This window comes from Juglans microcarpa x Juglans regia, chromosome 3D (genome assembly GCF_004785595.1).
Source record: "Juglans microcarpa x Juglans regia isolate MS1-56 chromosome 3D, Jm3101_v1.0, whole genome shotgun sequence".
NCBI classification, from domain to species: Eukaryota; Viridiplantae; Streptophyta; class Magnoliopsida; order Fagales; family Juglandaceae; genus Juglans; species Juglans microcarpa x Juglans regia.
In genome coordinates, this window is record NC_054598.1 from 20,182,930 (window position 1) to 20,255,018 (window position 72,089).

Sequence of the window (72,089 nt, forward strand, 5' to 3'; positions counted from 1 at the left end):
TCGAGGGAAGAAGAGAACCACCTTTGGATGAAGTGGACTCATCGGAGCGAGGTGAGACACGAGCCTTTTTAACATTTCTTTGCTTCTTCCCGCCTTCACAAGGACGTTTCTTCTTGATGGCCTTTTCCTGCACTATTTGTCTCCATCTCTACCCTATCAGCCTGATTAAGTGTCACATCCATGCCTGACGGCCCATTATGTGACTTAAGAGTCTCATTTTCCTTAGATAAGGAATCCATATCCGTGGTAAGTTTCTTTATCATTTCCTCCATTTCCGCGATCTTCTCCTCCATGTTTTGTGAAGTTTCTCCTTGATCTCTAGTTGCTTGAAACCGAGTAGTGATGGGCATGTGAAAAGCACGCAACGTGTGAGACTTAAAGAATCCAACAGGCGGCGCCAACTGTTATGGACGTATTTCACCGCCACCACCTCACGATCACCTGAAACCAAAGTGTAGAGAGCTCAGGGGTCCAAGGGTATGCCTCCAATGCCTAAGTTAGTAATCTGAGGATAATAATAATAACAACAATCATTCGATCCCTTTACTTACCTGGGTTTTTCCTTTATATAGTCCTGTAATCTATCTTTTTTCTCTAACGGGTAGTAGTTATCTTTTATTCAAATTCAAATTTAGAGATGATGATTCTTCTCTTAGCAAGTTCGAATAATAACCTTTTTTATCTTTTACTATAGGTTGGATAGTTATCCCGTCAGTATTAGCTTATCTAGTCATTATTGGCCTTGGGCTGGTTTCTTTTGTACTGGGCTGGGCTCCTTGGTTACGATATGGGCTTTAGTCGTTGGTAAGGGCCCAGGTCCATCTTAGGGGCTAATCGGTTGGAACATTCTCTCCAGAGTTGATCTTAGATGATTTATAAATAGCAGTGAAAAATAGTAAATAATAAAAAAAATAGAATGTAAATAGTAATGAACTTTTAATAGATAATAATAAAATAGTTTAAGATTAATTTACTAACCAAACATAGCCTAACAAGCTTCGTAATGATCACTTGTTTGGCTGTTGACACATTTTAGTGCTACTAGTAGTAATAAAACGTCCAAGGGACATTTGTCCAATGGAGAGAAAATATATATATATATATATATATATGCTAATTATATATATATATATGAACTATATATAGATAGAAATATAAATAACACAACTGCATTATAAAAAAAAAATTATATTTTGTTACAAATCTATGAATCATATAATAAAAAAATAGTTATAATCTAATTGCAAAAAAAAAAAAAAAAAAAAGAAATGTCAAAGAAAAAAGAATAGTAAATTACAAAGAAAGAAAACAAATAAAATACGCAACAACCATAGTAATATATATGCAAAAGAAGTTTGATATAAATTTACAAAATGTAGTTTGATTTAATTTTAAAGAGGAAGTAAAGTTCATATTGCAACCATAGTAATCAGCATATATTTTTTTTTCTGCAGAATTAATTGATATTAAAATGTATGATGAATGAGGATTTTCATCAGACAATGAACAAAAACCCTCATCAACTTGTTTTTATCTAAACACTATAATAGTAAAAGATTCTGTTAAGAACCCTCATTAACTAATGAAAACCCTCATCATCTAAATTTTCTTTTTTGAAAAGAAGCAAAAATAACGTTATTTTTTATTTTATTGTACAAAATGAATCAAAATTAAAAAGTCAGCAACTCAAGATCAAATTTATATGTAGTACAATTGAAACAATCCAAATTTGTTTCAAATTTGTCATCAATCTAAAGCAATGAAATGCAAAAAAAGACCCCTTGTCTCAAACGTGACGCTCTCATCAGAGATGACTGCAACAAGTGAGGTGTATGAAAACACTCACTTAAACCGGCCTTAAAAAAAAACAGATCTGCAGAATCAAAACACCCACTTAAACTCGCCAAAAAAAAAAAAAGATTTTCTATTATGCATCACCACATCACCACCTAAAAAAAAAATTAGTTTCAAAACTTGAATAAAAACCAAGTGGAATCATCTTTCGCGGCATAGCAAAGGAAAAGAACCCGTATATTTCTTCCACAAACAAACAAATGCTATATGTTATGTGGCAAAAAATCGGAACCCTTAAATGTAAAAACAAAAAATCATATCTTTCATCAAAACTTCCCCAAAAAAATCAAGTCCACAAACATGCACATCCAAACAAAAATCCATATACTTCTTTTCACAAAAACGAAGTGCATCATCAACCACGGAATGAGAACAAAAAAAAAAAAAAAAAAAAAAATGAAGGCCTTAAAGCAACATAAAAAATGTCGCCCCAAAAACCAAATCTAATCAAGACATCAAACACGACACAAAAGATTCTATTAAGAACCCTCATCAACTAATGAAAACCCTTATCATCTAAATTCTCTTTTTTGAGAAGAAGCAAAATAATAAATGTTATTTTTTATTTTATTCTACAAAATGAATCAAAATTAGAAAGTCAGCAACTCAAGATCAAATTTATATGTAGTACAGTTGAAACAATCCAAATTTGTTTTGAATTTGTCATCAATCTAAAGCAATGAAATGCAAACCAAAAAAATTAAATTCATATATCTTTTCTAGAAAGTTTAAACTTTGATCTCAATCTTTCAATTTGAGGAAACAAACCAAAGCGGTGACTTCACAACCCAAATTCCTTCAAAGAACTAAACCAATCAAGTACATAAATTCAAAGAGAAACAAAAACCAACGTGATAACATAAAAAAAAAAAGTGTGAACAACTGAATAAAAAATAAAATGAAGCAAAACCCAAAAATGAAGAAGTTAAAAAATGCATGAAAGAAAAAACCAAACACATAAACTCACAACATGCAAACCCACAATATACACAACCCAAATTCCTTCAAAGAACCAAACAATCAAGTGCATAAATTCAAAGAGAAAAAAAAAGTGTGAACAACTGAATAAAAAAATAAATGAAGTAGAACCCAAAAATGAAGAAGTTAAAAAATGCATGAAAGGAAAAACTAAACACATAAACTCACAACATGCAAACCCCCAAATAACATACAAAATAAAGAAATTGAAAAAACAGAATAAAAAAAATCGAGCACATTTTCAAAACTTGCCTCTAGCTAGCACCAAATTGAATTAGTTGTTTCTTGTTGTAAGCATGAAATGAACTAAGAGATGAACAAACTTCACCTTCACAATAAGCCTTGATTTATTTAAATAAGTTTTTTCTTTCTCTTCCAAAATAAAAAGGAAAAAGGAAAAAAAATCCTGAAATAATAAAGGAAAAAAAACTATAGACAACCCTAGATCAGTAAACCACATAATACAAAAAAAAAACTCAAGCAAAATGTTAAAACCAAATTTAATAGCATGAGAAAAACCTCAAGGGAAAAAAGCTAAAATCCATAAAAAAAAATATACTTTTTCACAAAAAATACAAAAAACTCAGAACATGCAAACGCAGTTTCAAAACTTGCCTCTAGCTAGCAGAAAATAGAATAAAAAATTTATAAAAAAAAAACTCATACAAAATGTTAAAACCAGATTTAACGTCATGAAAAGAAAGATCCAATGTGAAAAGGCTAAAACCCATAAAAATAAATAAATAAAAGGAACAACATATCTGCAAATTCAAAGAGAGAATGTGAAGAAGCCCATGTAAAAAAATCTATTTTTTTACAAAAGAATACAAAAAACAGAGAACATACAAATCCAGAACATAAAAACGAAGATTTAATGACATAAAAAATAAACCTAACTCCAAAAAGCTAAAATCCACAAAAAAATATATTTTTTTACAAAAAATACAAAAAACCCACAACATGCAAACCCAGAACATACAAAGGAGAAACAACCAACAGCCCCACGAGAAAAGTTTATTTTTCCGCAAAAAATATCAAAAACCCACAACATGCACAGACCCATGTAAAATCAACCACACAAAAAAAAAAAACCATAAAAAATGTTAAAACCAGATTTAACATCATGAAAAAAAAGATCCAACGCAGAAAAGCTAAAACCCATAAAAAAAAAAAAAAAAAAGGAACAACATATCTACAAATCCAAAGAGAGAATGCGAAGAAGCCCATTTAAAAAATCTATTTTTTCACAAAAAAAAAATACAAAAAATCGAGAACATACAAATCTAGAACATAAAAAAGAACATTTAACGACATAAAAAAGAAACCTAGCGCCAAAAAGTTAAAACCCACGAAAAAATATATTGTTTCATAAAAATTACAAAAAACCCACAACATACAAACCCGAAAAAAAAATCCAACACGGAAAAGCTTAAACCCATAAAAAAAAAAAAGAAACAACACATCTGCAAATCCAAAGAGAGAATGTGAAGAAGCCCATGTGAAAAATATATTTTTTCACAAGAAAATATAAAAAACCGAGAACATACAAATCCAGGACATAAAAACGAACATTTAACTACATAAAAAAGAAACCTAACGCGAAAAAGTTAAAACCCACGAAAAAAATATATTTTTCACAAAAAATACAAAAAACTCACAACATGCAAACCCAGAACCCAGAACATCGCAACCCAGAGTGCCCAAACTGGAAAAACCCAACAAACCAATGTAAAATTCTCCAACTAATGGCACCCAAAAAAAAAACCAAACTGCACAAAACAAACCTGAAGAAATACCCAGAGAACACAAAATACTAAGAGAAATCCAATACGAAGAAGCCCCTGTAAAAAATCTATTTTTTCACCAAAAAATACAAAAAATTGAGAACATACAAATCCAGAACTTAAAAATGAACATTTATCAACATAAAAAAGAAACCTAATGCCAAAAAGCTAAAACCCACGAAAAAATATATTTTTTCATAAAAAATACAAAAATCCCACAACATGCAAACCCACAACATGCAAATCTGAAGAGAAAAAGCCAACAGCCTAACGAGAAATGTTTACTTTTTTGCAGAAAAGCTAAAAACCCACAACATACACAAACCCATGTAAAATCTAAAGAAACCAATGTAAAATCCCTAAACCAACGGCACCCAAAAAAAAATCCAGAGTGCACAAACCCATGGAAAAACCCAAAAACCTATGTAAAATCTCCAAACTAATGGAACAAAAAAAAAAAAAAACATCAAACTGTACAAAACAAACCTGAAGAAATACCTAGAGAATACAAAACACTAAGAAAATAGAGAACATGTAGAGAAGACGACGCAAAGATGCAGAGAAGATGCGGAGAGAGAGAAAACACTTTGCTTTCAGAGATAAAAGGCAGATAGAGTAGACGCAAAGAAAATAAAAAGACTCGGGAGGGAAAAAAATCTCAAAGACCAAAACACCCTCACTTAAACAGACACAAAATACCAAAACAAAAGGATAAAAAAGACAAAATACAAAAAAAAAAAAGGAGACCACATATACGGAGGACGACAAAAATATTGTTAACGTTATTCTCACTTATTATATATATGGTACAGAAATGCATTCATTGCTGCGGGCTCTTACTCAAGAGATGTGGCATTAAAAAAACTGCATTTTTTTTTTTTTTTTTTTTAGGAAACTGCATCTAAGTTGCTAGTCATCTTCTTTCTTTTTTGCTTTTATGCGGCATGATCAAAATAAAAAATAAAAGGGTAATATTTTAGACAAAGGACTTACACAACAGTAAATCTATAAAATGATATGGTTTGATATAATACGTCAGATTATAAAGTTAATTTTATTGTAAAGTAGATCTAACGGATCTCATAAAACCACATTAATTTGTGAGTTTATTTTGTGTAATCTCTCTTACAAATCTAAAATGAATTTATGATCAGCAAATTAAAATAAGACATTATAAAAATATGAAAATAAGTGTGGTGTCTCAATATAAATCTCTTCTTTTTTTAATTTTATTGATCCAGAATGATTATACTAAAGAGATATTTAAAAAACCACTATAATAAGCATCTCAAGTCAATATACTTCAGCCAAGATCATTTGGACCATATGTCAATGGTCCTAGTTTCTTAAGTCGGAGAACTAGGGTTCAATCTCCCTCCCTCCTGTAATAAAAAAAAGGTCATTATACTTCTAAAATTACGAAAAAAAAGACATGTTATGAGCGAGAAAGCTGGATGAAATGCCACAGACAAAAGAAGAAAGTGCATTCAACCTATAAAATTCCATTACCTTTCAAATTAATTTATATTTACAGTTATTTAACCCATGAATGAATGATGTCATTCAACTCAAATCAAGAAACATTTATAAATGAAATTAGGCAAAAAAAAGTTCACCTTTAAAATAATTAAACTTATGGTTGATTGTTTTGGAAAGTAAAATTTGAAGGATGTTTAAGGAATAGGAACCTTAACGGTCTCTCATGTATTGAAGTGTATTTTAAATAAAAATTAAATGAAAAAAATACTCGTGATGAATTAAAATTCTCTTAATAATTATAATACAAATAATTGAAAAAATAGCTGACATGAGAAAAATAAATGTTTTCAAATCATATTAGTTATAAATATAAAGATAGAAACCGAGTGGTAAATGAAAATATTAGTAAAAAGTCGTGAAATTCTAGCAATAATTAAAAAGACGTTTAAAATAGTATTGAATAATAGAATTAAATGGATAAATGATTATGCGATTGAGTTTTGCTACTCTTTATCTTGCACACAACACACCACACTTATTTTTATTTTTATTTTTATGTTTTTTTATTTTCTTTGCCACCACTCCATTTTTCCTCTTCCAAACCATACCTTCTATGTAGGATCTATGCTACAAATGTTCACTCTTTCGCTTTATTCTCTTCTCTAGCCACGACGTCAGTTGCTCCCAACATGCCCGGCGTCGAATTTGAACTTGTGAATTGGTTGGCAAAGAACGTCAGGGGCACTTTTATAAAGGAGAAGTTGGGTGTGCATGTCTCAAGTAGGCAGGAATTTACACTTGATGATGTTGGTTCAAATGTAGAGCTTAGACGATTTATAACTTTCTTTTGAGAGATGATGTAAAAATTTAGAATAAGTCTGAAGGTTTAAAGAGTCACTAGCTAATGGAAATGAGTTTAATTGCATGGAAAACTAGAAGTTGCATTCTAAATTAATGGAGATTTGTTTGGAGTGTTATATGGGATTTGTCATAATGTGTAGAACGGAAGTTGTAGTGTAAGCCTACTACGGGATTTAGAAGTTGGAAGAACATTAATGATGGAAAGTACTATGGATTTTTGAATTATATTGGAGAAGGGGAGGTAATTTCTCTTATCATAATAATGCTGGGAAATCTTGCGAACATTTATTAAAACTAACATAGCATATTGGAAATGTAATGAATGCACAAAGTTCTGAACAAGTTCTCAACAATTGACTCCGGGTAAAAATATATATCAATGTTGTTCAATGACTTGCATTTCAAGGATGTGCTTTTAGAAGTTATGATTAGACCCTTCATTCAAAAAATAGTGGTACTTTTAAGATACTTAAACTCTTGGCTTCGTATAATGGTAAGGTTGCAAAAGTTGTTTTAGAAAATGCTCCTAAATATTTAAAGTATTCTTCACCCAAAATTCAAAAATATATTTTGGAAGTGTTTGCAAAGAAAGTATGGAATAAAATTCGTGAAGATGTTAGGAATTCTAAATTTTGCATTAATGTTATTGAGGCATGAGATGAGTTTAAGGAAAAAAATGGCTTAAAATTGTTGATAATAATTGTTTTATACAAGAACCTTTTTTTTTAAATTGTACATGTTAAAGATACTACATCAGCATTGATCCAAATAATGAAATATCTGAACTTTTTTATCCTCATCGTCTTGATATTCAAAATATTAATGGACAAACATATGATGGTCGCAATATGCAAGGTTTGTGGAAATGATTGCAATCATTTTTTCTTAAATTTTGCACATATGCACATTCTATGTTAATTGTTTTGTTCATCGATTACAGTTTGCATTAGTTGTTGCATCTAGAGAACAAGTTTTTGTTTAAGATTTTTTTCGCAAATTTGAATTTCATTATCAATGTAGTTGGTGCTTCATGTAAACATCACGATACTACAGGTCGCTCAAGTAACACAAATTGCACATATGCTAGTTATTGATGAATTTGAAAGTAGAAAAGGAGCTAACCAAATTGATACTATCGAATGAGTTGGTGATTCTCGTTGGAGTTTTCATTTTTATTTTATTTACAGTCTACTATGAATATTTGGAGTCACTTGATCGATGTTTGAAGGGTTAATAAAGGAAGTATCCACTTACTCTTAATTGGAGGATGCGAATGCTGCTTATATAAAATAATTAGTTCATTTCAATTTATATTTATTTTATATTTAATGTTGGAAATCATGGGTATTATTGATATTTTTTTTGTCAAATTTTGCAACAAAAGTCTCAAGATATCTTAAATGGCATAAATTTGGTTTCTATTAGAAAAGCACTTAACCAAAAGTTGAGATATGAATGTTGGGACAATTTGCTTGAAAATGTTATCTCCTTCTCCAACCAATTTGATATTGACATTTCAATTTTTGGGGCTCATTGTATAGAAGGACTATATCAACGATGTAACATTACGATAGTGCATCATCATCATTTTGACATATTTAATCCTAATTTAGATTTTCAATTGTGGGAGATTCATAGTAGGTTTGGTGAAGGAGTGACGTAACTTTTAACACTTAGCACAACTTTGGATCCAAATAATGTTTATAAATAATTTGATATTGATGATATATATTACCTTGCCGAGAAGTATTTTCCTTTCGATTTTTTTTTTTTAGAATGAGAGTATAAGGTTTCAATTTAATCATTTTGAAGTTGATGTGTATGAGAAAATTAGTATGAGGTTTCAATTGAATCATTTTGAAGTTGATGTGTATGCCAATTCGAAATTTCAGAATTTTTCATTTAAGAATGGAGAGAAACCCACCAGTTCTCTCCAAGAATATTATGAAGGGAATAAATGATTAAAATAAAATTGTTGTGCTTATTTTATCGTAATTTAAAAGGGAAAAAATTGAAGATTATAAACGGAGATGACTTGAAACCCAATAAGTGGGATGAACAGTGATAATGAAAAGAACATATTATGAGGATGTGGCGTATTAAAAAAAATAATATATCATAAAAAAAAATAAGGTTATTATTGAAGGGAATTAACTCCTGGTCTCCACTGCCATCCAACACAATGATCTGACCCCAGGCTGGAAAACATTCCCCTCCATCAGTGACAGTAATAATAATAAATATCTATTACAAAAAAAAAAAGAAGAAGAAGGAATTTGAGATATTGGAAATTGTCGAACTGTTATGTTAGATATAATAAGTAGGTTGTATGGAGACAGTCACTTCTTTTGTGGTACCATATTTGACAGCACTTGAAGATAGGGATCAATTGGGTATTTCTCTAAGAGGAATGGTGGCAAAAGCGAATTATAACACTTGATAAAATGCATTTTCTTTTAGGAGTAAAATTGATCTTTTAAGCAAAGCGACATATCAACCTTAATTGTGGCTTCAAGAATCATTTAGTTGTGAGTGCTAAAAATCTCATTTAGCTGGAATGAGGCCATGCTTTCCTCCATGGGAAACAGACTTCGCATGATATATCATTTCAACTTCATTGATGCAAATGTTGTTGCCAAATTGATTGCCTCATCTACACGTGATGCATCTGTTCCCTGGAATTAACAAGTACATAAAAAGAATTAGAAAAAGATAAAGGGAAAAAAAATGAAAGAAGCTAAATGCAAAGACTAAAGACTAACAGATAGATGGTTTTTCCTCACTTTAGCAGACATTTTGTGGACTTTTTCCATTTGATTGATTCTTTCGTTTTAGCTTCTCATTTTTTTTTTTTTTTTTTTATTCCTTTCCTTTTGTTAGGTAACTAAGAGATGGAACTTATCTCAATTAAGATTAAGGTCTCGTTTGGAGAATGGGAAGAAATGAGAAATCTGTGAATATTAGTGAAATAGTTTGAGTTTAGATGTTTTATAGGATTTTGAAAAATAAGAGAAAAAAAGTTGAATAAAAATATTATAAAGTTAAAATATTGTTAGAATATAATTTTTTTAATATTATTTTTGTTTTATAATTTGAAAATGTTGAATTATTTTGTGTTTATTTGAGAGTTTAGAAAAGTGTAATGATTAGATAATGATTAAATGAAAATTTGAAATTGAAAAGTATTAGAGCACTGGCATTGGACTAACCAAATGCTAGTGAAGCAAAAAATATGGCTAGTTTTTTATTAAATCGGCTGCATTGGACTAGCTAAAGTCCTTCAAGTAAGACAATGAGCTACAGTAAATCCAAACCTTTTTCTATCTTTGGCTAGACAGTGTTCATAGCCAAAACACATTTTATTCCAAAATATTGTATCTCCAACTATTTTTTTTTATTCCCACCGGGTGCCTAGGAACAATGTCCCGACTAATCCCAAGATTGCACAATCACACATAAAATACAAGATACTCATTCTTCCCCTATTTTAATTTTCTATTCAACTAAATAAAGTAAGGAATTTCATGTTTATCTTTCAATTTTTCTATTTATCTCCTTTAATTTTTGTATTAGTTATGGATGCTTTGAGTTGTATGATTGAAGCGGCTGTGGAAAAGAGATTTTTGTTGGGATTTATGGTGTGATGAGTCTCGGGGCAGCATTACTGTTTCTCATTTACATTGATTAAGAGCACGTTGTCTAATCTTCCTACATATTTCATTTCTCTTTTTCCTTTGCCTTCAGGGTGGCTATAGGATTAGAGAGGATTTTCGGAATTTCTTGTGGGATGGTAATGGGGAGGAAAGAAAGTTTCATTTGGTGAGTTGGAATAAAGTTTGTCTTCCAGTTGCTCGTGGAGGTTTGGGTGTGTGGAATTTAAAGCTTTTCAACAAAACTCTTCTTGGGAAATGGCTTTGGAGGTATATTAATGAGAGGAATGCTTTATGGAGACATTGTGGATGTTAAATATGGGAGGATGTGGGGGAGTTGGTGTACGTATGAAGTAAGAGAGGTGTATGGGGGTGGGTTTGTGGAAAGCCATTCGGATGGGATGGGGGTATTTCGTCAAAAATATTAAATTTAAAGTGGGGGAAGGAACAGATTTATTTTTGGCATGATACTTGGTGTGGGGATTCAGCTCTTAAATATTTGTATCCTAATCTTTTTAGGATTGCTAGAAATAAAGGGGCCACAGTGGCTGATTCTTATTATTTTTCTAATAATATGTTTCATTGGACCGTGGAATTGCGCAGGATTGGGAAGTGAAATTTCTGATTTCTTTGGAAGATAATATGATATGAAGTTTGACCAGAACAGGGAGGATTGTCTGATGTGGGTGCCAGCAGAAAATTCCAGATTCTCTGTGAGTTCTTTTTACAAGATGTTAACCAGTCATGGCATTAAATATTAGGAAAAGTCTTCTTGCATGCGAGTTTGCGTACCAAATCGTATACCAATACTGACATGTAAGACGTCCATATAATGAAACGGTGAGAATTGAAGACGAAAATAATTTTCATGAGATAGAAGACTTTTTATTCTCTCAAAATTTTTTATTTTTCTTTTCAATAAAAAAAGTCATGTTAGCATCGGTATGCAATTTGGTGCGCCAAACCACTTGTACCTAGCAAGGCTCTAAAGATTATCCCTGGAAATGCATTTGGAGAGCTAAGGTGCCTAGTAAAGTTGCATTTTTCTGTTGGTTGCTGTCTCTTGGGAAAATATTAACCACAGATAATTTTTGGATAGAGGTTTATTGGAGGTTGATTGGTGTTATATGTGTAAGAAGGATGGAGAATCTGTTGACCATCTTCTCCTTCATTGTGAGGTGGCGACTATGCTGTGGGATGGGATTTTTGCTAGGGTGGGTATTGCTTGGGTGATGCCTATGCATGTGGTGGACTTCTTTACTTGCTAGCAGGGTCTTCGGAGGAGTAGAAGCAGTGAAGTAGCGTGGAGGATGATCCCCTTGTGCTTGATCTGGTGCCTTTGGTTGGAGAGGAAAGGCAGGTGCTTTGAAGACAGTGAACGTTCTATGGGGGAACTTAGGGAGTTTTTCTTTTGTACTTTTAAGTTTTTGGGAGAAGAATCTAATTCGTAATGGGAATATTTGTAATGTGTTGTTTTAGTTGTGTTCTATACTAGCTTGTATTTTGGTGTACTCATTTGTATACATCTTGTATACTTGGGCTATGCCTATTTACTTAGAATAAATTCTCTTATTAATTATTAAAAAAAAAAAAAAAAAAAAAGATATCTATTTACCAAACACAAGGAGAAAAAATTAATATATGTTTAATGTTATCATATTTTCGTACGAGAATAAATTAGTTAGAATCGGTTCAAATTGAACTAAAATCAGTTAGAATCGGTCTGAATTGGCCGATCCAACTGGTTCCGTGAACTATTTAAAAAATGCGTTAAAATCTTTTCAACTTTCAACTTGTTCAAATTGAATCAGCTAAATCAATCTGAATCGAACCGGTCTTTCGAGCAATGGCTCAGACCCAAGCTTCAAAACCTTGCCCCTCATAAGCTTAGGACTATATCGTTCTAGGGATTCATGCAAGGTTCCATTGTGACGGAAAAAAAAAAAAAAAAAAAAGAAGTTATTCCATTCGAATTTAACATTTGAAGGCAGCCATGTGAAAATTACTAACCTGGCCCGATGCAAGACCACCTTTCCCTTTACCGCATCGTCCTTTTAGAGGCCCTAAAGCTTCAGTCAACCATTCTGACACCTCCAAACCCTTATCTCCTTTCTCTGGCACCCCAGCACACACCACTGCCTTATTGGTGGTTCCATCCGTACTGAAAACCATACCAGATATCCCCTGTCCATCCATCACAACAATCTCAATATTTTATGCTCGAGTTAACAATAATGTATAAGAATCTGTGAGACATACTTTAAAGGGTATAATTCCTAGCGTATGACATCCAAAACAAAAATCCATCATCTTGAACTAGACCACCAAGAAAAGGATCCATCACCATGAGAAACTAAAATAAACAGTTTCTTGAAAGATGTGAAATGCCTTCTCACTATAAATAAGACTACTATTCCTGAATTTCCGAATTCAAAGTGATAAATTTATGCATCCCCCGGTCTGAATGAAAAATAAATAATATCTGCTACCCAAGTCATAGAACAGCCTGACAGACCCCAAAAAATCAGCAAAGTGAACAGTAATGACCTGTTCCAAGACTTTCAGAACTGCTTCGCGTACTGCAGCTGCATCCAATCCAACGTCAACACGGGATATACAGAACGCCTTCCCATTGGAAGCAGCAACTTCAGCTGCCTCGGTTGTGACCTTGACAGCTTTCTGTACATTCTCTTCAGCAATCTTCTTTTGCAGTTTTCTCACTTGATTCTATAAGTACACAACATTTCAGAACATAGGGGTGACCATTAATATAAGCAAATCAGGAGCAGTTAAAAAAACAACCAGGCAAAATGGTGATAAATTTAATGAACCGGTAACATGTCAGCACACTGCAATACCTGAAGTACGGAAATTTTTGCCCTGATATCTGCTTTTCTGGCTGCTGGAATAGGTGCTGAGTCCACACGACTTTTCAAAGAAGCTACTGTCTGCAAAGAGGAAAATCAGATTGTGTCAAGCGGATAGCAGAATATATGCACACACATAATATGCATTACTCCATGGGATAAGAAATGTTGCGAAAAAGAATGAAGTTCCAAAAAAGCATTGTCCTAAATCGTATTCGAAGTCCCTAGTGTTAGTCAAAGCACCAATGGAATGTAAGCTTTATCAAAGCACCTCATGACTGGGAAGTAAATGCCTTTACCGCATTCATTAGTCTGTTGTATTCCACCAGATCAAGAGAAGGGAAAGGCCTTTATCGCATTCATTTAAGGCCCCTTCCAAGAAAGGGTTGACTGTCCGTATTCCTAATGATAACAAGCCCTTTCCTTAGATGAGCATTTGCCAGACTAAGGTCCATTCGAGAGTGTCGTTTTTTCCTTGAACAGCCTTTCTAGGCAATATTCTCACAATCTATAATCTAAAGAAACCACAAGAAGAGTGCTTGGTGTCTCTTAATAAGATGAGTCTAGAGTCTTTTGATCATCTTTTACTCCATAATGAGATTGCTAGTGCACTGCCTTCTTCAAACGGGTGGACTTGACTTGGGGAATGCGTAGAGGGATAGTGGATTTCTTTGGTGCTTGGAAAGGGTTCAACCGGTCTAAAATTCTTAGACCTGGAGGAAGCATACCACCAAGATCAAGGCCTTTACCACTTGAGCCAACCTCTAGGGGTTAGAAATGACAAATTTTAAGCATCGAGAACAAGCAGCAGCTCAAAACTCTCCTTTTCAATACCCTCTTCCTATGGACAGAGTATATAAACTTTGATGAGCTTAGGTTATGTTACTTTCTTGTATCTCTCTCCCCTTTTTTTTCACTTCCTGTGTATTTGGGTCGCACCTGCACTTTTTAATGAAATTTATACTCACCAAATAAAAAAAGATGGCAACACAAAATCCTAACACAACACTAATTATAAGAAACCATTATATCATCATCTAGTTTCCCGATATAAAGGTCATATGTCTGGTCTAACTTGCAGTTTTTTCTTGCACTTTGGAGATGGTTGACAAACGTGGAAACATGGCTGGCAACTATTATATATTGGTTTTCATATAAGATTGAAAAATATTTGCATTATCAAATTGATAATAAGATGTCTCAGAAATGTGCATCCAACACATGCTCATGATAAAGTGGTACTTATATGATAAAAGAGGAACTGAGACGTCCCGATTAAAAATAATAAGATGATGCTGAGACAAGATTCTGCGCACTGAAAAGGCTAAAAGTGAGCCAAGAAGACTGAGCACCTATACCTGTCAGCACCAAACCAGGAAAAAAAAAAAAAAAAAAAAAGAAGAAAAAATAACAAACCTTTTCCAGCTTGCTCGCTTCTATCGTTGATGCATCATATACTTCCTTCTCAAGTAAGTTTGCTAACTCTATTGCATTAGAAGCAGTTACAGTTGTGACAGCAGTAATCCTCCGTACTCCCTTGGCAATTCCCTCCTCGGATAAAAGGGCAAATACCTTAGCTTCCCGTGTATTTGATATATGTGTCCCTAAATGTATGTATCCAAGAGACATTCAATACAACATTCAGAGAAAGGACGTAAAAAAGGGCACACATAATTTACAGGACTTGACCTCCACAGAGTTCTGCAGAAATCGATAGCCATTCATTGTTCTCTGGTTCAGACAGAAGGTCCTCAACCTTTCGTCCGATTGCCACAACTCTAACTGGATCAGGATACACCTACAGCATAAAGACAAAATTATGCAAGAGTTTAGCACTCAAAGCATACAATGGCCCAGTTGAGAAGACAATGATGACAAACTGAAGCAGCATACTTCACCAAAAACAGCTCGCAAACCATTTATACGTTTGGCTTCAGAAAGAGTTGCCTCCTTAGCAAACACGTCTAATTCAGCTTTTATTTGATCATTCACAATTGACTCAATCTTTCTCAAATGATCAGGATCTACAGGCTTGCCTATCAAAATTCAGCTGCATGTTAAAGCGATTCAGTACCCTCAAAATAACCCAATCTCCAAGTCCAATAAAGCTTACCATGTGAAAAGTCAAATCTTAATTTTTCAGGAAGAACAATAGAACCCTTCTGGTCAACATGATTTCCAAGCACCTCCTGCACTCATATTACAAATTATTTAAAGTCCAAGCACAATAGGATTAACAACCATAACTTTGCAAGTTCATGACCATTAGCAATGTCATGCATACCCTGAGAGCAAAGTTCAACATGTGAGTACAGGTATGATTAGGGGCAATGAGCTTACGCCTGTCGTAGTCAACCTGCAGAAATCATTAGAGAACTGGAAAGAGTTAAAAAAGAAAAGAGGACAAGAACAAATAATAATGGTTATAAGATGATGCTAATTTTACCTTACAGATTACTTTGTCACCCAAGGAGAATTTGCCACTCTCTCCAGAAAAAGAACCAATATGAAGAACGAAACCTCCATAAATTTGCACATTACTAACTTGAAATGAGCCACAGGGACCATCCAGTGATCCAGTATCAAAAATCTAGAACCACAAGAACTATATCAATTGCCTAAGCTTAATTAAGAAAAAGAAGCAAAATGGCCAAGATTATTGCATAATTAATAGTCAAGTCTCAGAACCCCATTACATTAAAAAACAAGATGAGGATACGACGTTTCTGCTTATATCCCATCCCTCCTTGATATATATGAATGCCCCTTCATATAACAACCTCCAATATCACAATTATTCTGTCTCCAAATTTATACGTTTATAGGTAGGATTATCACCTTCCTTCTCATTTTTTCTAGATGTATGTGATTAAATCAACTTTCTCCATTTTAATCATCTCTGTGCCATCTTCAGTTTGTCAACAGACCAAATAACTCAGAACTCAAAGCATATATCCTATGTGGCAAACCACATGGGTCAGTATAGTATATTTTTTTTTTTTGATAAGTAGGTCAGTATAATATATTTAACATGAGCATATTTACCCAGCCCTTCCAGTTAGGATTAGGATGGAGGACTTGCCTTCACCTCCCTGAAAAACCAACTATGATCCCTCTATCAACTGATCTAGGTACTTATATCCATTTAAAAACACTGTACAATTAGATACACCTTATATTTTAAGCTTATGTATTACATTCTACTGAGACTCTTCCCCTGCCATCTCTGCCTCAAAAAGCAGCTTTTCTTAGATAGCATCCAAGCCACTTGCGAATCATGCACACATACTAATCTCTTTTTATTTCACCATGTAGCTTTCAACAAGTTGCACAGCTAAAAAAGGTTTAATCAAACCTTGCATTTTCTAAAAATAGGTACCCAATAACCTAAGGCACACAATACCTGACCACCTTGCTCAGCATAGAAACTTGTAGATTCAAGAACTATACCAACTTCACTGCCAGAAACAACACTTTCCAAGAACTGGGAACCAGTGTAAATTGCTCTTATAACACTTTCATGGTCCTGAAATAGCAAATAGAAAAGAAAATAGCATCAATGCAATACGCGGTAATCTGAAACAATATGGGTGAAGTAAATTTAAAATTTATGCACGCGAGAACTTCCTCCAGCTGATTTAGGAACCCTTAATTACTTCGTACAGCACAAATGATATATACCGGTAATAGTTCAATGATTTCAATCCCTTGCATACCAAAAAACTGTTTTTATCATCAGCATAGCTAACCAGTATAAATAGTCAAGCACAAGCATGCCCTTGTACACACTTTTTTCAGGGTAATTGCTAGTGCAATGTCTTCATTGATAGAACAAAGGGAAAAATACATCATACACAACCAGCACTTAGAGCCCTCAATCCATCAGTGAAACAGAAGGATTGACAATCAGAATTGTCAATTGTCAATTCTGCACACTATGCATTTCAATATTAAAAAGCAGAGACATTCTGAGAAAAGAATGTTGTAGAAACTGAATGGAATGCAAAAAACAGAAGGTTCAAAATGCTATTCAATCATTTACATCACACTTTATATAGAAGCCCCTCAAAGAATGCTGTAGTTGCTCAAAATAAGCATAAACTTGACCAATACAACATGAAATGAAGCCTCAGGAAGAGAGAATGTAAAATTAGAATTAAATGCATGCGTCCACACACACAACGAGCCAAACCAGATTAATGCAAGTTGCCCATAGGTTAGAAGATGAAAGATTTTATCCCAGAGAATGGAGGATCATACAAACAATGTTTTTCTTTCTTTTTTTTTTTTTTTTTTTTTGATAAGTAAGAAGTAAGTTTCATTGATATGAATGAAAAATAAGCATTGCCCATGTACACAGGAGTATACAAAAGAAAATGCCTAAATACATTCTAAAAGCACTGCATTAAAGAAAAGAAATCATGCACATTGTTTCCATTAAGGACAATAGCTGAAAACAAAAAAATGTTTTTCTTTTCTCGGTGATCATGTAAACAATTAAATGGGTGGGTGATTGTGCTGCTGTTTGCAGACACACAAGTAGAACACAGAACACGTTTGATACTCGATATCAAATCATATATCATTGAACTTCCTTGACATAGGGTATGAAGAATTATAATGCATTGTTTACACACCCCATATCGATCTCGGGCTTGATAGAGATTTCTTAACTCAAGCGAGATATAAAACGTATCCCGATATTTATTACAGACTCGGATGCAAGGGGGATCCTATGGTAAAAGATGTAAAGCCACCAAGGGAAAGAATTCTGTTTTATTGATTAAATCGACAGTGATACACACTTTTGAGAGCCTTCAAAAGGGACAAACAGCTCTCATAAAATCACTTATTTAAAAAATAGTGTCCAAGAAGCTAACTGTTGGTGTAGGAAACATAATGGAGATCTCTCACTGATAAAACTTCAGTGAGAACAAAGTCATGTTATCCATCAAGTAAAACTTCTGAGAAAGACCATTTCTTAGGAGACAATCTCTCACTCCATGGGTGGCAAATAATTCCCACCCTTTGAAAGTTTGACGTAAACTAAAATCAAGATCTTGCAGAGTAAAAAACCTAGCAACGCAAAGACACCTATGTTCATCTCAAAAGTATTTTTTCCCACTATGAATCTAACCATAAGAATGTGGGAAAAAAAATGCAGCACATAAAAGGTGTAAATAGCCCTTTTCTTCTTTAGTTAGATATGTGCTGACCTGGCTTAGCTTTCTCAAAATTCTATACAAATGAGTTTTCTGCCTTTAATTAGATATGTGTTGACCTGGACTGACCTTTCTCAAACCTCTATACAATGAGGGAGACTAAAACTAAATTATTTGTGCACATAAAATTAGGAATTTTTGTTATCCACCAATTCTTTTTGCTTCAAAACCAAAATAATGAATCTTTCATGTTTGAGTTACAGCAGAAAGTCAACGATCAAAAAAAGGTCCAGGAAAAGAACTTAATGAAGTACAACATCTGGGAGAACATTGATAACATAGCTAATTATGATAAACTAAATCCAAGAACACTAGACTCTTAGCATAGTTATCAGGAAATTATTTCTTCCTTTTCGAAGTTGGAATACTAGTGGTGTTATCAAAACTTCCTTTACAACTCTTATATACACTAATTTTCAAACTCCAGTCTATAACATTCTTACTATCATAATGTTGGTGATATCTGATCACAAACCTTGAACCAAATAAATTTGGAGTTATCATCTGTAGCAGCAATCCCCTTCTTGTGCAATGCTGCAGTAGCATCCGCATCCATGACAATAGCACCACCAGCTTGCTGCCAACAAATACTATTAGAATAAAGTATGAGAAGAATATTAAGCTATCACTCCTTTTAACATGTTCAGTTTAAAAACCATCAGTTCTTTCTTTTTTTGACAAGCTCCAAAGAAGATTAATCCAACAATTTCAGTACACAGTTAAGGACATGCATAAAAATAGAACAGAATGTGCATTCTTCAAACCTTATTTTGAGCATTCCTTGATCTTTCTCTTGCCTCATCCATGGAGTTATTGAAACCCTCAACATCAACAAGTAGGCCCCTTTCTTCAGCCATCAACTGATAAGGAAAACAAATCAGTACACATAGAATATACGTAATTGTACAATTAAAAAACACCTGTCACCTGGGTCAAATCCAACGGGAAGCCATATGTATCCCACAAAACAAATGCATCCTGCAGCAAGAGATCAACTGGGTCACAAACACCCATAACACAGTAAGAAGAAAAACCCTTAAAAGATGCAAATCATTATATTTAGAAAACATTTCAGGTACCCAGGATCTTTTCCATTTTTTTTCAATTTGACTTAATTACGTTAAATTTTCAATGCTAATGCTCTAATGAATGCCTCTCAACATCTGTGGTCAAGCAATTCAAAGCTCCAGAATTCCGTAAAGATAAAACCATACGCGTATCAAGACTTTCTATTATAAGATAAATATGATATGGACAAAAAGATGGTGTTAGCCCCAGTATACAAGAAATAAACACAGATTATACCTAATTGAGAAAAGGGAAAAGTGCTAAAAAACTTGAAAAGTATAAACAGAAGAAGAGACACTACTTTGCACCACTATCTGATGAAAGAAGGTATTCAGGAATCCTAATTTATATTTTCTGTGCACCAAAAAGAAAACATAAAAAAGGTATTCAGGGAAGGATGACTTGAGCTTTAAGGCACCATTTGCATGTTGAGTTGAGTTCTTTATGGATAGTGAATTGAGATTGTGGAGTGAGTTTTGTGGGGCCCGGCTAAGAGGAGTTTAGATGTGTTTGGATGTTAAGATGAGTTTAGATAAATTTATGGGAAGTTGAAAAAGGTTGTGGATCCCACGTGGTAAAGAGGTGTTGAGTTGAAAAAGGTTATGTGTCCCACGTGTAAAGAGATTTTGAATTAAGTAATATTTAGTAATTTAGGAGTTGTATGTTTGGATGTTGGAATAGGTCTAAAACAGAACCCAACTAAGATGAGCTAAGCTCATTCAAAGATCCAAACGAAGCCGACCAACTTTATGTGATCTTCAAATCCATGCCCATTTCTTTCACTCTAAATACAGCAAAGTAAGCACAATGGGTTCATCCTCCACAATATAATGTTTGACAGTTACTAAACTGCATGCTAGTAAATCCACCACTCAAGAACACAACTCAATCTATCCCAAATAGCAGCCTCACAATGCAACAAAGGGGATCCATTGCTTCCCATTCTTACACATGCAACACAACTTAATTACTATAATGCCCCTCTTCCTCACATTATCCAGCGCAAGAACCTTCCCAAAAGTAGTTGTCCATCATGGAGGCCTTATTCCTCAATAAAACTTCTAAGAGAAAGGGGACCAAAAATGAACACACACAGCATTGTAAATGACTTAGTATTGAACACACGTGTACTGAATGGGCCCCAAACCATTGTATCCTCACCATTATGTCTCACCCAACTCAAATGCAACCGATCAAAAAACTTTGAAGAGATTCACCTCCCAATCATTGGCCTCGCAGACAAAATTAACATAGCCATTGAGATAATCCTTGAGAGTCGATAGTAATCCACCACCTAAACATCCCTAGAGTGAGCGATTCTAGATAAATCCAAGAAGGCACCATTCAAGGATTGACTACCACACTAACAATCATGCCAACACCAAATCCTGGACCGTCACCCATAAAAAATCTAGTAAAGTAGGAGAAGTCTCCACAACCCCTTCTAATGTAACCCCACCCACCACCGAAGCTATCTATACTTCATGTCCACTAGCATCCTCTAAAGGCTCCTTCTTTCACATTTATAACGCCATAGTCACTTCTCCAATAGAGCACAGTTAAAGAGAATTAAATTTCTAACCCCTAACCCATCTTCCTCAATTGGCAAGCATACCTTGGTCCACTTCACAAGTTGGGGACAAGGCCAAACCCCCCCATATGTCCCCCAAAAGAACTCTCATTGTAGCTTCTCCAATCAGTTAACTCCCGCAAGTGGGAAATGGAACACATGGTAGGCAAGTTGGATATGTATCCTAGATCAATGTGCTTCTCCCACCCTTAGAAATATAGAATTTTTTCCAACCAACCAAACGACACTCCATTTTCTCTATAATACCATCCAATTAGCTGTCTTTGAAAGAAGCTCCTAAGGGAGGACCAAGATAAATCATGGGTGAGGTAGAAATCTTGCACCCAAAGATATCGGCCAAACAAGCAACATTCTCAACCCAATTATCAAGATTGGGAATCAATTCTAGCAAGTTTCTTGTTAAGAGGCACGTCTTTAATTAGTGAAGTTATAATTGCTATCAAATTATAAAGACCCACATATTTCTTAGTTAACACTTATATGGGAAAGAGATGTGGCTACATTGACAGTGAACAGATACACAAAAAAACTTGGGATATTTCCCTATGTTTCAAATGCTCTAGAGTAAATTATACTGAACATTGGAGTGAATGCACGAGCTGCACAAAAGAAAGACAACAACCAGGAAGGAAGTGGAGAGCTTCAAGAAAGAGCACCTTCCAAACAAGGTCATTGACTCTATTGCTAAACTTCTACATATACCATAAGAGCCACAACAACACAATTTGACAGAGGATGGTAGAGCCAATTTACGGGCATTCAAATTAGAAGAACAACTATAATGTCAATTAATGGGGAATTGCAACAAAAAGCAGAGCATAGTCATGAGAGAGAGAGAGAGAGAGAGAGAGAGCACAGTAATACTTGCCTGCCCACTTAATATCTTCCCTTGAACATCCTGAGCAGCCTTCTTAAATTTCTCAATGCCCTAGACGTGCAAATAATGAGCAAAGTTTGTCACCAAAGACATGGCACATTAGACGGAAACGATGTAAATTTCTCTATAAAGCAGGGACATAAAAGCTAAAAGGGCATCAGACCAGTAAAGCACCCATTTCAATACTATGGACAATGACAAAAGCAAAACAACAAATAAGTTTTGAATGATTTCCACAAAAATAAAAACTCAAAAATAAAGTTTGAAAATTTACTTGATTTCATCGTCTTTGAAATTTATTGAGAGACAGAGTTGACAACTGAAAGTACACATCAGAAATCAAATTCAACAGAATTAATATTTTCTAAGGCAGTAGTATAGAAAAGGAAAAACATTGCCAGTTGCTAATCTTATTTTCTGGTGTTCATGTCCCATATTTGGTCTATCTTCTTGGTTTAAACTTTAAATAGGATATCAGGTGTCTTGTACCGTGCTTTCCAAACTTTTGCCTGTAGCCCAATTGCTCACTTGAGAGGGGCTACAAAGGGGAGAATTTGTCTTTTTTATTAGTACAAAGGAGAGTATTTTTTTATGTTTGCCTATGGTCCAATTGAAAGGAAAAGGCACTTTTCAGGGTCTTCAGCCTCTGGAAATGCTTGGATTGCCAAAAAAAAAAAAAATCATAATATCTATAAAATCCCAAATTTATTTTCTATGAGAAACCTTCATTTTCACCAAACATGCTGTAACCAACAAAAGCAACGCTTTAAAGAAGAATCACTTAAGGTCATCCGAAGAACATTCCTTGGATAATGTCATTGTAATAGAAATTATCCAATTACAATGAAAAAATGAACAGATAATATTTCATTTTAGTATATCAAACAATCTTAAATTTATTCTATAGGCTGAGCTTATTGTACTCCTATACATGGGTACGGATCTGAACATACAATTAAAAACATTTCTTTATATATAGATAAAAACAATTCATGCATATCTGTTCAGCAATCCATCTTTACCTCCAAATGGCAACCAGAATGATTATCAATGAATAGATAAAGAGTACATTCATTACAACTAAGTTCCCCAAAATGATAGTCTTATCAAAAAGAAATTTCATCAGAAAGCGTTAAAAAGGGCAATCAGAAAAGATAACTGATCATTGGGATACTGTGGGCCAGTCAACAATTCCAAAATTATATACTTACCTTGAGCAAAGTCTTTCCAAAACTTGCTTCCTCTTCTGTAATTATGTCCCTAATGCGTGCTTCATTTTGTTTTAGCTCGGGAAAAACATCACCCATAACTTCAACCACAACCTTTACAAGCCTAAATTCAACATAACCATTGAATTACCCAATGGCAGTTTAATTAGTTTCGTAGGAAGAAAAAGGGGGATGGATGTACCAGAAGGTAACATGCATAAATGAAAAACATAAAAACAATTAAAACACATATCCCTACCCATTGAAAAATCCTTCTTGAGCTTTTAATACCTCACTTCCGTAACGAACAGCCCGACGAAGAATACGCCTCAGAACATATTCACGACCCTCATTGCCTACATATGAAGTAAAATTGTCATCAATTACAACCAGAATAATCAAGATGACTGCCTGCAACAGATTGAATATTTTCTTAAATACACATCCAAAAGTAACAAAATCACACTTTCACTAAAAGAGAATATAATAGAGATTAATACTCCATAAATAAATTAAAAGCACAAGAAAATCATCCAAGCACTCAAAAAGAAGTTAGATGCCCCTATGATGGTTCCAAATATAAATTTCTTTTAATGGCACCAGGTGCCTGGGAAGAGTGCCCCGACTAATCCTGGGGTGCACAGATTCCAAATATCAATTATCATTTGAAGTTGCAACTACAAAATTTTAACTTGACGTGAGACACGAGAGTAAAAAGTATAAAGGTAAAAAAAAATTATAAACAATTTTTTAAGAATGTGCCATTTAGACTTGGTAAAGAAAATTTCATTAAAAAAAAAGAAAAAAAAAAGAATCCAACAAAAATTACAAAAATAGATGAAGGTTGGCCGAGTACAATGTGCTTTTACATTCTCTTCAACAACTATTGCCTTTTCCTCTTTAATAGCTTCAACAACAATTTGAAGGTATAAGATGGAACATTGATTAGTTGGACGGAAGAGGTTGTTTTTGTCAAAGGGAGGCAGTGTAACCATGATCAAGAGCAAACTCTCAAACTTGCCTGCCTAATTTGTCTTTATTTCTCCTAGCAGGCAATGTTATCAACATTCAGAAGTTATATAGGGATTTCTTATGGGATGGTAAGTGGAAGTAGTGAAATTCCATCCAGTGAATTGGACAAAGGTGCGTGTTCACGATTACTTAAGGTGAACTAGATACAGAAGATGACTACATTCAATAGAGCCTTTCAGGAGAAGTGTCTTTGGCATTATGCCAATGAAAGAGACAGCCAATGGAGAGCGATAGTAGACAAGAAGTATGGTAGTTAGCACTGTAAAAATATATATAACCACTCGACAAGTTGCTGGAGACCAGCTTAGTCAAACCTGAGTTTGGCGCAATTAGTTTAATAAATGAGTTGTTCGTGAACACAAAATTATGATCAACTATTAAACAATACAAGTCGTATAAAACTCTGCTAGACTTAAGATCGTATACACTCAAATAATTTCATTGTTACTATTTTTTCAAGCATTATCTTTTAACTTTAGAATGAATATTCCTTAATCATTTAGAAAGATAAAAGGAAATCATGTTCTTCATACTATGTGTATTACTTGAGTCCTTATAAATATTACATTGATATATATTTACATACATATACGTAAACTATATAAAGATATTTATAAAAACTCAAAGTTTGTTCATCAAAATTTGTAGACGAAGTTATAAGATACAATAAATAATATATTTTGCTAAATTTAAGTAACTCATGACCAAGTTTGAACTTACTCAAATGAGTTGTTTGTAAACATAAAATGTAACTGGGTAGTAAGTTCAAACTTAACTTATTTTCGAACAAAATTAAACGAATAAGGCTTAACCACTTACTACTTGCTCAAACTCGACTCGTTTAATTACATTTTACAAATAGAGTTGGGCCTGGGATATTAGAAAATTGATTAATTTTACAAGGTCACTACGAAGAAAAGGCTTTGCCACCATGCCACATAAACAGATGGCCTATAGCGAGCGGTGATAAATATAAACTTAGGCAGAACGTAGGGTGGGTGGTGCTCCGATGAGATGAATAAGAATTATGGGATTAGTCAATGGGAGAACATCCAAAGGGGTTGGGGGAGTTCTTCGGATACATCATATGCATGGTGAGCGATAGATCCAAGATAAGCCCTCCTATAATGTATGGTGTAGAGATCATCCCCTCAAAGGAGCTTTTCAACATCAGTAAGGCCAAGGAAACATTAGTGGTAGACAATTTATAGCCTTCAAATGGTCCTCCTCGATGGGGAGTGGAGTTTATCTGCATTACGAAGGACTAGGAAGTCAATCGCTTTACCTCTTTTTAGGCTTAACTATATTCTTTCATATTGAGACAGGATGGCAAAAACAAGATGTTGGAGCATATCTAAGAGGGTTTTTCAAAGCTGAATCTTTTAGGCATTAATACCCCCACGATAGCATTAGTATTCCATGGATGATCATTTGGAAGAACCATGAAAGTGGCTTTCTTTGAGTGCAAGACTAGATTAGAGAAGATCCTTAAATTGGATAACATGCAAAAGAGAAATGTTATAGACATAGAGTGGTGTTTTATGTGCACGTGAAATGGGGAGTCCATGGATCATTTTTTACTTCATTGTGACGTGGCTAGCTCATTATGACAAGCTGGCCTTGTTTGTGTAACAAGATATTCTCAAATATTGTCAAATTCTCTCAGATATTTTCTTCCCAAACATCACTCAAACACAACAATTTTAAATTTCAAATCTTCAATTTTTTCATCTAATCATTAGCAAATCATTATCCAAACACAAAACTCAAAACAACTTTTCCAAACTTCCAAACAAAACACAAAAAACATTATAACTTTTTCAAATTTCAAAACAAAAATAATATTAAAAAATTGTTTGAATTTTTTAATTTTATAATATCTTTATTCAACTTTTTCTCTCTCCTATCCCAAAACCTAATAAAACATTTTAAATCAAACCATTTTACTACCATTCACAAATATTCTAAGATATTCTAGGTGTCCAAATGAGCCCTTAGTCCTTTTGGACTAATTTGGGCAATCCAAAATGGGTGGTTGATCTATTTGGAAATGGTGGTTTGATAATCATCAAAATGTGACCTTTGGAAAATAATCCTATTTGATGCGGCGCACATGGAGGAAAAGAAACGAATGAAGTTTTGAAAATTGCACAAGGAGCACAGAAGAGTTCAAGGCTTTCTTTTTCAGTCCCCTTTACGTTTGGGGGGCAGCCCATGCATGTTTCTTTAGCCTTAGCTTCCAGGATTTTTCTTTTCTTTTCTTTCTATCGTTAGGGGTATCTGGTGTTTACTCCTTTGTATCTTTACAATGCCTTTATTTCTTTGTAATCATCAATAAAAGTTACATTACTTATCAAAACATTCTAGTGTTCCAACGTAAGGGGCTGAGTGAAGTCTCTTATAAATCTTTACATATTTTTTTTCTAATGGTGAGGAAAAAATGCTCAGAATTAGGAGCTTTCAGGATCAAAATTTCGGACTTTCAGTAACAAGGAGAGGATGCTTAGGGAAGTCTCCTTTTTTGAGAATAATATTTTCTCATTTGCAGAGGCAATTTTTTGGAATGAGAAGGAAAAGATAAATATCAACTATGTTTGGTAGAATTGCCATTGGTTTATCTTTAAATGGTATACATGCTAGCAAACCTTCATGACCAAATCAAAGACTTCAATCCAGAAGACAATTCTTATAAAGTAAAAACATTTATTTTTTCCCATTCATTTTCTAAAGTTTACAAAAATAGCACATCAAAGGTCTCCATTTAAACCAAAAATCATGACCAAATACCTCAATTAGATGAATAAAAGACCAGGGTACAAAAAATGGGTGAAAAAAAAATCTCATTTTATAGTACTCATTTTTATTTTTATTTTTTTCACTTATCAAATAAAATACTCTACCTGGACAAGACCCATCAGCAATGGCCAATGAAAGAGTTCTAATGTGATCTGCAACAACTCTGTATGCCATATCAACTCTGTCTAGATCATCTGGTCCAACTTTTCCAGAGTATGATCGAGCCCCAGTTGCCTACAAATAAATGGATTGTCAACAATTCATACTAAAAACAATATGGATTTCCAATTATCCGATTATAATTCATAATGACCTAATACACCAAGTTACATAATAAGGAGCTAGAAAGTGATACAAGAAACTCCTTGTTGATAACTTTTTTTTTTTTTTTATTTTTTATAAGTAAACGATTGCATTAATAGAATAGGCATAGCCCAAGTACACAAGATGGTATTACAAGAGGAAACACCTATCTAGGATGAAGAAAAGGAAACAAGAAAATCATGCAGGTCTAAACCCTTGTTGATAACTAATAGATGCTCTAGTTAAAAAATGCCAAAATGGAAAATTGCTAATACAAAGAAAAAATATTCAATAAAATATTAGAAATAGATATTAAAAAATAATCAATTAAAAATGAAATTATAGCAAAAGGAAGCATTGAACCAGAAAACGCAGCAACAGTCCAATGAAAAATTACATTCCATCATAGCCATACCCTGGAAACATGTCAATTCGAACACTGCACCTCCGTTTATATTTCTAACCTTAAAGCTCAACAAAATAATATATATACTATATAACCTTAAAAAAATATTATAATATATACTACATAACCGTCAGCAGCACCATCTTACATTTTGGATTGCATCAAATATGGGCAGAAACACATCGGTATCATAGTTGCTCATCTTTCTTTGAAGTATAGACGTCAATCTTTCAAAACCCATGCCAGTATCAACATGCTTAGAAGGTAGAGACTTTAGGGAACCATCGCTTTCCCTATTGAACTGTAAGAAATAACCAAAACAAGTAAGAAAAAATCAAATTAATTGCCAGGCACCACAATAAACCAAAAAGAGAAAGAATAACATCATAACTAAAGTAAGGCATATTTTGAAGAAGATTCAGACATCTCATTTCAGAGATGCTAAATGGGATCCGCGCGATATGGTGGAGAACTCATACCTTTTAACACCCTAACTCTATATAACTATACTTGGTATATTTATGGTTTTCATTTCTTACAAGTTCCTACATGGGAACTTTCTTGTTTTGGAAAGTTTAGGGTGTGTCTGGTTAAGGCAAATTTTGAAAAATTTTTTGAAATTTTTTTTATGCATTTTACTAAGTTTTGGGAAAGTAGATAGGAAATTGAATAAAAACTTTTTTAGATATGATTTATGTTTGTGAAATTGGGTGAGTAGAGTTGAAAATTTGTTCGAATACATTTTTTTAGGTTAGTTATTTTTGTTTTTCTAAATGTATCGGTTTTTGTATTTTTTTTTTTATTAGTCACTGAAATCTAGGCAAATGATTGGATGAAAAATTGAAGTAGAAAGTTTTTTTTTTATATTGAAAGATTTTTGGCTTGAAGTTGGAAATTATTTTTTCAAAAAATTAGAGAAATGGTGATAAGCAAATATGGCCTTATGGTCTGAAGTAAAAATGAGGTTTTTAAGCATAAATACTCTAAAAGATGTTAGATAATGGAATTTTCATAAAATATAGGATCGATTCAAGGATTGAAACATTAGGGTTAGAACCTGGCTTCAAGGTGCACATGACTAAGTTGGGATTTATACATTGCTCAAAGTTTAATCTTCATGAATGAGTTATCAAGCCTTTTCGTAATGACTTACTGAGCCTCAATTGTGATAAGAAATAGGATATCTTGGAAGAAATAAAAGCTTTTAGAAAAGTCAAAGGCCAAACCCTGCTTTCCTAGTCAAACTAAGACTATGGTTTCCAAAAGTCAATCAAAAGAAAATGCTATGTTGAGGGGTCAACACTAGGATATTAGTGTGAAACTCGAACCGTAAGACTTAGGCTCTGTTTGGGTGATGAAGATATCTCAACTACTCTGAGATAGTCTTGTACGGTTGGGAGTAGCTTTCCATCCAAATGAGTTTGAAGTAGTTTTCAAACATCTCTTGCCACTATGTTTCACTATGAACCGAGAGTCTGTGTTAGGTGCGAATGCCAGAGTGCGACGGAGAGGGAGGTTCGTGGTGGTTGGGTCTGCGAGAGGTGGTCGCCGGTGTGAGGTGGTGGAGGTGCGGTGGCCTGGGTGGCCGCATACGGCGGCGCAAGTGGAGAGAAATGGGTGAAACCCATTTCGATTGGGTTACCACAGGGGAGAGAGAGTTGCGCGTGGGGGAGATCGGTGGTGGCTGGCTTGGTCGCCAGCATGAGGGGGAGTCGTCGGTGAGGCTGGGTGGCCGCGTACGGCAACGCAAGTAGAGAGAAATGGGCGAAACCCATTTCGGTTGGGTTACAGCAGGGGAGAGAGAGAGAACTGCACGTGGGGAAGATCGGTGGTGGCTAGCTTTGTCGCCGATGTGAGGGAGAGTCACTGGTGGTGACGGTGAGGCTGGGGGGCGCACGGCGGCACCGGGCTGAAGGAATCGGGCTAGAGGAGAGAGAGAGAGAGAATGAGGAAAGAAAAAAAATCACTATAATATTTATCACTATTATATTTATTAATCGTTAAAAAAAAATCAATCATTGATGGGACTCACACCTTTTTCAACTATCTCTCCAAAAGTCAACAACTCAATATACTTTATATATCCAAACAACTCAAAATACTCTCAATGGGACCCACAAACCCACTCCAATCCCTACTTGACGTTTGGGTAGTAAGAATACCTGAGAAGTGATGAGAATGTTTGTGAATAGTTATGAGTAGAGATTGGAGTGGGTTTGTGGGTCCCATTGAGAGTATTTTGAGTTGTTTGGATGTATAAAATATGTTGAGTTGTTGACTTTTGGATAGGTAGTTAAAAAAGGTGTGGGTCCCATCAATGATTGATTTTTTTTTAATGATTAATAAATATATAGTGATAAATATTATAGTGCTTTTTTTTTCTTTCCTCACTTTCTCTCTCTCCTCTAGCTCTATTCCTTCAGCCCAACTCAACGCCGCCGTGCGCCGCCCAACCTCACCGTCACCACCGGTGACTCCCCCTCATGTCGGCGACCAAGCCAGCCACTACCGATATTCCCCACGCACAACTCTCTCTCTCCCCTACAGTAACCCAACCGAAATGGGTTTCACCCATTTCTCTCCACTTGCACCGCCGTACGCAGCCACCCAGGCCACCGCACCTCCACCACCTCACACCGGCAACCACCTCTCGCAGACCCAGCCACCATGAACCTCCCTCTCTCTCTCTCTCTCTCCGTCGCACACTGGCATTCGCACCTGATATAGACTCTCGGCTCATAGTGAAACACAGGGGCAAGAGATGTTTGAAAACTACTTCAAACTCATTTGGATGGAAAGCTACTCCCAACCATACAAGACTATCTCAAAGTAGTTGAGATATCCGCATCTCACCCAAACAGAGCCTTAGTTGGAGAGAGGCATTTTTGTGTAAGAAAATTATTCAAGATTCCAAATAATTAGTGAAACCCTTATTTTATTAGGTGAATAATTAGGAAGGAAATTTGAAGTAAAACACTTCTTTTTTATAAGTAATTTGAAGTAAAACACTTAACGCATGGATGGCAAATAGGGCCAACATAACGGCAAAGAATTTCCCCAAGTCGAGTTAGGATATATTCCATTACGAAGGGAGGAAGAGGAGTAGTAAATTCAAGGAACAAAACCAGATTAGCATAGTTTGGTCATAATGGTTTGTTTGTCTTGTGCATCAATTTATTCACAATGGTATCGATGCATCAACTTAATTGCAAGAAAGAATTGAAGTGATTCTAAGTCCTATTAATTTGCATTTTGTCAAGGACAATAGTCCGGTGGTCCAGCTATCTGGCTTGATGATCTCAGTAACTCAGAACAATGGTAGTCAATCAAAAAATACGGTACCTTCCAAATTTTCTCCACCCGTTATTCTTTCTTCTCAGATACCAACAAGTCCTCCATCTGAGAATCCCTTTTTCAGGATAAAGGGCACATATATGGAAAGGGCAATGATCCCAGATGACATGCATTTCTTTGAGAGGGTGGGCAATCCATTCCAGGTAGCATAAAGAGTCTGGAACTAAATCAATTGAGAACTATCAAGGGGATGTTAAGGTCGGTGGTTTTAGCAAGGGAAGGGTACAAAGATATTAAGTGAGAATTCTAAAGAGGCCAAGACAAAGTTGAGCGCTTTGAAAAGTCAAGAGTCTATGACAAAAAGTTCAACAATTCTGAGCCTTTAATTGTGCATCTACTTGCTATGATTGAAGCATTGGATATGCCTCAATCATTCGCTTCAAACTGAGTAATCAAGAGGGTAAGAATTATTGTCAAGGGGTGGGTTTGTCAAGTGATGGTTTTGAGGATCAAATTATCGATTTTTCTAGCAATCAAAGCTGGTAGACATCGTATAGGGTTGATTGAAGGCTTTGAAGCTCAAGACATGCCCCAACCATTATCTTCAAATTGGGCAATTGAAAGTATAAGAGTTACACCCACCCAAGCCACATCTAGGCCCAAACTTCAAAAAAATTAGCTACTGCTCCAGATTTCAGTTTGAAGAAAATTAAAAGAGGAGAGCATGAGTTGAAGAGGCCAATATATTTAGTTATTTATGACGCATAGGAAGGATAATCAACCAGAGGAAAAGGTAAGGGGAGGGTTCAAACAAATCTTAATGAAGCTGAAGATAGTGTCATGGAATGTGGGAGAGTTGAATGAGAAGGAAAAAATATGAAACTAGGATTGTTTTTGTTTGTGTCCATGTTAATAAAAAAGACTAGATATGTTTTTTTTTTATAAGTTAAAGACTAGATATGTTATAACAATGTTTTCAAAGAAGCCCAATTACCTTTTTATTGTCCATGCGCTACTTAATGAATATTTGATTCATTTTTCATATTTTAAAATATCTTAAGTTATGATAGGGACAAGTCTACAAGCCAAAGTCAATTAAGGAGCCCTTTGACATATTAAAGATTGAAATCATTGTTTATCACATATGTTAAAAGGACTTTATTTATGTCTGTTTTACAACATTATGGTTTATCCATAATTACCTTGAGATTTAGGCCCCGTTTGGATTGAAAAACAACCTCAACTCATCTCATCTCAACTCTTCGTTACAACTTTCTCAAGTTTCCATACAAAATATAATAAACAATTCAACTTTTTCAAATCCCAAAATAATAATAATATTCTAATAATATTTTATTCAACTTTTAACATTCATCTCAACTCATCTCATCTCAACTCACTATCCAAACGGGGCCTTAAAAGTAATTGACACTGTTTGAGGTCTAAAATATTTACAAAACTCTTTTTTCTTGATATTATTGAGTAGTTAAGTAACATTCCTAGCTTTGTTACGAAGGCAGTGTTACATACCTGGATAAAGACAAGGTTCCAAATCTCAATGCACGTAGGATCGTCATTGTTAACTAATGATGCGGCGTCCCGATTACCAATCCTATCATAGTGAATTTCAGTGCATGGTCCACAAGGACCAGTATCACCCATCTCCCAAAAATTGTCCTATTTAGAGACACAAAAACACTAAACCAAATTAGAAGAATATAATGAAAAAGAAAACAAATGCACAAGAAAAATTATCAACTAGATGGAACCTTTGCACTTAAGTGAGAAAGGAATGTATATGGCACATTGTTGGATGTTTAAACTAAATTAATTTTTTTTTAATGTAAACAGAAAAATAAGATCTTGATTGCAAGAGTTAGCACACTCATAAGTTGTTTGAAAAGCAAGCGCATATGTGATTACAAAGTTACGAATGAGTGTATAACATAGAGACAATTTCATGGTTAAACGCATAAGTAGCCCCTTAAATGTATTTCTATATTTTTTCAACTTTTGGCGTTTAAAACATGTAAATTCAGAAGCAATGGAATATGTTCTAAACTATCACATAAGAAATCAAATTCCAAGAATATTTGCGACAGAATGTAAAAGTGTAGACCCTTATCTAATTAGGTGATTCTCATGTATACTCCTTGTGTACTTGGGCTTTGCCTACTCCTATGAATAAAATTTCTTGATTACCTATCAGAAAAGTAAAAGTGTAGACCCTTTTTTTTATTGGCACCAGGTGTTCCGGAACAGTGTCCCGACTAAACCCACAGATGCATGGGTCCTCGGCAAGGAGTTTCCTGCAAATGCACCTTGGGTAATTCAAGGGGAAAATCTCTAAGTCTGATGGCCCCTAGAGATTGGTTTTTTTTTTTTATAAGGAAGAAATTTTATTGATTGAATGAAACTAGGCAATGCTCATGTACACATGAAGTATACAAAAGAGACTCCTAATCACATTCTAGAAATCTGAAAAGAAAACAAGAACTCATGAACGTTCCCTCCCTTTAGTACAATAGCAGCCAACCATTGAACTAAAGAAAACACAAAAAAATTCCATAATTCCCCCACATTTCTCTCCTTGTTATTGAAGCATCTCTCGTTTCGTTCCGTCCATATACACCACAATAGACACAAAGGAACTATCTCCTCCATGTTGCTGCGAGTTAGGAGCAATGATGATGCCTATTCCAACATGCTAAAAGTTCCATCACACTCTTAGGCATGACCCAAGACAGCCCGGCTCGACTGAAAATACCCGCCCATAGCTCCCTTGCTACCTCATAATGCAGGAAAAGGTGCTCAATTGATTCGCTGTTACTTTTACACATGTAACACCACTCCATCACAATCATTCCACATTTCCTTAAATTGTTAGGCATCAAAATCTTTCCTAAAGGAACAGTCCAAGTGAAAAAAGAGACTTTTGGGGGTACGGGAACTCTCCAAATTCCTTTCCAAGGGAACCGAATGGGCTGATGAGCTGCCAACTCTTTATAGAAGGACTTAACAGAAAGTTTTTTGCGCCCTGAATGTTTCCACAACATTCTATCCCTCTCGTTTCCTCCTAACTTCTTGGAATATAAAAGATTGTAAAAACCTGCTATTTCGTCCACTTCCCAGTCTTGCGCGTTTCTGGATAAGATCAAATTCCACAGAACACTCCCCATGGCACGGCACATTAGATCTAAGACAGCGGCCTGCTAATTTTCAGCCAATCTTAAAACACTTGGAAAAACAGTAAATAGAGCACTCTTGCCACACCATACATCAAACCAAAAAATGATTCTAGTCCCCACTCCCACCTCAAAACTAGTGTGTTTTACGAACTCCTCCCACCCCTTTTTGATAAATTTTCAAAGGCTTACACCAAAGGTACCCTTCCCTCCTTAGAACACCAACCCCCCCAATCACAACCATACTTTCAAACAATAACCAATCTCCACAATGAATCATCTTTCAATTGAAATCTCCACAACCACTTCCCCAAGAGGGCTTTGTTAAAAAAAGGACAGGCTACGCACCCCCAAGCCTCCCGACTCCTTCGGGCAACACACCTTCAGCCAACTCACAAGATGAAATTTATGTTCTTCCCCCATACCACCCCACAAGAAAGCCCTAAACAATTTCTCAATCCAATTGGCCACACCCACCGGTAAAAGGAACAAGGATAGAAAATAAGTAGGAAGATTGGAGAGGATACTTTTGAAGAGGGTAAGTCTCCCCCTTTTGATAAGTAGAGTCATTTCCAACCCGCCAATCTTTTTTCTACCTTCTCTACAACGCAATCCCATATGTATTTTGCTTTGAAAGAGGCCCCCAAAGGAAGGCCAAGGTATTACATAGGAAGAGAGGCCACTTTGCACCCCAACAAACTTGCTAGATGATTGATATTGTCCACCACCCCCACCGGGACCAATTCCAACTTTCCCAAATTCACCTTAAGGCCCGAGACAGCTTCAAAACACAAAAGAACAGCCCTTAAAGCTTGTTATTGTCCACTGTCAGCATCACAGAGGATTAAAGTGTCATTTGCATACAATAAATGAGAAATGGAAAAAGCACCAAAGGTAGAGTTGCCCACCGAAAAACCAGCAATAAAACCTCCCATTACTGCCGCCTCCACCATACGACTCAAGGCTTCAATCACTACAACAAAGAGAAAGGGAGATAACGGGTCCCCTTGTCTTAAGCCCCTCGAGCTCGAGAAGAAATCACAGTGTTGCCCGTTAACTAAAACAGAAAACTGAGTGGATGGTACACAATGTTTCACCCAACCACACCACATATCTCCAAAACCGCACCTCCTCAACATATATATCAAAAAATCCCAGCACACATGACCATAAGCATTTTCCATATCCAACTTGCAAAGGTCTCCTGGAATATATGCCCTCAGCCGACTATCCAGACACTCATTTGCAACCCAAACTGAGTCTAAAATTTGCCAGCCACGTACAAAGGCATTTTGGGGCTTGGAAATGATTTTATCCATCACCAAGCTCATTCGATTAGCTAACACCTTTGAAATAATAAATCCCACCTACCAGACTGATGGGGCAGAAACCTTTCAATTCAATAGCACTTGCTAGCTTCGGAATGAGTGCAATAAAAGTAGCATTAAGGGACTTTTCAAACTTTTGACAAGAATGAATTCATGGAAGACCCTCACCACATCCTCTTTCACTATGTCCCAACTTTCTTGAAAGAAAGCCATAGAGAAACCATCCGGACCCGGAGCTTTATCTTTGCACATCCCTCTCACTACCTGCAGCACTTCTGACTCCTCAAACGATCTCTCTAACAAACTCATTGCACTACCATCCAACTGTTCAAAATGTAATCCATCCAATTTAGGGCGCCACACCTCCGTCACTTTAAGAAGCTCTTCATAATAATTCTCTATATGGGCCTGAATGTCGGCTGAAGATTGATGCACTGTGGTACCAGAATGAATCACCTCAATCACATTATTGCGCCTATGAGAATTTGCAATTTATTAAAGAACTTAATACATTTGTCGCTCTCCTTCAACCACGTCATCCTAGATTTTTGCCGCCAAGAGATTACTTCTAACAACAAAACCCTTTCTATTTCGGACACCACCTCAATTTTTCTCAACAAAGACTCCTCATTTACCTCCCCCTCTTCTAGAGAGCTCAACTCATTTCACAGAATACTCTTTTGTTCATCGGTGTGTCTAAAAATCTCAATATTCCACTTCTTCAGATCCAACTTGAGGGCTTTAAGTTTAGAAGCCACAATAAAGCTATGAGTACCATGAAAAGAGTATGAGGCCCACCAATTACTCACCTTCTCCCCAAAACCAACCGTTTGGAGCCACATATTTTCAAATTTGAAATATCTCATTCCCTTATGGAAACCACCACAATCTAGCAAAATGGGGAACTGGGGAACTGGTCAGAACATATCCTTGGCAAACGCTTCTGAATTAGATCCAGAAAATGTGACTCCCATGAAGAAGAGACCAGAAATCTATCCAATCTTAACCCCCCCTCTACTGTTAGACCAGGTGTAAGACCCCCCACTAGAGGAAGATAAATCGAATTGAGATCTAAAATCAACTCCGAAAAGTCTTCCATAGCCCGTGTCAAAGAAGAAATCCCCGCCCTCTCACAAGGAAAGCGTACCACGTTAAAATCCCCGCACACAACCCAAGGTAATTCCCAAATATGATGCACTCCCACGAGCTCCTCCCACAACAATCGTCTATCTCTATCCATATTAGGTCCATACACCCCCACAAGAGCCCACCTCCAACCATCCACAACATTCTTAAAAAAGACGGCCACTGAATGGTTCCCAATGCAATCCTCTACTAGATCCACCACTCTCTTATCCCACAATAACAAAATTCCTCTGCATGCACCCAAAGAGGCTAAGAAACTCCATCGCACAAACGAGCAACCCCATAGACTCCAGATAATATTCCTATCAACATGGCTCAACTTAGTCTCTTGGATACAAACAATATTAGCTTTCCAACTGAGAAGAAGAGAACGAATGCGAAGACGCTTATTTGCATCTTTAATCCCCCTGACATTCCACGATATGATTTTAGGCTTCATAAGAAAAATTGCACCCCCTCCCCTTCTGTCTTTCCCTACCCACACTCCCCTCCTTATTATCGTAATTGATAGTGAATATTAATCTTCTCAACTCTCTATCTTGTTTAGCGGCCGACTTTTTTGCCGTTGAACAACTAGATTCAATGGCCACCAGAAAAGCCCTGAACTACTCTTCGTATCCCGCACAAGAAATCCCCAGGAATCCCTGAAGCTCCTCCACCTTTTTCAGCAACCAATCTCCAGGGATAGGGACTGGTTTAGAGTGAACTGTACAGAGCGGAGTAGGACTACCCAACTCATTCGGATCACCCTTATCTTCATTGACCACCATCTGTAAGCCCCCTAAAAATTCATCCGACACCTCTATTACGGACCCCACCTCCTCTGTTGGCCCACTAACCACAATCAACTCATTAGGAACAAGCCCCACTTCCCCTACCGCCGTAAGCCCAGAAAAACCCCCTCCCCACAGCACATTCGAAGACAACTCAATACTGCTACTCTCGCCTACGTCACCAAAACAAGGTTGTGTCCCCCTCAAAGGCATTTTCCCCATCCTTGGGATAGGTAAACTGGTCTCCCCACCCAAAACCGCTGGGATAGGTATGTTGGAATCCCCTTCGGAACCTCCCTTTCCATTACCGTCCTCTCTAATTTCTCATTCCTCGAAATTCTCACAGTCCCTCCTAGAAACTAACGTTGTGAACCCACTAGGTTGGTCGTAGGGAGCCGGCAACCCTTTCTATGGCAGAGCTGGGTCCAGTCGATCACATATCAGCGACGTGATGATGGGGCAACTCCCTACACCAGTTTATCAGGCAAGACCCGATATTTCTCCTTCCATACCCGTGCTGGGCCTGAGCCCTTGTCCAGCCTAAATCCAGTAGATAGACCCGATATGAGAGGCCCTGTAGAAAATTGGCCCAAGCCCGAGCACATGTCCCCAACAGCCCTACCTTTAATGCACCTTTTCAACCAACTGATATTTTTAGACAAAACACCCACTTGAAGTTCCATCTCAGCCAACGCCTGCAGAAGCAATTCCTCATTCAGCCCGACCGTTGCACTGCCATTCTCCTTACACCTTTGAGCCCTCACTAAAGAGAAAGACCCTCTTGTACCTGCCGAGCCTGCCCTCTCTGCTATGTTTGCTGCTCCAGGCACCTCGAGCGCCTCTCGGTACGACCGTGTGAAAGGCTCAAGCACCGTCACCGATGGTGGGTGCGAGCTTCCACTGCCTCTATTTTTCTCACCCGGAACAGAGATTGGAGCTAATAGCTCCTTCAAGGTCTCTCCAAAGTTCATCCATCCCCCATCCTCCCTGCCGATACTACTATCAAACCCCGCCTCCTCTCAAGCCCAAACTCCGACAAGGAAAAGAACCTACCGTGAGTGTTATGTCTTCTCTGCATAACTAGGACCTAACTTCCCCTCCTGCGAGTTCTAAGAAACTCAGAGGGACCCCCAGAAGCAATACATTCCTTTACCCTAGCAGCCAACCATGCCAAAGCATCTTGGTCGATGGAGATATATTTGACGATCCGACAACTACTCTCCGTTATTCTCAACCACCTATCATCTTCTTTCTTAAACTCGAAGGTCTTATAATCAATAATAACATTACGACACGACTCCATCACAACCAAACCAAACGTTAAAACAAAGTAACACTAATCGCTAACTAGGAAACCACGAAGCTCAAACACCAGTAGCACTACTTGAGTGACGACGAAGAATCATCGTGTTTTTTCGCATGTGTACAGGAGGGAAAAAATTTTAGGAGAGAGAAACAAAAGTTCAAGGAACACTCTTAACTTGTTTGCACTCAAGGGGATTTGAACCTTAGACTTAGGGAGCATACCCCCAAGCCCAAAGCCTTTACCACTTGAGCCAACTCATAGGGGTTGTGTAGACCCTTGTACCTAAAACATGAAAGAGAAATATCATGGAAAGTCATACTTTGCATCCAAAAGGCAGCACACGTGCTGGTGGTAAGAATCTAAGCCATTCGTCTCTAGCTTCATTGTCAGGAGCAAGACCCAGTTTCTCATCACCACCAAAATATGTGGCATAGAAACGATCTTTAGGTAGTTTATAAACCTGTAACAAGGAAAGATTATTAGATGTGACACTTTTTAGATATAAAATGCAAGAATATCATATGAAAGACAATTTCACTCTAAATCAGGGCATACAGGAAAATTTCATTAGCAATCTCCATCAAAAAGCCAAATGCATAAAAATCTTATACAAGAATGTCGAAGCAATGCAATGGGGTCATCAACAAAATTTCTTATTCACTAATCTATTGATACAAACAAGTTGACTGTAACATACGGGTCCAAATTTAGGACTTAAAACTAGTATCTTATATTTTATTTATTTATTATTTATTTTTTTATTGTCTTTATTATTTTTATTATCATTTTAGAAAATATGCTATCTGTTAAAACAATGATTCTTTTCCTATCAAAACCTTTGTATAGTTATCAATTAGTTTCCATATTAGATTAGTTTCCTAGTTTGAAACTACAACTCGACTCTTCAAAATCCTCTTAGAATCCATATCCTCGTAGGAATAATTTTCCAAGTGTAGCCAACTTCAAACCCTAGCATATCTCCTGAGGACTCACGCCGCTCCCCTCCCCATCATCTATAAACCCAAGAAAATCCCCTGTTTTAAACACGCTAAAATAACTAAAGGAAGAACACTTTCGTATAAGCCTTAGCCTCTGCCCAACCACCGCCGACCACCCTAGGACGTCGGAGCACCACCCACGGTGCCAGAAACTGTCGGCCAACTAGCCCCGTCGCACCTGCTCCCTCAGGTAAGCCACTGTCGTTGCACTCACCCCTCCACCCTCTTGGTGATTAAGTTTTTGTTTTCTTCTCTCTCTAAACTCTCTCTCTCCCTCTCTCGGTGTCGCACCACCATAGGGACTCCATTAGTTGCGCCGCGGGTCACTTCCAGCCACCCTGAGCCTCCGCGCAACAGCTTTCTCCCCTCGGTGAGTTGCCCCTTCCGTCGCACGATGCTCCTCTCAGGAGCCTTTCTTCCTCGGCCTTGGGGCTTTTACCTTACTGATGATAGAGTGGGCCATGGGCCTTAAGCCTTTTGGCCAGGAGCCTTATAAAACTCTAAGAGGGCCTATTATCTACACGAGCCATGTTATAAGCTGGACCCAATTTTACAGAAACTGGTATATTATTTAAGTAGACTATTTTCTAATGTGGGCCTACAGTATTATTAAACCTGGGTTGCAAAATCATTACATTGTTATTTTACAAAATATATGATATGTAGATATTTTCTACTATTTTATATTTAAAGGACTAGATATAATATTATTGTTTTAGTAGCCATAAAATAGTGAGATTAATCAATGAATTCAATATATAGCAAGATATTTTATTAGATTTTAAGTTTATGATTTGTGCTCAAGTGGGAAGGATGTTAGGACACTTTTTCCTAGAAGATTAGTAACGTCGTGTACCTCGTATTAGGTAACGCGCTACCACTTGAAAGTCAGGAAGCAACGCAAAGACGTAAATAATATGATCATATAAATGCATGCGTACTGTGAATATTTTTATTATGTATGAAAATATGATGTGCTTATGATGGTTATCTACAGAGACAAGTCAAGGTTAGACTCCTTTCACGATCTTGATGAAATATGAGATTATTGCTTGAATGAATGAATTTGTTTGACTGATTGGATGTTAATAAAATCATATGAAAGCCATGAGATGTTCATGTAGTAATTCAAGCCAAGTATGCCATGTAAAGGAATAGCCAGATTATGCAAGCCATGTCCATGTAATACTTAGATTATGTATGCCATGTTCATGTAATAATTAGATTATGTATGCCATGTCCATGTAGTATTTAGATCATGTATGTCAGGTTCATGTAGTCAATGTTTTGAATACCGTACCGGACGCCGTACCAGTCAAGGCACTGGAATGAAATATTTCGGTACCGGTACCGTTTCGGGATAGCGTTTCGGGATAGTCGATCTATAAATAAATTATATATATAAATATATATAAAAATTATATTCCAAAATAATAGTCTATATATAAATAAATTATATACAAATACATATATATATAAATTACAAATAGTCTAGTCTGAATTGGGGGTTAAAAAAAATAAGCTTGTAGTTTGAAAAAACGAAAAAAAAAAAAAAAACACACAGGCCGAAGTATCGGCCGAAATATAAGCCAGTACAGGCCGAAATTGAGGCCGGTACCGGTACGGCCGGTATTTTGGCCGGTACGGAATAGGTATAGTACCTGTACCAGCCGGACGACCGAAACTAAAAATTTCGGCCATACCGGCCGGTACAATACGAAATTTAAAACACTGCATGTAGTACTTAGATCATGTATGCCATGGAATGTCATAAAATGTTCAGATCATGTTATGTTATGTTATGTCATGTTATGATATGTTATGTACAAGAAAATGACATGTTATGCTATGCCATGTACAAGAATATGTCATGTTATGTTATGTTATGTCTTGAACAAGTATATGCCATGTTAAGAAAGTTCATGAAACCTAATGAATTCTCATGCATTAAGAAAGATAAGAAGTTTTAAGACACTGCCATGGACTCAAGCGTGGTTAACCACAAGTAAAGTGAAACACGGACTCAAGCGTGTTTGACTCCATGTTACTCAATTAAGTGAAACGCAGACTCAAGTGTGTTTCGCTCCATGTTATTCAGTTAAGTGAAATACGGACTCAAGCGTGTTTCGCTCCATGTTATTCAGTTAAGTGAAATACGAACTCAAGCGTGTTTCACTCCATGTTATTCAGTTAAATGAAACATGGACCCAAACGTGTTTCACTCCATGTTAAGACAAGATAAACAAGTTATTATGCATTCACGTTACATGTTTGCCATGATTATGTATGCTTCCGCTCATGTTAATGATGAATATATATATGCTATGTGAATCTGTGACGATATATATATATGTGAAGTTTTTCAAAAAGTTATGTTATGTATATGATTGGGAATCTGTGATGTTGTACTGTATGTTGTTAAGAGTCTTCAGAAATTAAGTTCATGCTAGGCCAGATTATATTTTACAGTATGATGTGCTACTTACTGAGTATTCGACTCATTTTTGTTTGTCTCCCTGTTTTCTTCCATGTCTAATTTTTACAGATGGTGATTATGATGACGCAGAGCTGGATGGTCAGGAATAGATCTAGTACAAAGACTTAGGAAGAAATAAGTGATATTTACGCAAGAACTATAATCCTTTTATGTCATTCGTAGGATTGCTTTATGTCCTTCCACTTTACGTTCAGTTTTGAAACAATTATGTTCATTTCAGTTTTTGATGCTTTTCAATAAACAAGGTAATTCAGGATATGAATCTCTTTACCGGGCTTTATGTTATAAATGTTAATAACATCTCTATCATATGGGAACGGGGTGTTACATTGACCTAGTATTTAATATGAAATTACAATTGAGTATGATTACAAAGCATTTTCATTCAACCCAACAATCAAACATCTAATATGAATATTTAAAAATAACTTGCCTCTGTAAGAAGTTCCCAAGCCCATTCAATGGCTTCTTTCTTAAAATAGTCTCCAAATGACCAGTTACCAAGCATCTCAAAGAAGGTGTGATGGTACGTGTCTTTCCCTACATCATCAAGATCATTGTGCTTTCCGCCGGCTCGAATGCACTTTTGGGTGTTGCAAGCACGAGTCAGTTTGCTTAAGGAAGTGTTAGGGTCGGCCGTACCCAAAAAGATGGGCTTGAACTGATTCATACCTGTTTTTTGTATCAAAATTTGTCTGATTCTCAATACTCAATCACATAACTATGAAACCTGGAGTCTATAAAGAAATGAAGATAAAATCCCAAAACATAAACTCCCATTCCCATTGAGTGCTTATCTAAACAAAGTGGGTGTGTAAAAGAAATTTGCATCCATCACTTATGTCTTTATTGGCTTCCTCAACAGTATATCTAAAACGAAACCAATTCCAAGTTTTTTGGAGAACCAAAACCGAGGCAGATGGTAAACGAGAAACATACCAGCATTAGCAAATAGTAGAGTTGGATCGTTGACCGGCACAACCGGGCTGGACTGCCAGTTTACATGGTTCTTCTCCTCGAAAAACTTGATAAAAGTGTCCCTGACACGGTTTGCCGGCCATTCCACGGATTCAGCATCGGACATGTTAGGAATAGCCGACGTAACTAACATCGATGAACTAACATCAAATAGCAAATAAATAAATGAGATATTAGGGCCAATTTCAGAAGGTCACACCAAGAAGATCTGGTGGAAAAACCTTGACGGCTGAGAAATGAAATTATCAAAAACCCAAATTGAACTCAAAAAGAGCAACAAATATACCTAACAGTCTGTTTGGTTGTCGAGAAAACAAAGGAAAATCACAATCAAATGTCCTACAAATATGAGATTCAAGACTTTCAACTTTTTCTTCTTCCTTCCTTTATCAACAGAATCAAAATCAAAATTTTTATTATACCAATTAAAATAAATGTAATTACTTACTTGAGAGAATGAGAAGGCGAAGGACTCTAAAGCCAGAGAAAGAGAGAGAGAGAGAAAGAGAGAGAGAGAGGTATTTAAATGGAATGAAAGGATTCTATATTTTGTGTTTCATTCGTCCGTTTACTCTTTTTTTTAATAATATATCGGCTGATCAGCCGATTCCCCAAAGGTTCCCCATAGGGTTGAGCACCGACGAAGTCGGAGTTGGTATGGCCATCCTCCGACTCCGACTTTGTCGGAGGTCGAAACAACCTCCAACTCCAACTCCGACTCCGACATGTTCATCCTCCACTCCGGTTCCGACTCCGACTTGTCAGAGCGAAGTAGGATTTGGGCTCTTTTTTTGGGCTTTTTTTTTATTGTTTTCAACTTCATATTTGGCACACCTTTTAAAAAAGAATTTTTTGTGTGAGCTTTTAAATTTATTTTTTTTCAAAAATCACAATCTAGAGTAAATAATTTACTTTTTACTAAAAACATAACAAGAAATAAAACTAAATAAAAACAAGTAACACACTTAGTTACTAACATGCTTCAAAAAATTAAAAAAAAAATTAAAATGACTAATCACTGCAATAAACATCCACTCCCATCAATGCATCATGCATCAGCCATCATCCACATCCAACTAATCACTTCAAGTCTACAATAAACATCCACACCCATCATCCATCCACCACGTCCAAAATCATCCACACCCATCATCCACATCAATCATAATAATATGTTCTTACAACAATTACAACAAACATTTTTTAAGTTCTAATTTTGAAAAAAAAAAAAAAAAGAGAAACCCAACATTTTCTAAGTGCCAACCAAATTAAATGTTCCCAACAACAAACATATTACAACAAATTAAATGTTCCATGTGCCGCACTGCCATTCCAACTTCTAAGTTGTGCTTAAAAAAAATATGAAAAGATTTTAGTTAGAAAATATTTTTCTACACCAACCAGAAAATGATAATGACAACAGAGCTAACTATGAATTTTGCTATGCAGTAAATATCCACTATCCTCCATGAATTTCACAGAAAATAACATTAATACCATAAAATTTAGGAGTTCCCAAACTCCAAGAACTACATAACAGTTCAAAGAGGCTAACAAACTCCAACCACTAACAGTTCAATGATCTTACAAACTCCAAAAATCTAATGAAGCATTGTTGATGGTCCTCTTAATTCAACCAAGGAATGTGATATAAGTTATCCAATCTTTCTTTTCATGATTTTCAAGATTGCCAGCCACAAAACAGACATCAGCAGGACTTTTAGGGAATAACATGACAACTTATGTCGTATATGCACTAAATTAGTTTATCAAAAAGAGGTCATTTCGTCAAGTCTGAATTCCTAAAGGTGATAAAACTTCAACTTTGTACTTATAAAAATGTTCAACTTTGAGGTACACAGATTAACTGCCCAACCACACCATCAATTACGGAAAGAAAATAAAACAGCCCAAATGTTCACTAAAACAGTCCCAACTTTAGCATCATATTAACTTATCAAAAAAAATTTAGCATCATATTAATATATAAACAGCCCCAAACCACAAAACACAAACAAAAACAGCTCCAAAAACAAGTATAATCATAGTTTATTCATTCAAAACATCCCAACAAAAACAGCCCTAATATTAACTCAAATTAAAACAGCCCCAGTATAATCACAGTTTTATCCAATCATTCCTTGCAACAACAAAAAACAGCCCCAAACTCATTCTATTTTAGTCACACAGAGTTTACACAAACTCATCAACTGCAACATCCATCCAAACAAGTATAATCATAGTTTATTCCTTCAAAACATCCCAACAAAAACAGCCCCGATTTTAACTCAAACTCATGAACTGCAAGTCTGCAACATCCATCCTATTTTAGTTACACATATTTTATACAAAATCATCGTCACAAAATTACACAGATTTTACACAAACTCATCAACACAAAATTACACAGATTTTACACAACCATATCATCACAACATTACACAGATTCACATTTTACACAAAGCGAGAGAATACGAAGGGAGAAGAGAGAGAGGCTTACCGTGTCGACCGCGGCCTGAGGGGGTGGTTACTGGGTCTGGGTCTGGGTCTGGGTCAGGGAGAGAGATAGAGAGAGAGACGAGAGTGGCCCTGTGGAGGCTAGCGTTTTTCTAAGGATGAATCCGAAGAAAATGGAAATTATGAGGAGGAGAGAGAGGGACGAGAGTGGCTGGGTGAGGGCCTGAGGACGAGGGTTTAGCACGATCCAAGATTCCAAATTGTCTTTACAAAGATTCTCCTCATTTACTCGTTACGAAATCTTTATCAAATATTCTATTCGTCCAACGTTTGATAAGCCATTCTTTATGTTTTGAGAAAATATATTTACAACTCTCTCACAGTTGTATAATCGTTTTTTAAAAAATAAATAAAATATAAAATTTATATAAAAAAAATTAATTTTTTAATAATAAATATCACTATTTTTCAAAACCATTATGCGACGTTCATGCACTTTATAATTTTATATAAAATTACTCTTATATTTTTCTTAAATAAAAAAGGTTAATTATTTAAATCAAATCTCACCATCAATCTATCTATTAAATTAAATGGTATAAGAAAAATTTTAGTCATCATCTCCTTGTCAAATACTATACATGATTTTTTTTATTTTTCATCTTATCAAACTTATGGTTTATAGATTATGAATAGAATAATTCAATTAATTTAAGAGAAATAAAACAAAAATAAATAAATAAATATGGTGTGTAATGTGTAGATTGATGAATAATAAATTTAATCACATAATCAATTATCCACTTCATTTTATCATTTAATACTATTTTAAAGGGTTTTTTTAATTAATGCTAGCAATTCATGACTTCTTACTAATATTCTTTTTCATTTTTGAAGCCTTTCATCTACCACTCGGTTTCTATCTTTTTATTTATAATTAATAAGATTTTCAAAACATTTATTTTGCTCATGTCAACTATTTTTTCAATTATTTGTATCATAATTATTAAGAGAATTTTAATTCCTCACAAGTATTTTTTATTTAAATTATCCTTCAATTCATAAAAAAAGAGAAAAAATAAAAAACATTAAGGTTCTTATTCCTTAAAGATCCTTGAAATTTTATTTTTCAAAACAATCAACCATAAATTTAAATATTTTAAAGGTCAAAAACAATTTGTCTAATTTCATTTATAAATATTTCTTACTTTGAGTTGAACGGCATCATTCAACTAAAATAACTATAAATAACTATAAATTTAAATTAATTTGAAAGGTAATGAAATATTACAAGTTGAAGGCACTTTTGTTTTGTCTATAACATTCCATCCAGCTTTTTCGTCTATAACACAAGTCTTCTTTCGTAATTTCTTAACTACACTGACCCTTCTTCTATCATAGGAAGGAGGGGAATTGAACTCTAGTTCTCCGACTTAAAAAACCTGTACCTTGGACCTTTAGGCCTTTGGACTTTTTTTGTCACAACAGTGTCAAGTGAAAATTAATCGACATTCAAATGTATTTAAAACAATCTAAAATTAATAAAGCTGGGGAGGAAGCTAAAAGTATAACAAGAATTTTTTTTGCCATTTAGAAAAATATGATAGTAAAATCTAAAATAAAAATAAAAATAAAATACGTTTAATACAATTTGTGTTTCGCAAAAAATATAGCCTGTGTCAAGAACAATATATTATTGAAATAACATAAAGACACTCATATAAACATATCAAACAAAAAAATACAAAACTTCTAAAATTGTAATTTACACTCTTTTAACAGAACAAAATCATTGAGTATTGAGTTTATAGCAGAAAAATAGTTTGAGTTAATATATTTATGGGATTTTCAGAAATGGGAGAGAAAAAGTTGAACAAAAATATTATGAAATTAAAATACTGTTAAAATATAATTTTTTTAATATAACTTTTTTTTTTATAAATTCGAAAAGTTGATTTTTTTTTGTTTTATTTGTTAGTTTGGAAAAATTTTAATAATTAGCTATAAATGATTAGAAAACATAACTCAATTATTTTAGAAAGAATAAAATAAAATAAAAATTAGAAAACATAAAATAAAAAATAAAAATAAGCGTAATGTGTTGTGTGTAGAATGGTGAATAATAAAATCAATTGCATAATCATTTCTCCATTTTATTCTATCATTTAATATTATTTTTTAAACCTTTTTTTTTTAATTATTGCTAGCAATACATGACTTTTTACTAATATTTTTTTAATTTTTGAAACTTTTTATCTACCACTCAATTTCTATCTTTATATTTATAACAAATATGATTTTGAAAACATTTATTTTGTTTATGTCAACTATTTTTTCAACTTTGTATTATAATTATTAAGAGAATTTTAATTGCTCACAAAGATTTTTTTTATTTATTTTTTATTTAATATACCCTTCAATACATGAAAGACCCTTTACGTTCCTATTCCTTAAAAATCCTTCAAATTTTACTTTTCAAAACATTCAACCATAAATTTAAATATTTTAAAGGTCAAAAACAATTTGACTAATTTCATATATAAATGTTTCTTGCTTTGAGTTGAACCACATCATTCATTCGGTTAAATAATGATAAATTTAAATTAATTTGAATGGTAATGGAAGTTTACAAGTCGGTAGAATTTTCTTTTGTTTGTGACATTCCATCCAGCTTCTTTTTCTTTTTCTTTTTTTTTTTTAGAATAACGGCTACTTTATATTAAAAACACCCAAGAAGGTTTTGAACATAATGAGGATAATCCTCTACATGGATGGATTCTTCGGAGATGTCTAATGAACTCTTTGCCAAAATATCAACCATTACATTAGCTTGCCTAGGAACATGCTTAACAGACCAAGGACTAACTTGTTCTAGCAACAACTTGATATCTTGACAAATTAGGTTAGTTGAATTCCAGTAATCCTCCCTACCATTGATAGCTTTTACCACTATCATAGAGTCCCCTTCAAGGATAATATTTGAGAGACCGAGTTCAATACAAAACTGAACTGCTCTTAAGGCTGCCAATGCTTCCCCTAGCAATGGATCCGGGAAAGAAGCTCGAGATGATCTGAGAATGCCTATAACCACACCTTTGCAGTCCCTGACAGCTACTCCGATGCCTACCTTGCAATGAATTTTGTCTATGGCTGTGTCCCAATTCACCTTGAAATTGCCTAGTGGTGGCTTAGTCCATTGGATAGGGGTTTGAACTTGGTTGCTTTTCTGTTTCTGAGGGCTCCTTACCGTCTAAAAATCTGAAATACATGTCGAGACAAGGTTATTAACTTGTTGAGGGGATGAAAACTGAGCATCAAAGACCCATTCGTTCCTTCTGGACCAGATTTGCATAGTGGTAAATGTCAGTGCTTGATGTTCCTCCTCCGGAAGAGTTGACAAGAGCTGTTTCAGAATCACACTAAAAGGCGCCTCATCAATACTGCATTTTTGGAGTTTTCTCGAGCTACTACACCACACATCCTGAGCAGCTATACATGTCCAAAGAGCATGGGAAGTGGTTTCTGGTTCAGTCTGGCAGAATGGACACAAAGGGGAATCAATTACCTTTCTTCTATGCAGGTTCACCTTGGTGGGGAGTATGTCTTTGGCAGATCTCCAAAGAAAGATTTTGAGGGCATTTGGGACCTGGAGCTTCCAAATGTGATGTCATATTTCATCCAGCTTCTTCGTTTATAACATAAGTCTTCTTTCATAATTTATGGAGTATAATAACTTTTTTTTATTTCAAGAATGGGGGGATTGAACCCTGGTTCTCCGACTCGATAAACCTATACCTTGGGACCTTTAGTGTTTCTATTCATACGTTAATTGTCATATCTTATACTTGGGGTAAACCCTTTTAATCAAAATCAATAAAAATAACAACTTAGATGAAGTTGACGGAAGAGGAGATGAAGACAATAGAACCGAATGAGGAGGAAGCAGAAGCGTTGATTAAAAAAGGGGAATTGTGTCTGGTGGGAAAAGTTTGTGTTGATAGAGTGATTAGCAAGAGTGTAATCATGTCAATTATGTCAAAGATTTGGCGCTTAAGTAAACCAGCAGTGTTCCATGAGGTGGGGAAGAATTGTTTTGTGGTTGTTTTCAATAATCATGCTGATAAGCTAAAGGTAAAAGGGGGAACGCCTTGGTTATTTGATAATAATCTGTTTATTCTGAAGGCGTTTGAGGGTGATTTGCAGCCAGGAAAAATCATGTTTGATTGAGAGTCAATGCGGGTGCAACTTCATAATCTTGCACTTGCAAGAATGAATAGAGATACTGGGGAAATGATTGGTAGGTCAATTGGAAGGGTTTTAGAGGTGGATGTAGACGAGGAAGAAATTGGATGGGGTCAGTTCCTTAGAGTGAAGGTGGAGATTGATCTGAAGAAGCCATTAGCAAGAGCTAGAACAATTTTTGTTAATGGTTCAAGGCAGTGGATTCCTATCAAATATGAAAAATTACCACAAGTTTGTTTTTCTTGTGGTACAATTATTCATGATTCCCTGTCTTGTAAGACAAATAGAGAAAAATTGGAAGGCAAGGCTCCTCAATTTGGGGTGTGGCTGCAAGCAGAAATACCAGGGAAACAAAGATGGAGTGGTGGTAATGGGGGAGGGAGAGAGGCTGAAGACAACAGAGAAAAAAGGGGTAGATGGGACTCTGTGGTGGTCCCTACAGTGGAGAGTGGAGGAGATGAGGTGGCAGGGCTGGCAGGGAGGCAGCAGATGAAATTTTCGCAGTAGAAGGAAGTTACCAGGAATTTAGGAGAGATCCAGCAGAAATCAAAATATGTGAATTCAAATTCCTTAAATTCAAATTTGAATTCGCATAAGAGTGATAAAGATGGGTTTAGCTAAAAGTAAGGAGGTTGAGGTGGGATTAGATAATCTCGATGTGAATTCAAATTCCTCAAATTTAAATTTGAATTCGCATAGGAGGGATAAAGAGATGGGTTTTGCTAAAAGAAAGGAGGTTGACGTGGGAGTAGATAATCTCGATGAGATTATAGTTGATGAAGGAGAGGAAAAAAGGGGTTAGAATCAAGGAGTGGGAGATCTAAAAGGCGTATTTGTTGACCTGGTCAATGAAAATTCTTTTGAATGGACTTTAAACAAAGAGTTATCAGTTGCAGATATGGGGGTAAACAATAAGCTGGTACAAAGGCAGAAAGGGCAAGATTATAATCTAACTGACAGATTGGAAATATCTGAGAAATCGAAGTCAGTAGGAGGGTCTTGGAAAAGAAGAGCTAGAGCCATTGGAGTAGTTATTATGAGTATGGCTGAAACAGGCAAAAAGAGAGGTGCAAAAGAAGTAAGGGAATATGAGAGTTTAAGTCATATACGAAACAAAAGTAAGAAGAATACTGTCGAAGGTAGTTTGGAGATTGAACTTGTATTGGCGGAGGTTGTTAAGCAACCCCGCCAGCAGCAATGAAAACCTTAAGTTGGAACTGTCGGGGGCTTGGGAACCCCCGAACAGTTCAAGATCTTGTCAGGATGATAAGAATAAAGAAGCCCAGTTTAGTTTTCCTTATGGAAACTAAACTTAAAGAAGGAAGATCTGAAGTTCTGAGGAAGAAGTTAGGATATGAAGGCTGCTTTAATGTTAATGCAAGAGGGAGGAGTGGAGGTTTGTTGATGCTATGGAAAGAAGATACCAAATTTGAGCTTATTAATTATTCAAGTCATCATATAAGTGGTTGGGTGACTGATGTGGAACATAACATAAAATGGGTAGTGACAGGGTTCTATGGTCATCCAGACGCTAGCAAAAGAACATAAAGTTGGAATTTATTGGAGCTTCTAAAACCTACCAATGAGATGTGGTGTGTTTTAGGAGATTTTAATGAAATTCTAAAACAAAATGAGAAGATGGGAGGGAGACCAAGAAGTGAAAGCCAAATGGTTAATTTTTGAGAGGCTCTAGATAAATGTAACCTATTTGACTTAGGTTGGACAGGCAGTTTTTTCACTTGGTGCAATAACCATAGTGATGAAACTTTTATGAAGGAAAGAATTGATAGAGTAGTAGCAAATGCAAGGTGGTCTGGTTTCTTTGATAAGGCGAAAGTGGAGGTTATGGCTACATGTACTTTTGATCATAGTGCTATTATCCTTCACTCTTTTAAGGGGGGAAGAGAGGAGTATGTAAGAAGAAGGAATTTCAAGTATGAGGTTGGATGGTCTCTTGAAGAAAGTTGTGGACCTGTAGTTAAAGCTGAATGGGATAAAGCTGAGCAGGGACTTGACTCTGTTGCAGTTTTACAAGCAAAATTGAAGAGATGCAGTAAGGCTTTAAGCCAATGGAGCAAGTATACATTCATAGAGAGGGATCATTTGTTAAGAGTGAAAACTGAAAGGTTGAGAGAGATGCAGGCAGCTGAAGAATGGGGAAATATTGAAGTGATAAAGGGGTTGAGAGAAGAGGTGGGAATTATGTTAGAGCAGGAAGATCTCAAGTGGAGGCAGAGATCAAAAACTCATTGGTATCAAATGGGGGATATGAACGCTAAATTTTTCCACTCATGTGCAACTGAAAGAAGGATGAAGAGCTAGATCACTCAAATAAGGGACATGGAGAACAAGTTACAAACAAGCAAGGAAGGTGTTCAGAAGGCTTTCAAAGAGTATTTTGAAAACATCTACTCGACTACAACACCATCTATTGAAGATATTGATGCTGTTATGATGAATGTGGAAGGTAGAGTTATAGATCAAATGAATGCAAACCTGGCTTAACTGTTCTCAGCAGATGAAGTTGAGCAAGCTTTGATGCAAATGTCACCATTAAAGTCACGAGGACCTGATGGCTTTGAAGCTGGCTTTTATCAAAAGCACTGGAGCACTGTTAAGGAGGAGGTATGCAAGGCAGCTTTGGATTTTTTAAATGATGGTATTGATCCTAAGTCTAATTTTACTTATATAGCATTAATTCCTAAGGTCAAAAATCCTGAATCTGTACAGGGTTTTAGGCCTATTAGTTTATGTAATGTCTTTTATAAGTTATTATCAAAAACTGTTGCCAATAGACTTAAGAAAGTGTTACTAGAAATTGTAGCACCTTCTCAAAGTGCATTCATACCTGGGAGAGCAATTACAGATAATGTTATGATTGCTTACGAAGTGCTACATTCAATGAAGACAAAACAAAAAAGGAAAGCAAAGTACATTGGCAATGTTCTGCTGTGAGTGATATTTGGGCAGAAAAGGAAAGTGCTTTACAGAAGTGGACTGTTATGGCTGGGGATTTTATGGAGTTATGGGGTACAATGCTCTCAAGGCTGACTCAAGAGAAGTTAAAAGAAGTAGCAGTTTTGTTAAGAGGGATATGTCACAGGAGAAATAGATTTTTTTTTTTTAGGATCACTTTGATGGCCCAAAACAGGTCGTTCAATCTGCTCTATTGTCCTTAAAAGAGTTTAAAGATGCACAACAGAAGAAGGAAATGGGGAATACAACAGGAAATCCAATGCCAGAGATGATTTTATGGAGAAAACCTGAGGAAGGGTGGCTTAAGGTCAACTTTGATGCTGCTACAGATTCAAAAAATCAGAAAGTAGGAGTTGGGGTTATAATTAGGAATCATAATGGAGAGCAGATGGCAGCCTACAGTGAACCAAACTTGTTGTCTCAACCTTTATAGTAGAATCAGCTGCTATGAGAAAAGGAGTTGAGTTGTGTTCAAAGTTGGGATTTAACAGGGTGATTATAGAAGGAGATGCAAAAGTAATCTTAGAGGCTGTGGTGAATCCAGATACATGTTGGACAGCATATGGGCAAATTATTCAAGATGTCAAAGAGAGTTTGAAAGAGTTGAATGTTTGGAGGATTAGTTTTGTAAGAAGAAAAGGTAACGAGGTAGCTCATATCTTAGCAAAAATAACTTTGTCTTTAGAGGAAATGCAATGTTGGGTTGAGGAAGGGCCTGTTATGATCTCTAGTAAGCTAGAGTTTGATAAACATTGTATTGAGGAATTATTATGAATGAAAGTTGTTCTGTTTTCATAAAAAAAAAAAAAAAAACCAAAATTCTCCAATATCAATTGTCTCAAGAATTATTCACAAAGAAAATGAACTAAACTAACAAATAACTCTTCAATCTAAAGAATTTATTTATGTCATCTGCCATTTTCCGTACTACTCTAATCCAATTCCGCGCTATTAACGTCTATTCCTAATATCAGCACGATCATTAATGACACCTGAAAAATATAGAAAATAAATGGGTAAGTCTACTGACTTAGTAAGTCGTGAACGGATACTAATGGGTAAACAATGAGCCAGTGGTTTATAAACAATGCAACGATAAACAAAAAAATTAGCATCAGTGTAGCTCCTTAAAATTTATCCTAATATTGTAAGTAATAACAATATCAATAATGGTAACTAAACTACTTTTACACGAGGCGGGGCTAGTAATACAGCAATACCATTAATCAGTTCCTAGTTGCCACAATTTTATGCCCATGACAAGGCCAACAACAATAACACTAATTCCATTAATCACTTGTCACATCTTATGCTCGTGACAAGGCTAATAACAGTAACAATAATCATAGTAGAAATAGCATCAATAATCTCATGCATTAACGGTCTTCAGAATGCATTACAATAATAGTAAAAATGCAATAATAAGAAAGTATTTTATGACTAAACAATAAGTACAAAATTCTATTTCATAGTTTTGCAATAGAAACACATGATCACGTAAAAATAGCTGAAGTCTACACTATTTATGACAAAAAAAATCTAGTACAATATTCAATATAGAAAATATTGTAGAAGAATGATTGGTGAGGTTTTCACAATGAAAACATGCAAGTTTTCTAAAATATCAATCTCAATTAATTTTAGACAAAACTCGACATATAATCAATAGTACTTATCAAACTTTTTGACATTTGTAGATTACGTCACAACACTGTCAAATGAAAATGAATCAACACCCAAACATATTTAAAACAATCTAAAATTAATAGAGCTAGAGGCAAACGTAAGCAAACAAAATATAAAAAGAATTATTTCTATCTTTTCGAAAAATATGAGAGTAAAATTTAAAATAAAAATAAAATACGTTTAATACAACTTATGTATCACAAAATATATATCATATGCCAATAAAAATATATCATTAAAATAATATAAAGACACTCATATAAACATATCAAGTAAAAAATACATAGTGTCTAAAGTTTTAACTTACAATCTTTTAACAACAAAGGGGAAGAAGGAGATGTCAGTAGAGAAAGGAAAGACCTAGAAGACACAACGTATTCGAAGTATTACGAGAAGGTGCATGATGCAAATGGGAAAGTATGTTGCAAGTGGGCTTCGTATAAGCCAGATGGGCTTTGGGCTAATTGTGGGCTGCGACCTTAAGCCTAATTATCTTTTAGTATTAGTTACTTTACAGTTTTTTATTCTATTACTTTTGTATGAGGCCCATGTAAGAAAAGACTCTAAGATAGTATATATGTAGGGAGTGGGAAGAGGGAAATAATCAAGACTATTCCCAAGCTGTAATTCCAAATCTTGTGGAGGTGATAATTGTCATGCCTCGAAGCAGAACAATTATCCTAATCATATGAATCATTTCATCATCTTCTTCCATAATCATCATCCATTAAATAAAGTATTCAATATTCGTACAGTAGAGTGTTACAACGGTGTAGTGCTGGAAAAAGTTGTCGTAAGGCAGAGACGCCATCTGCATGGCACAACGAGCAACCTTGACCAACACTGAGGAGTTGACGGGGAAAAGCTTCACAGCTACCACAAAGAGCAATGTTGGCTGATGAGAGCCGTGCAACACCACGGCACACCGTGGGATCAACCCACCTGTAATGTGGTGCAACGCGCACCCATGCCCATGTCGCTAAGAACACTAGTTGCACAAAATGCTGCATTGGGTGCTATATGATGAGAAGCGGCATACGTGTTGCAGCACGATGGTGTTCGTGACAGCCAGATTTGCACTATCTAGGTGGAACGAGGAGCACCGTCGAGGTGCAACTAAGTTGTGCCATTCAGGTGTTACGCTGTCAAGATGTAGTGCTCACCTGTAGGTGCACAGTGCACTCCAGTGGTGATGTGCTCACCTCCGAAATGCGGCAACCCATACAAGTGCTACAGAAACCAGTTGGGTGGTGGCGATGGAGGCTCTACTGCTTGCAAAGGAGCACCACGAGTTTCGTTATGTTGCTGCTAGTAGAGAGTGCATAAAGGACTGCATCATGGGCACACCATTTGTGTGCAGTGCTGCCCATGCTGAGTGCCTGTTGTTGAGTACTGTGGAGTCTGGTCCACATCGCTCTAGCGGAGTCTTTAGCCGCTCGAGCGTAGGCATCACAAAGAGTTCGCTCGACACTCACTCGGCATACCGCTAGAGCAGAGTTCAAGTCAGAGAATTCGCTCGTGAGCTGCTCAACACATGGCTCGAGCAATTAATGGGGAAATAGGTTCGCTCGATGCATGCTCAACACACCGCTCGAGCGAACATTACTTTTATTGAGATTTTAGGGTTTCCACCATGTACCCTATTTAAAGGTTTCTTTTCTGTCACTGTGGCCGTACAATGTATGCATAGTAGCCACCCATTATTGTATTGTGATTTCTCAAATAATAAAAATTATCTACAGCTTCCGTGGACGTAGGCAAGTTGTCGAACCACGTAAAACTTGTGTCGTGTGATTGTTTGATTGTTCTTTTCGAGTTTACTTTCAATATTGTCAATGTTTTTCACAACAATTGGTATCAAGAGCCAAGGTTCAGGTTTGAGGAAAAATGATGGCTGGAGAAGAAGTGTAGGTATCTGGGATCGAGATGTTCGATGACACAAATTATGGCTACTGAAGGAAGCAGATAGATGACTACCTCTATGGGAAGAGGCTTCATCTTCCATTGTTGGGGAAGATGCTTGTAACGATCTGATCTTATATTTTTATTTTTTTTATTTTTTAGGAATAAATTACGAATAATTTTTTTTAAGCTCAATAAATAAGTTAAAACCCATTAGAGAATTTATCGGATAGATTATTATTTTTTAAATTAAGGCTCCATCATCATTATTATTATTATTATTATTATTATTATCATTATTATTATTATTATTTTCTCTCCAAGCTCATGAGTCATTTTCATAATAAAACTCCTCCCTACCTGATTTTCTTCTATGAATTTCAAACAATCCACTCACATGCACATTCACGTCTCTCTTTATCTAGGGTTTTCTTTTAGGTTTTCAATCATATATACATATGGTACACTCACCAAAACTGCAAGCCGCACTCCCCTAGTCCTCCACCGTGAGTCTTCCTCTTACGCATCCACCAATGCATGCACGACTTCATCTGTTTCCTCCGCATGCACGTCACTGTGTCCATTTATACACTTCATGCACTGCCTTGCACACACTGCCTTTCATATATCCCGGGGTTTTCAGAGCAGAAAAGCAAGCCCCTCGTCGCAGACAACCCCACTAAAAATAACCTCACTTGCCGAATTGGTCTACGCCATTTTCTCCACACACAGCACAAGAACCCCAAACGGAAGCCACCCAACGTGCCGACACCCTCCATAACACTGCCCACCACCACCGTCGCTCAGCCAAGCCTTCACGTGCACCCTAAACTGCCAGGCCACTACACAGAACAAGTCTGAAGGAAAACTTCACGTCGCAGTAGCAAGTCTAACCCCTGCTTGCACCCTTACCGCAGGAAGCTCCTCCACGTCTCCTTCATCAGCCATAGCACCACGAAGGACCACCTAGATCTGCCCTAGTCCACCTCGTTGCCCAGCTAGCAGAACCACTACACGACATGCCCTTGGAAAAGCCAACAAGCCGTTGCCATCCTCCCCTGTTTTTAGCCCCTCAAAACAGAGTATTTTCAAAGCCCACCGTAGAGCCAAGTTCCCACCTTGTCAACCGTCACTCCTCGCCGAAAATGTCCTCAACACACGGCCACAGCTTGGCTAACTACGCCCCGGACCACTATACGTAAGTCCTCCCCTCAAGCCGTGTCCTCCCCCTCTTGTTCATCTCGTCTCTCTCACTCTCCGTCTCTCTCTCTCAATTGCATGGTGGCCCACTCGTCGGTGTCTCCACCACACCCGCCTTGCCCCGCCTTTAGTTGTTGATCATGGTAAGCCCCTACCTTTACTTCACGCGTAAACCCATCCCGAATGCATGCAACCTGTAAAATCAATTTTAGGTGGGTTAGTTAAATTACAAAAATGCCCCTTGTATTGTTTTCCCAAAATGCCCATGCCTAGTATGTTGATTTTCCAAAAATACCCACGCCTATTTAAGATTAAAAGATGAGAATATTTTAGTGTTAGGAAGAATCTAGGTTTAGGAAATATAGATTATTTTAGAATTTTAGGTTTTAAATAAAATCACATGTTTAATTAGAAATTTATGGAAATTACGTGTTTATTTTATAGGTGACCGATTACGTGCCGAAAATAGTGGATTAGCACTGCAAGGTAAGTAGCATGATCACACCCTTACACGTATGTACGGTAAACGACATGTTTTTTTTATTAAAATATTATGCATGTACGCCCTCCATTGGAAGCCCCTTTTTACGTACTTAAATCATGATTTTATATGAAGATTTATGCATTAAAGTATTTTATGAAAGTCATGATTTTATATAAAGGTTTATGAATATTAATGATCTTATATGATAATTTATGCATTAAAATAATTATGGAAAGTCATACATGATTTTATGTGAGAGTTATTTCATAAAATTATTTATGAAATCCATGATTTTATGTGAGAGTTATATATAAAATTATTTATGAAAAGTCATGATTTTATGTGAAAGTTATTTTATAAAATTATTTATGAAATGCATGATTTTATATGAGAGTTATGCATAAAATTATTTATGAAAAGTCATGAATTTATGTGAGGAAACATGTATCACGACAATTATGAAAGAATGCGATTTCATTTGAAATCTATGATATGATATGACAAATATGTATGTGATTTCTTTTCAAATCTATGAAATGACAAGTATGCAAGTATGATTATGATAAAATATGTAATGGCCAATGTTATGATATGAAGATGGTACTGATGTTATGGGCATACTGGATTGCCAGGTCGTGCATGCTGGTAGTGCACCCAGTATGTCTTCCTTATGTATGTATTCCATAACCCGCAGCCACAGGCGAAATCAGAATCTACTTAGATTCGCTAACCCTAACTCACGGGGGTAAACAGTGGGTAACGACCTATGATAAATGAAAGATAAGTTCATGTTCATGTTAATTACATATGTATTTGTAAGTATGCACGTTTTTCAAGAAACCTTATGTTTATTATGTTTACTGTATGATGTGTTGATTATTGAGTATTCGACTCATTTTAGTTGTTTTTATGCTTTTAAACTACCACAGGTGATGACATTTATGAGGATGAGACTGCAGGACAAGACTTGACCCCTGGAGGCGAGGTAGAGGTCTAGACAGATTATGCTATGGTTTAAAGTTTAAATAAATTATTTTGATAAGCACATGAGACTTCCGTATATTTTTTTAAAATAAGTACTTCCGTGTACTCTATTTTGGATTTTCAGTATTTATTAAAGTTGTTTTATTTATGGAAACTTTCGCATTTGGCGCGTTGTTAAAAAGAAAAAGTTTTTAAGTTCAAGTTTAGTAGTAGCACACTGGCTTTCCGAAAATTCTAAAATGTCTTTTTGGGAAGCGGGGTGTTACAATGCTAGACAATATGGCAATTGTTGATTGAAACCTGTTAGATCGACAGGTTCTAGGGGCTATTCGGCTAACCCTATCGAGATCAGTTGCACACAACGTCATCAAGGAGAAGATGACTACGGATCTCATAGCGGCTTTGTTAGGTATGTGTGAAAATCAGTCAGCGAATAACAAGGTACACTTGATGAAAAAGTTATTTAATTTGAAGATGGCAAAAGATTCGTTAGTTGCACAACATTTGAATGATTTCAATACTATCACAAATCAATTATCGTCTGTTGAAATTGAGTTTGATAATGAGATACGTGCATTGATACTATTGGCTTCATTACCAAATAGTTGGGAAGCCATGAGAATGATTGTCCGTAATTCATCTAGGAAAACTAAACTAAGATATGATGATATATGTCGTTTGATTTTGGCTGAGGAGGTGAGCAAGAAGGATTCAGACTAGACCTTGGGTTTGAGTTCAACACTGAATGTTGATTCTAGGTGGAGACCACAAGACAGGAACTCAAACAGAGGCAGATCAAAATCAAAGAACAGAGGCAACAGCAAGTCAAGGCTTGGGCAATATGCAACTTGATGGAATTGTGGCAAGACTGGTCACATAAAGAAGAACTGTAGAAACTCGAAGAAGACAGAGAATGATAGTGCTAATGTGGTAACTGAAGAAGTACAAGATGCACTGCTACTTGCAGTTCATAGTCTAGTTGATGACTGGATACTAGATTCAGGGGCTTTCTTCCACATATTTTCCCATCAGGAGATAATGCAGAACTATGTTACTGGTAATTTTGGGAAGGTGTACCTAGCTGATGGAGAGACATTAAAAGTGGTGGAAATGAGAGACATTGATGTTGCACTCCCTAACGAGAACAAGTGGACCTTACAAAAGGTCAGACACATTCCTGAGTTGAAGAATAACCTCATCTCTATTGGGTAGTTTGATGATTGTGGTCATTCAGTAGTGTTCTCAGATAGCACCAGAAATGTCACTAAAAGAGCATTGGTACTGGCTCGAGGTAAGAAAACTGGTACTTTGTATATCACTACTAGTTTGAATAATACTGTTGCTACTACCGTTGTAGAGAGTACAACAGATTTGTGACATTGTAGGCTTGGTCATATGAGTCAGAAATGCATGAAAGAGCTACTGTCTAAAGGGGAGCTACCAAAACTGAAATCAGTTTATCTCAGTATGTGTGATAGTTGCATTTTGAGGAAACATAAAAAAATGTCAGTTTCTTGAAGAGTGGCAAAATACTGAAAATAGAAAAGTTGGATCTTGTGCACACAAATGTGTGTGGACCTTCTCTAGTGGCATCTATTGGAGGTTCTCGGTACTACGTCACGTTCATTGATGACCACAGCAGAAAGGTATGGGTTTATTTTTTGAAGTATAAATTCAATGTATTTAATGTGTTCATAAATTGGAAAGCCTTGGTTGAGACAAAGACATACTTAAAGCTGAAATATTTGAGGTCTGACAATGGTGGAGAATATATTGATGGAGGGTTCAAGGAATACTGTGCAACTCATGGTATTAGAATGGAGAAGACAATTCCTATGACACCATAGCAATATAGAGTTGTTGAACGTATGAACAAAACCATTAATGAATGTGCTAGAAGCATGAGGTTGTAGGCTGGATTATCACCTACTTTTTGGGCAGACGCAGTCAGCACTGTTGTCTACTTTCTTACCTTAAAACGTTTGGTTGTCTTTCTTATGTTCTTGTTAATTATGATGCTCATAGTAAACTTGAGGCTAAGTCAAAGAAATACTATTTCATTGGCTATGGAGATGAGTCATTTAGCTATTGTTTCTGGGATGAGTAGGGTCGAAAAATTATAAGGAGTATGAATGTGATATTCGATGAGAAGATTATGTACAAGGACAAGTCCAATATAGTTGCTGAAACAGTTCCTCAAGAGTCTGAGTTTGTGAGACTAGAGGCCTTAGTGCAGTGCAGAGACGTGAGTAACGGAGATAGTGGGCCTAGTGCACCCATTCCTACTATTTTGCAGTCAGATCTAGAGCCGTCCACACCTGTAGCTATAGTTCGCAGGTGAGTTAGGACTATTCGTCTCCCACAGCATTTCTCACCTACTTTGAATTACATTCTTTTGACAGATGGTGGAGAACTGCAGAGGTACGAGGAAACTTCGCAAGATGAAAATTCTAGCAAGTGGGAGCTAGCCATGAATAATGAGATAGATTCCTTGTTAGAGAATCAGACATGAGAGTTGACAGAACTTCTATTAGGGAAGAAGGCATTGCACAACAAGTGAGTGTACCGGGTGAAAACTGAGTATGATGGCAATAAGAGGTACAAGGCTAGACTTGTTGTAAAAGGCTTTTAGCAGAAACAAGGTATTGATTACTCTGAGATCTTTTCTCTTGTGGTGAAGATCACAACCATCATGTTAGTTCTGGCTATGGTTGCTACTGAAAATTTATTTATTGAGCAGTTAGATGTTAAAATAGCTTTCCTTCATAGAGACCTAGAAGAAGATATTTACATGCATCAACCTGAGGGGTTTGTAGTATAGGGAAAGGAAGATTCAGTTTACAGAGTAAAGAAGAGTTTGTATGGCCTAAAGCAAGTTCCTAGACAGTGGTACAAGAAATTTGACAGGTTTATGTACAATGCAACAAATGTCAGGCAGATCACTGCTGCTATGTCAGACATTTTGACAATTCTTACATTATTTTATTGTTGTATGTGGATGATATGCTTATTGCAGGGGCTAGTTTTGATGAGATCAATAATATGAAAAAGCAGATGTCAGAAGACTTTGAAATGAAAGATTTAAGAGCTGCAAAACAAATCCTTGACATGAAAATTGTCAAAGACAGAGTCAAAGGTACGTTGGGACTCTTACAGGTTGAGTATGCAAAAAAAAAGTACTTAGCAGGTTCCATATGGATAAACCAAACCAGTTGGCACACCCTTGGGTAGTCACTTCAAACTCAGCAAGGATCAGCCACCAAAGTCAGAGAAGGAACAAGACTACATGAGTAAGGTTCCTTATGCTTCAGCTATTGGTTTACTTATGTATGCTATGGTTTGTACAAGACCAGATATTGCCCATGTAGTGGGAGTTGTGAGTAGATACATGAGTAACTCAGGAAAGCAATATTGGAAAGCTGTGAAGTGGATTCTGAGGTACCTAAAAGGCTTCTAAAAACATGCTTGTGCTTCTCAGGAGAGAGTTTAGAGGTGCAAGGCTATGTTGGGCTGCTCTTTTTTTATTTTTATTTTTTTTAAATCAAGCTATGGGCCATTTCATAAATCAATTTTTGCTCTTATAATATCTTACTAAAAGAAAAGTTGGCCCAATACTTTTTTTTAAAGAGAAAAAAAAAAATCTCTAGGCCAACTGGGCCTTGGCCTAACAAGCAAAAGCCTGTTATACAAGTTGGGCATCCAGGAGGGAGTGGCCTCAAGAAGGTTACAAGCCTAAAGCAAATTGGTATTATAATTCTTTATTTTTTTTTATTTTTTAAAACTTATTCAGAAAATGTGGCACATGAATATTTATTTTTTCGAAATATATTATTGCATGTGTTTATTGAATACATGCTTGCCATGACATTATTTTGTTACATTTGTTAGTCATTTTATTTTATATTATAAATTGCCTAGATTATTATTTTTTATGAATAATAATTATTTGGATGAAATGTGATTATTTTTATGCATGTATTATATTTACATGTTCAAGTATGAGGTTATTTTATCACTTGTATTGTTAGGCTAGTTTTAAAAATTAGTCTTCAATTTTGTTAGAGTGTGATAAAATAGAGGATTAAGTAGTCTAAGTATAAATAGTCAATGCTTATGATTAGTTCAAATTGATTTCTTCAATCTAGGAAGAAATTATTATTTTTTGCATGTGACTGCCTCGATAAATTACTTTTCCTAGTGTAAGTATAGTTGAGATTGATTTAGAATTAATCTCTTATACGATATAAATTTGTACAAAAATTAAGTTAGAAATTAATAATTAGGCATTGTGGCACAAGAGATAATTAAAAAGCTTAGCGGTAAACCACTATTTTACCTTTGAGAATCTTGTGGGCAATAACTGAAGTTGCATGCCATTTTTGTAACGCAAAAATTAATTGCTCCTATATTTGAAATTGAACATTATAATCTTGAAACAACTTAGATTAACTCACAGATAAATACATACTCTCTAAAACTTGCTAATATGTCTCACAAGTAAGACATTAAAATCTTATGTGCAAGAATGTTGAAGACATTCTTAATTGGCACACTCATTTTAAAGTTTTTTTAGTGCACCTCTTTATGTTATTAGCGTTGGTAATCTTATTCAAGTTTTGTTTATTTCTAGTGAGAACAAATAGGTTCTTGCATATATATAAACTTAGTAGTACCTCTTGAGAGTAATACTAAGCACCTTGGAGGTTTGCATGGTAATTGAGGTAAAAGTCTGAATTATTAGATACAACTTAATTAAGCTTAAAAACTTTGCTCGTGGTTGTACTGATGCAAGAAAGGTTTTAGGCTAAGATAATTTACCTCAATATTTTTCTTTTTCTCTCCTATAGTGGATTGGAAAAAAAAATATTTAGTAAGTGACAAAATATGGATATATCGCTAGTTAGTAGCTAAAACGTCACATACTATATTTGTTGCACAAATCGATTTTTTATTAGATCTTTTAATGCGATATTAATGAAGTCTATACCTAATTTAATTTAAGTCTCATTGCAAATAATGGTGTTATTGAGAGTTCCTAGAGGTTTAGGAGTTGGATGGTCACTCACTGGCACGATAATATTATTTCTTGGGTGGAGAGATGATATACTTATAAAATGTGTCGGAAGCATAGGACGATAGATGTGAAACTTGAGAAATTAAAAGTTTTCTTGCTAAAGAGGAAACTAGCAAAAAGGTTTCTGACGTTCAAGACTCTCGTCCAAGTATAGTCAAATCATATTGGCTTTTGGTTGTTATTTTGGACAAAACAAGAAGACGCTTATGAGAGACCTATTACGGGTGGAAATACATGACACAATCTGTAAATCACAACTTCAAACTTTTTTAACGTCTGTAAATTGTGTCACAACCCAACAATCAAGCATCTAATATGAATCTTTAAAAATAACTTGCCTCTGTAAGAAGTTTCCAAGCCCATTTAATGGCTTCTTTCTTAAAATAGTCTCCAAATGACTAGTTGTCGGGCATCTTAAAGAAGGTGTGGTGGTACATGTCTTTCCCTGCATCATCAAGATCATTGTGCTGGCTCAAAAGCTAAATGGTGAAACAGGATTATTCAGATCAACCACCCATTTAGGGATCCCCCAAATTAGTGTTGATCACATTTTGCACCTCATCAAATTGGATTATTTTCCAAAGGTCACATATTGATGATTAACCACCATTTCCAAATAGATCAACCACCCATTTAGGGTTCGCCCAAATTAGTCCAAAAGGACTAAGGGCTCATTTGGACACTTAGAATATCTCAAAATATTTGTGAATGGTAGTGAAATGGTTTAACTTAAGATATTTTATTGTGTTTTGGGATATGGGATAAGAGAGAGAAAATTTTGAATAAAAATATTATAAAATTAAAAAATTCAAACAATTTTTTAATATTATTATTTTTTGAAATTTGAAAATATTATCTTTTTTTTTTTTTTGGAAGTTTAAGAAAGTTCTATTGAGTTTTGTGTTTGGATAATGATTAGCTAATGATTAGATGAAAAAATTGAAAAATTGAAATTAAAAATTATTGTGTTTGAGTGATGTTTGGAAAGGAAATATATGAGAGAATCTAACAATATTTGAAAATATCTTGTTACACAAACAAGGCCTAAAAATAGCTTGTCATAATGAGCTAGCCACTTATCAAAAAATAATGAGCTAGCCACGTCACAGTGAAGTAAAAGATGATCCAAGGATTCTCCATTCCACATACATGTAAGACACCGGTCTATGTCTATAACATGCCTCTTTTGCAGGTTATCCAATTTAAGGATCTTCTCTAATCTAGTCTTGCACTCAAAGAAAGCCACTTTCGTGGTTCTACCAAATGATTGTTGTGCTAAAAATAAATATGCAAGTGTATAAAATCGTAACAAGTAATAAAGTGTTTTAAAGAAAACAGATATCGAACCCACAGGGAATAATTATGCTATTAAATATTGAAATTGACTAAATTAATTACTATTTGGAAAACCAAAATTTCAAGAATGGATTATCTAAATTAAACTGAAGACAAAAACATTAAAATTAAGATTTTCAAAGATAATAAGAATAGATTTAGAGCGTTTGATTTCATCTAGTAAGTCTAACACAATTTATTCTTCCATGTCATAGAATTCCAATTATCTCCAATTGATGATAAAAATCTCTTAACTATTTAATATTTTCTCTCAAATAATATCAAAAATATCTCCAACTAATAACTTCATATCTCTATGTGAATTTAACTAATTGGAGACTCATTAAGTTCTTTAGATTTTTTTAAAAAATGACACTAATCGCGGTAAAGTATCTCTATTTTCGCTCAACTAATGGTGCTTAATCCTAGAGTTTTAATCACAACTCACCTTTCGGTCTCACTGTGATTTAATAGATCGAATAATAGTTAGCTAGAAAATTCAAGCATTAAGAATAAGGAATAAACATTCAATCATGGAAATATTGAAAATAAAATAACTTAGAATATAAATTGTGTGTTCACTGCTAGGCTACATCAAAACTCTAGAAAATAAAATTAGTTCATAATGAAATTAAAAAGAAGAACAATAAAACTGGTGCTCTTCATTGGAGTCAGTTGATGAACCATGCGACTCTCACCTCTGCTCCCCTAGATCTGCCTCCTTGAAAGAAACGTAAAATAATAAACTCTAAAATATTTTTACTTTAAACTCATACTCTAAAAACTCAAAGACTCCTTATTCATCCCACAAGAAGGGATTAAATAGATGTCAAAACTCAAATCTGGAAATAAAATAAATGCAGTTACAATCTAGCATGAAAATCTGAAACATAGTTTCTAAAGATAAGTACTAATATAAAAGGAATTATCCCAAGAATAACAAGATTATCTAAAATAGAATATTCAATTATATGTCGCTTGAATTGCAGAGTTCAGGAGGATTTGGTCGCCAACAAATTGGTTAAGGAACTCGGATTTGGTGGTCAGCAGCAGATTGATCCTGGTCGGGAGGAATTATCCCACCGGATAGATGCCATATGCATTGAATATAATTGGTCTCCTTACCTACCAAGTGAAAATACTCCCGATTGGGATGATAGAACCCTCTTGCTAACCTACCGAGCTGTAAAGCTACTCGCCTTTTATCTCGTGATGGATTTCAAGATGTCGTTTAGGTTGTTCTTTTAAGTTGGTCGTTTAGACTAGTCGTCCAATCTAACCTCCTAGAGCCTTGTCGCCAAGTATTCGTGCCTTTTGATTGTGAGTCTCCTCACCTATCGAAAGGTAAGTCTTCTCGCCTTTGGGTGAGAGAAATTTTTTTGTTGCCCACGGGACAAGGCTCCTCACCACGTGCAAGGTGATTGCAAGTGTACAAGGTATTCTACATGGATTCTTTGTAGCGGTACTGCTCAAAGGTTTAATAGTGAATTTGGGAATCCTTGAGGGGTAGCTTGAGGTGAGGATGTAGGTAGTGGGGTTGAACCTCAATGCTGAATTTGCTTATCTTTTACCCTTACTATTTATATTTACTACAATTTCGTATTTTGTTCATATTTTATATTGTTTATTTGGTTTATAATTGTGAATTTTTAAATACAACCCAATTCACCTCTTTCTTGTGTTAGTCATCTGGGCAACAATTGGTATCAGAGTTATGGTTCTTTTATATGATTAACTATCTTTTGAATTAAGATCTTATGGCTAACATTGTAGCTGAAAGCTAATCTAGCAATCGACCTTCACTATTTTGCAGAGATAATTACACATTCTGGAAAGCTAGAATGAAAATTCTCCTTCTGGCATAAGGTTGAGAAATTTGGAAATGTATTGTAAATGAACCTTATATCCTAACAAAAGTTGTTGATGGAGTAAAGGTCAAAAAGAAAGAAGAAGAGTTTGATCGTGAAGACGAGAGAATTATAATATTGAATTGAACGACTATAAATCTCTTATATAATGCTCTCAACATGAATGAATTCAATAGAATAATGACTTGTAAGACGGCAAATGAAATTTGGGATAACTTGGAAGTTACTTATAAAGAAACTTCGCAAGTCAATGAATCAAAAATTTATATCCCTACTCATGATCAGCCTGGGTCAAATCATTGTGTTGGATGGTAGTGGAGATTAGGAGTGAATTCCCTTCAATAATAACCATATTTTTTATGACATATATTTTTTTTAATACGACATCCTCATAATATGTTCTTTGCATTATTATTTTTCATCCCACTCATTAGGTTTCAAGTCATCTCCATTTATAATCTTCAATTTTTTTTCCTTTTAAATTATGATAAAATAAACACAACAATTTTATTTTAATCATTTCCTCCATAATATTTTTGGAGAGAACCAGGTTTCTCTCCATGCTTAAATGAAAAATTATGAAATTTCGAATTAGTATACACATCAACTTCAATATGATTCAATTGAAACCTCAAACTAATTTTCTCATACACATCAGCTTCAAAATGATTCAATTGAAACCTCAAACTAATTTTCTCATTCTATAAAAAATCAAAAGGATGATACTTCTATGCAAGACAACATATATCATCAATATCAAATTATTTATAAATATCATTTGGATCCAAAGCTGAGCTAAGTGTTAAAAGTTCTGCCACTCATTTACCAAACCTACTATTAATATCTCGCAATTGGAAATCTAAATTAGGATTAAATATGTCAAAATGATGATGATGCACTATCGTAATGTTACATCATTGATGACGACCACGATCTTCTACTAGTACTGAAAACTGAAATGTCAATATCAAATTGGTTGGAGAAAGAGATAATATTTTCAAACAAATTGTCCCAACATTCATATCTCAACTTTTGGATAAGTGCTTTTCTAGTAGATAGTAAAAATCAAACTTATGCTATTTAAGATATCTTGAGGCTTTTGTTGCAAAACTTGACAAAAAATGTCAGTAATACCCATGATTTCTTTCATCAAATATAAAACAAATATAAATTGGAATGAACTAATTATTTTATAAACAACATTCACATCCTCCCATTAAGAGTAAGTAGATACTTCTTTTATTATCCCTTCAAACATCGTACAAATGGCTCCAAACATTCATAGTAGACTGTAAATAGAATAAAAATGAAAACTTCAACGAGAATCACCAACTCATTTGACAGTGCCAATTTGTTTAGCTCGTTTTCTACTTTCAAGTTCATCGATAACTAGTATATGTGCAATTTGTGTTGCTTGAGCAACCTATAGTATCATGCCGTTTACATGAAGCACCAACCACATTGATAATGAGATTCAAATTTGAGAAAAATTAATGAACAAAAACTAGCTGTCTAGATGCAACAACTAATGCTAACTGTAATTGGTGAGCAAAATAATAAATATAGAATGTGCATATGAGCATCATTTAAGAAAAAATGCTTGCAATCATTTACGTTCACCTTGTATATTTCGACCATAATATATTTGTCCATTAATATTTTGAATATCAAGATAATGAGGATAAAAAACTTTAGATATTTGATTATTTGGAGTCAATGCCGATGTAGTATCTTTAACAAGTACAATATAAAAAAAAAAAAAAAGGGTTATTGTATAAAACCATTATTATCAATAAATTTCAAGTCATTTTTTTCTTTAGACTCATCTCATGCCTCATTAACAATAATGTAAAATTTAGAATTCTTAACATCTTGACGAATTTTATTTTGCACTTTCTTTGCAAACACTTCAAAAATATATTTTTGAATTTTGGGTGAAGTATACTTTAAATATTTAGGAGCATTTTCTAAAACAATTTTTGCAACCTTATCATTATAAGAAGCCAAGAGTTTAAGCTTCTCAATAAAAGTACCACTATTTTTTGAATGAAGGGTCTAATCATAACTTCTAAAAGCACATCCTTTTAATGCAAGTCATTGAACAACATCAATTTACGTTTTTACCTGGAGAATTGTTGAGAACTTGTTCAGAATTTTGTACATTCATTACTTTACCAATATGCTATGTTAGTTTTAATAAGTGTTTACAAGATTTCACAACATTTTTATGATAAGAGAAATTTCCTCCCCCTCCCCAATATAATTCAAAAATCTACAATATTTTCCATCATTAATGTTCTTCCAACTTCTAAATCCAGTAATAGGTTTACACCGTAACTTCCGTTCTACACATTATGACAAATCCCGTATAGCACTCCAAACAAATCTCCATTAACTAAGAATCCAACTTCTAGTTTTCCATGCAATTAAGCTCATTTTCATTAGCTAGTGACTCTTTAAACCTTCAGGCTTATTCTAAATTTTTACATCATCTCTCTAAAGAAAGTTATAAATCGTCTAAACTCTACATTTGAACCAACATGATCAAGTGTAAATTTTTGCCTACCCGAGAGATGAACACCCAACTTCTCCTTTATAAAAGTGTCCCTAACGCGTTTTGTTGACCAATTCACAGATTGGATTCGGCGCCGAGCACGTTGGGAGCAGTCGACGTCGTGGCTAGAGAAGAGAATAAAGCGAAAGAGCGAACATTAGGAGCACAAATCCTGTAGAGAAGGTATGGTTTGGAAGAGGGAAAATGGAATGTCGGCGAAGAGAGGAGCAGATAAGGGTTACACACAATCCATGTAACACCTGTACTCTTGGTGGGACTTTTAGAAAATAGTTTTTAAGAAAATGAGACAAGAATTACTGATCCTTTTAAAACTTTTTCCCTTTCCTTTCCAGGATATGAAAGGTTCTAATTTTAAAAGTAAAACCTATTCCATAAATATAAGAGAGAGTTTTGCAGCGGAAATCATTAAGTTTAAATAAACAGAGTCCTTTTACAAAATACTCTTTCATATGCTACATAAAACTTGCCTAGACTTCAGTCACTCTTCCTTTAGGCTATGTTTGTCTTGATGCTTTGTCCTCATGTTGTCCTTGAAAGGGAGATGGACATACATAAAAACTAAAGTGAGTCGAATACTCAGTAAGCATTACTTCATACAGTCAAAATATACTAACATAGGTTTACATACATACATTCATAATTCATCATACATACTTTATATAAGTATTCATTTCATTTAAAACATTTCAATGCGGGGTTTTTCTTTAAAAAAGTTTTCATTTCTTAAAACGTTTCACACACCTTGTACATCCTTCATAAAGAAACTAAAGCATTCATGCATTCATTTATTCTTTTCATTTTCCTTTGACCGTTACACACTATTACGTTCCATGTGTTAGGGTTAGCGGTTTTTATTTAGACCTGGATTCTGCCTATGGCCATAGGTTGGGAATTTGTTTCAGTCAAGGGTAGCAGTAGGTGCACTACCAGTACTACTTACCCGGCATTGTAATTTTCCCATTCCTTTGGTACCCATTCATTCAGTCATGGCCGTTACATATTTTCATACATTAAAACATTCATTTCCTTTCATTCATTCAGTCTTTTCATTTTCATTCCATTTTAGTCAACAGTCCATTCATTTCATAAACATCATTTAAAAGAATAAGCTTGAACTTCAGCATTTAAAACATCATTTAAAAGCATAAGAAATAAGCATCATTGTAAACATCAGTTCATGGCACCATTTAAAATCATTTCATAGCCTCATTTAAAATCTCTTTCATAGCATCATTTAAAAATACACTTTCATTATGTCACTTTAAATATCATTTAAAAGTATTGAGCATAAACCTTAACGCTTCATTTTATCATTCATTTCTTTCAGTCTTTTTATTTTCATTCATTTCGGTCACCAGTCCATTCATTTCATAAACATCATTCAAAAGCATGAGCTTAAACATTATCATAAACATCATTTCATGGCATCATTTAAAACTCAGTTCATAGCGTCATTCAAAAACACTTTCATCACATCATTTAAAACATTAGTCAGAGCATTAGGCATAAGCCTCAACATTTTATTTCATGGAAAATATATACAATACATACTACATATAACATCCATTCATATGCATACAATTATTACTTTGGGTGCACAAATAGGGGCTGTCAAGGAAGGTCATATATAGATATACCTTTAAACATTCATGCATAGCATATTTTCATAAAACATCATTCATTTCATTTTCATAAATGCATCATAAAGAAAACATTCATTTTTCATTTTCATATTATTAGAAAACTCTGTAAGTGTATGAACATAATACTTACCTGGACTCTATGCCATACTCATTTCATACAATCCATTCATGTGCGTGCTAGA

General features: G+C 35.3%; 2 protein-coding genes and 1 long non-coding RNA gene across 8 annotated transcripts; 1 reads left to right on the top strand and 2 right to left on the bottom strand.

Moving 5' to 3' along the window:
- Nucleotides 1–9,079: 9,079 nt before the first annotated feature.
- LOC121254650 (alanine--tRNA ligase-like) lies at nt 9,080–46,209 on the bottom strand. 6 transcript variants are annotated; one of them, XR_005938685.1, is made up of 27 exons: nt 45,982–46,209; nt 43,443–43,621; nt 42,937–43,175; nt 39,328–39,468; nt 32,801–32,947; nt 28,125–28,277; nt 27,372–27,501; nt 23,699–23,795; nt 23,443–23,563; nt 22,223–22,282; nt 19,623–19,673; nt 19,460–19,555; nt 19,171–19,272; nt 16,877–16,999; nt 15,920–16,063; nt 15,758–15,829; nt 15,587–15,662; nt 15,367–15,509; nt 15,163–15,271; nt 14,890–15,077; nt 13,465–13,554; nt 13,154–13,333; nt 12,617–12,790; nt 9,530–9,631; nt 9,422–9,462; nt 9,257–9,266; nt 9,080–9,154 (listed from the first exon to the last, which is right to left on the bottom strand). XR_005938685.1 is itself a non-coding variant. In XM_041154770.1 (25 exons), the coding sequence occupies exons 2-24, from the start codon at nt 43,612–43,614 to the stop codon at nt 9,560–9,562; spliced, it is 2,880 nt and encodes a 959-aa protein (XP_041010704.1). In that variant the 5' UTR covers nt 43,615–43,621; nt 45,982–46,209; the 3' UTR covers nt 9,338–9,462; nt 9,530–9,559. The 6 variants fall into 6 exon arrangements, 4 of the variants coding, with proteins under 4 accessions (XP_041010704.1, XP_041010703.1, XP_041010705.1 ...); XR_005938684.1 differs by having other exon boundaries at nt 9,145–9,266; XM_041154770.1 differs by lacking the exons at nt 9,080–9,154; nt 9,257–9,266 and having other exon boundaries at nt 9,338–9,462.
- Nucleotides 34,281–35,840, bottom strand: LOC121254651. The gene is made up of 2 exons (XR_005938686.1): nt 35,064–35,840; nt 34,281–35,005 (listed from the first exon to the last, which is right to left on the bottom strand). It is a non-coding gene; the product is annotated as an uncharacterized LOC121254651 (long non-coding RNA).
- A 5,168-nt stretch (nt 46,210–51,377) lies between the features above and the next one.
- Nucleotides 51,378–52,502, top strand: LOC121255116. Its single transcript, XM_041155400.1, has 2 exons — nt 51,378–51,576; nt 51,898–52,502. The coding sequence occupies exons 1-2, from the start codon at nt 51,378–51,380 to the stop codon at nt 52,500–52,502; spliced, it is 804 nt and encodes a 267-aa protein (XP_041011334.1).
- The last annotated feature ends 19,587 nt before the right edge of the window (nt 52,503–72,089 follow it).

Coding starts and splice junctions, on each gene's coding strand:
- LOC121255116 (XM_041155400.1), top strand. CDS start 51,378: ATGAAAACCTTAAGTTGGAACTGTCGGGGGCTTGGGAACCCCCGAACA. Junction 51,577..51,897: donor TGCAAGAGGGAGGAGTGGAG/GTTTGTTGATGC, acceptor TATTTGACTTAG/GTTGGACAGGCAGTTTTTTC.
- LOC121254650 (XM_041154769.1), bottom strand. CDS start 43,614: ATGTTAGTTACGTCGGCTATTCCTAACATGTCCGATGCTGAATCCGTG. Junction 23,564..23,698: donor CAAGAAGGATTTTTCAATGG/GTAGGGATATGT, acceptor TGTTGAATTTAG/GCTTGTAAAGGTTGTGGTTG. Junction 16,064..16,876: donor ATGCTGAGCAAGGTGGTCAG/GTATTGTGTGCC, acceptor TTGTGGTTCTAG/ATTTTTGATACTGGATCACT.